The following is a 65,000-nucleotide window of genomic DNA, read 5'->3' as shown; positions in this document are numbered from 1 at the left end:
CCCAAAACAGGTCTCAAACTTAGGTTAGCAGAAAACAAGTTAGTATTTGTTGGCCAGATTCAAAACGAAAATATACAATGTTTGTGATTGTGTTACATACGCATTTGTTAAAAAGGATCTAGAAATGTTTCTCTCACAAAATGACGAAAGCAGCAAATCAGACTTTATATTTAGTAATGTTTATTGAATAAGTGCAAGAGACCCACTGGAAAATGTTCAATTTCGTTTTCTTTTTCCCTCAACTCACACTCAGGTCATAGCGAAATAACCGTGAAAATAGTTTCCCTCGCTATATAAGACTATAACTATATCGTTACTTTTGTCTATGTAGGCCAGGTTATACCAGGTATATGCACCGATGTGAATGTACGGATTCGGGCAACAGTTTCAGAAAGAGAAATGACTAATCATGCATTTAAGTCTTCCGTTTCAACGCCATCCATGTTTTCAGGGAGTGGGAGTAAGACCGTTACAGTTCGACACCAATAAAATCGTAGCGTTGCAGAATTCGAACATAAGTCCACAGGAAGATGGAAATATATCTATCGATGCTCTAACAGCAATGTTTGTTTGTAAGTATGTGAGTATATCTAATCTATCTGTCCGTCTGTCGTTCCATCTATTTGCATATATATATATATATATATATATATATATATATACTTTATTTAAAAGCAGCAGAAATATAACAAAAAAATTGTTACTCTGAGTTTCACGTTCCCGTTCATCGGACAGTTTTGTTAGAAATGGAGAAAGGATAACAATGCAATCGAAAGTAATATAAAATTTAAAACACATGGATTCGTTTGATTGGTTGTTTCAAATAAGGGCCATGGATTAGTCGTTTCAATTAACGGTCAATGATGCGTAATTCCCAGACCAAATAAATTTAATACAGATTCACCCTATTAAAAAAATATCGAAGAAAACCTTAAATAGAAAAATGGGCTCCAAATACATATTATAGATAATTAATTATATCCGAATTAACGCATTAAAATCAAATCAATAGAATAAAGCATACGCTGCATTCAACATAAAATAAAATAAAATAAAATAAAATAAAATAAAAATTACAATAGCGTGTATGGATACAAGGCTATCCACAACATATATATATAAATATATAAATCGAAATACACAGTTGCATACGCACAGACAATCTACGTATATAGGCCTATATTCACAAGGAACAGATATATAATACAAATCTACACACATATACGCACACACGCATATAAGTTTGCGCATGGAAAACCTATGCACTGGTAACGACAATTGTATCTTATTCTATGGAGTGGAGGGGTAAAGAGTAACGTATCTATAATAACGTTAAATATGGGAAAGGGGGTGGCAGGGGGAATGTAGGTATCATAAAAAAGGAAAAGGAGAAAGAAAAAACAAAGAAAGAAAGAAAGAGAAAAAAGAAAAACGAAATGGAAAAGAAAGAAAGATAGCCAAGGAAGAAAAGAGAGGAGAGAAAGGCTGGGTATAGGAAGGAAGAAGCAGAGAGAGAAAATAAGCAAGAACATATAGTGAACGCGCATAAAAATTTAGATTGCGCATATATGCGTATACAAAAATGTATATAGATAGCATCACGCATATAGATACATATGCTGATATGTACGCAAATAGTTACGATCATAACCTTATACATGAGCATGTACACACACAAGTATATGTGAGTGTGAACCTAATCGCACATACGCACATATAATAATATAGATGCATGTGTGTATAAATAAACACAAGCATATGCCCTTACCGTGTATACACAAAAGATATACGCACGAAATCATAACAGCATATGCACAAGTGCAAACCCAGGCCCCATATATAAGCGTAGGTACATGTATATGAATACGTAAGTGCTGTAACTATACAGACATCTACATTAAAAAAACCCATTAGATCTCAGTGTATATATGCAGCCAACTTCTTAAACCGCTGGTTGTATAAAGGTTAAAACCAGGCGAAAATACATGCATAAAAGAATACAAAGCGTTAACCATTGTATAGCCATTGTGCAATCTGGCTCTTGGATTGGTACTGAATCGTAAATGATTTATTTAGCGTTGTGAGAATTTTGTAAAGACCCCTACGTCATTTTAAGAAAACCGTCTGTTATATACATAATTTTTTCTTCTCCCTTGTTTTTACTTTTATTATTTTATTTTTTACTTCATTCTATTCTATTTTTTTTTAAAAACGCTTTGTATTCTTTTATGCATGTATTTTCGCCTGGTTTTAACCTTTATACAACCAGCGGTTAAAGAAGTTGGCTGCATATATACTCTGAGATCTAATGGGTTTTTTTTATGTAGATGTCTGTATAGTTACAGCACTTACGTATTCATATACATGTACCTACGCTTACATATGGGGCCTGGGTTTGCACTTGTGCATATGCTGTTATGATTTCGTGCGTATATCTTTTGTGTATACACGGTAAGGGCATATGCTTGTGTTTATTTATACACACATGCATCTATATTATTATATGTGCGTATGTGCGATTAGGTTCACACTCACATATACTTGTGTGTGTACATGCTCATGTATAAGGTTATGATCGTAACTATTTGCTTACATATCAGCATATGTATCTATATGCGTGATGCTATCTATATACATTTTTGTATACGCATATATGCGCAATCTAAATTTTTATGCGCGTTCACTATATGTTCTTGCTTATTTTCTCTCTCTGCTTCTTCCTTCCTATCCCCAGCCTTTCTCTCCTCTCTTTTCTTCCTTGGCTATCTTTCTTTTTTTCCATTTCTTTCTTTTTTCTCTTTCTTCGTCCTTTTCCTTTTTTATGACAACTACATTCCCCCCTCACCCCTTTCCCATATTTAACGTTATTATAGATACGTAACTCTTTACCCCTCCACTCCATAGAATAAGATACAATTGTCGTTACCAGTGCATAGGTTTTCCATGCGCAAACTTATATGCGTGTGTGCGTATATGTGTGTAGATTTGTACTTATGTATATATCTGTGCCTTGTGAATAAAGGCCTATATACGTAGATTGTCTGTGCGTATGCAACTGTGTATTTCGATGTATATATTTATATATAGATATATATATATGCTGTGGCTAGCCTTGTATACATACACGCTATTGTAATTTTAATTTAATTTAATTTTATTTTATTTTATTTTATTTTGAATGCAGCGTATACTTTATTCTATTGATTTGATTTTAATGCGTTAATTCGAATATAATTAATTATCTATAATATGTATTTGGAGCCCATTTTTCTATTTAAGGTTTTCTTCGATATTTTTTTAATAGGGTGAATCTGTATTAAATTTATTTGGTCTGTGAATTACACACCATTAACCGTTAATTGAAACGACCAATCCATGGTCCTTATTTGAAACAACCAATCAAACGAATCCATGTGTTTTAAATTTTATATTACTTTCGATTGCATTGTTATCTTTTCTCCATTTCTAACAAAATTGTCCGATGAACGGGAACGTGAAACTCAGAGTAACGGTTTTTTTGTTATATTTCTGCTGCTTTTAAATAAAGCATATTACTCTACCTCTGGTATTTGAGTACTCTTTTTTCCACCTTGTTGCACATTTCATGTGCTTACTCCGGTATATATATATATATATATATATATATATATATACATACATATACACGCATATATACATATACATGTGTGTGTGTGTGTGTGTGTGTGTGTGTGTGTGTGTAGCGAGGTGGAAGCAAGTCGTAAAAGACAGTAACCTTACCATGAGCTATATATGTATTATGTGTACACACACACACACACACATATATATAATACGCAAATACCAACATATATGTGCGTGTATGTGTTGTATGTATATAAAACATGCAAATGAATGCATCTCACATACACTGTTTAAGTGTGTGGAGGTGATGCATTTGACAACAGTTGAAGTGGAGCTTAATTAAGAAATCATTATTTTCCTAAAGTACACATCAGATAATGAATGCTATGCCACAGTTTTGCCGATAACCGTTGCTTAGTTACATTCAATTGTTAAGTATGTCATAGACAAGGTATACAGAAATAATGTGTTGCCTTGCTCTATCTTGCTTCGTGTATGAGGAAAGTTAAAATGAGAAGAATGTTATATACATCATTTTGCAATTTAATTCGTCACTGCTGCTTCTGCTGCTGTTATTGTTGTTGTTGTTGCCTGTCGTTGCTGTAATGTTGATGTTTCTAGTTAGTCCTCCACTACGGATGTGGTTTGTGTTTCCTTCATTCCCATTGAATTTCGAATTTATTTGATTTATTTCGCCTGGACGTCTCTTTCTGTTTTTTTCAACATTTACCTTTTTCTGTAGAAGCTAACCTTGACACTAGACTTTACATTGAAACTTAATATTTAATCAATTCGGAAGCCTGTTCAATGGACAAACAATGATCAACCAGTATATGGCACAACGAATTTCCTCTCCTGTTTCAACAGGTCCATCGACCGTGGTCCTGTCCTACATGTGACTTCAGCAATCTCTGCTCACTCTGCTCCTCTCTCTGTCTCTCGGACTAAATATATGTACGGTTCAGGTCGGATTTTTTCCTCTCCCTCTCCCCATCTCTCTCTTTCTCTCTCACCTGTTTATCCACCTAAAAATGCATGCTATATCTATTTAGATCATGACCTAAATAGTACCTTTTCATTGGTATTTCATAGCTTTTACTAATTATTATACTCAAAATTCATATTATACTAAATTCTTATTGTACCAAAACCAATTTATCCTGAACTCACTAGTACACACAAACTCCCTTTATCTCTCTTCTTTTCCCACTTACTCTCTATCTATTCACTGATATGTATATAGGTGTGGCTGTGTGGTAAGTGCTCAAGCATGGCCGCAGTCGATATCATCCACCGCAGTGCTTAACAGCTATTTATTTTGTTGACCACGAAAGAAGGAAAAACAAAGTCGACCTCGCCGGAATTTTAACTCAGACGAAATACCGTTAAGCATTTTCTCAGGAGTGCTAACTCTTCTGCCAGCTCACCGACCCTAGTTAAACTGTTTATTGATTGCTTCAGTCTCAACCACGAAGCTATATTCCACAGTCTTGAATGGCCTAAAAGGAATAAATGCACTTTACTGACGCCTCGGATATAAATAATAAAAATTCAAGTGATATCCATTACTATCCAACAGGCGGATATAACATACAACATATAAAAAGATATGTCTAATTTACTGTAAAACATAAATCACGATTTGGTTATATCACAACGAACTATACCACTGTACATCTTAATTAGAATGTATTACAACGGGAAATAGTAAATAAGCGAATAAAATCAATATTTTGTTGGAATGAAAATTCTCGATATAATTTTTGGAATTGATTGTATTGTTAACATATTATAATGATAGTGGCGAGATCCGAGAATTCCCAAACGAAGTCTATCAGCTACTGTTAATAAAATGACTGCAGAGACATAACAAAAGATATAATTCAATACTCACTTTACTATATCGAACCCTTATATACAGAATGTTTCGAAACGAACATGAGATTTCGTAATGATTGTAATTTATCAAAAGCATACTGTGGTTTACAAATAATAATGAATTTTTATCATCAAACAGGCAGGGATATTTTGTTAAGAAGCCCGATTTGTAACCATGTGGTTTCGTGTTTAGTCGCTCAGCACATCACCTTGAGCAAGTGTTTATGAATTTATCCCGTTTTGTTTTATGCCATTATATATATATATATATATATATATATATATATATATATATATATATATATATAACTCTATATAAGTAAGGGACAAGATCGTTATTTAAAATACCGATCATATCAAGTGGCTAGCATAGGAATAAAAAACCTCATAGGTAATAATTATTATTAAAATCATAATGAAGGGTATCAAAAAGATACCACCCTGTTACATATGGCAACCAAAACTTGACTCTCAAACCACATTAAATGTTCATATTATTATTATTATTATATTATTATTATTCACACAATATTCTTGTCGACTATTATCATATCATTATATTGAAATCTCAACTATAATTTTATTAGTTTAAATGACATAATGTATTTTATTGCCTCTCATTATATATCAGCCATTTAATCCTCACCGTCCAGCCTTACTACTCCTTTGTTATTTTCTTTACTATGGCTTGAAGCTTTTAATTTGATTTATCGTAAAGCGCTTCGCTGCTTTACAATAACTTTAAAATAATTTGCAAAATTTCGTCAATTGGATGCATCTCCCCATTTAATCTATTATTCACTCTTAACATTATTTCAACTTGTTTAACATCACAAATATAAGGCCCACACAGTTTACATATAATAATCATTCATAATTTATTGCTAACATAAACTACACCAGTTATTAACTCTTTCTAAATTTATCTTTCCGTTAAATAAAGTCCTGAACTGTAATGACAATAAATCTACATTTGAAATTAAGTGCTTGTGTGTGTATGTGTGCATGCGTGTGTTTACCTGTGTGTATGTGTGTGTGTGTGTGTGTACGTTTGCGTTTATGTATGTGTGTTCAGGCGTGTGCGTAAATGTTATTTCTACTTATTGCCCCAGTTTCAACTTTTCATAAATATGAACAGGGTGTTATTCTCATTTTCTTTCACTTCCATGTTGAGGAAAACGTATGTCTATCTGACTTAGATATATCCTTTCTTCTATATGCACAAGGCCTGAAATTTTAATAAAGAGTTGCAATATTTCGGACTTTCGTCCTTCATCAAAACAATAGCATGAGAGAAGTGAGAAGGGAAAAGTCATTCTATCTATCTATCTATCTATCTATATATATATATATATATATATATATATATATATAGTTGAATTTACAAAAAAGCAAAAGACGAAGACAGGTGTGTTAACAAGAAACAAGTGCATTAGTTTAACGCTCGAAAAGCTGAGAAAGTCTTTTACGTTTCGATCCTACGCTCTTCAACAGAAAGGAACACGAGAAAATAAACAAAAAGAGAATAGAAAAAGAAAAAATTTAGTAGGTATCGGTCAATAAATTTTCACCAGGACATAACTACAACACAATGCTTGAGTCGAGAAAGCAGACGGAATGATTATTAATTTCAATTCAGTCCAGTGTACAGCCATTTCGAGGCAAGCCCGTAATGTGAGATTGAACTTCTTTCTGTTTATAGAAAATACACTTGTAAGCACACTGGATGAAATAAATTAAATAAAAAAAAAAAGAAATACGGAAAAAACGGGGAATCTTTCTCTGGTTAAGATGAGCGAGTTGTAGATACGAGTAAGGTCAATGAAGTGTCTCCTGCTGATGGCCAGATGTAATCTGCAGTGTAAGCGCCAAACCTGCATATTTATTAAAAAGGTGTATATGCGTATGTGAGCATTTATATGTATATATATATATATATATATATATATATATATATAGATAGATAGATAGATAAATAGATAGATAGATAGATATACGCATATTCATATATATGTACTCACACACATGTGGACAAGATTAAAATTTAATATCCGAACTGATGTAACAAGTGTCTCACATGGGATTTTATAATTGTTTCTCAGGCATTAGATTTCTTTTTTCTTCTGTAAATCTTTTTCTGAGATTATTGTATTTTGGGGAATAGCTGATTGCTGCAGCTGTCTTGCAGGAATATGTTTGTTTCATCGACTTTGTTTGTTTAGGCTCGTTTTGTTTATTCTATTTTATTTTCGATGATACACATTTTAGTGATATATTAACATATATTGATCGGGAAATCATATGTACATATGTTATGTATGTATATGGATATATATATATATATATATATATATATATATATATATATATATATATATATATGTATGTGCGTGTATGTATGATTGTATGTGTGTATATATATATATATATATAAATTTACTTATTCATTTATATACAAGTACATGTACATATGGTTATATATATTCACATACATATATAATATATATACATGTTTGTGTATGTATATATAAATACACACACACGCACACATAGATATATATAGACACACACACACACACACACAGATATATATAGACACACACACACACACACACAGATATATATAGACACACACACACACACACACAGATATATATAGACACACACACACACACAGATATATATAGACACACACACACACACACACACACACACACACACACACACACACACACACAAAATGAAATCAATAATTCTTTTCATATAAGTGTCAAATATTTCCGTAAATAAATGTACAAGTTTAAATTTTATACAATAGATTTTTGTTCCAAAATAAGTTGATGAGGAAATGATTGAAAGGAACGCGGCTGAGTTCTTTCAAATTTGAATATCTGTGTGATGTGTGGTTGGGGAGGAATGTCTTTCAACTGTTACGATATTGATAGTTTATAAATATTGACTTCACACTAAAATGGAAGGTAGGCCAAATGGAATGGAAAGAAAAGATAATTATGTGAAAGGAACGAAAGCAGGAAGAAAGATAGAAAAGGAAAACCTAGAGTTTGCGAAAGACAGCGGGGGAGAGTAATGGGGTGAGGAGAAAGGGTTTGAACTAGATACATTTTTAACATTCATAATTTGTAAAAGATATCGTGTTAAATCGTAATTTCTCTTGCTTAGGTTATAGTGGTCCTGCAAATGGCGTATTCAATCAAGTCTCGGACTACAAACTAGAAGTCCGTCAGTTCGTTTTCCATCTCGTATCCTTCAACAAAACTCCCATAATTACAGAGTTTGTTGAAGAAAAGTATGTATACAATGGTCCACAAACGTACTTGATTTGCCCAGCAACACCATAAACTACTCGCTGTCAAACATAGTAACAGGAATGTGCTCGCATGATTCGTTGATCTACTAAAAGAAGCAACCAGGTGTACATCAAATAAAGTGAATACTAGCAAAAATGAAATGCAGACACAAGTTAATGTAATCTTCGCTATATATCAAGCCCTGCGCTACCAGCGTCAAAAACTGAATATAAACTTACAGGGCACACTAGTCCACAGTGGATTACAATCCCAGAGCCTAAATCAGTGGTAAACATGGGTATCGACATGAGTGATGATACCTCTTTCCAAGTGCACATTAACAGGATGGCGACAAAAGTGCGGTACTCCAGCATGGCTGCAGGTCTGAGCTGAAATTACAAAAAAAAAAAAAGAAATGAAAAAGTGGATTCTTTTGGCTATAATGCATCTAATAATAAATCAACTCTTTCAGGGCGGTTGGAGACATTTTTTCCCTCGTTTCTATTTCCAATTGCCTGAGCATCTCCTATTTTGATAAAGGTCTAGAAAATAATGTTTACATCAAGGGCCCTCCGTATCCTTTTCCTACCATCCAGTAGCCCGCACCCCTATATAAGAACAAACTTTGATATCCATATACGTGGTATATCTTGTTTTCTAAATTCAATATTTCTATTCATTTCATAGTAAAACGGTGATTTCAACTATTTTCAAGAGTATTTATCGTCTGAAGCATTCACTGCCAATATGTTTACCGACGTTTCCTTCTGACCTGACAAGTTCACTGTTTATCAAATACGAACGAAAATTATAGATTTGTTAAACTGAATATCATACATTGTATAATTGCATTAAGCCTACTAATTAGGAGGCGATATTTCGAAGTGTGTAACGTGTGAATTCTCTTTTCATGGAAAATCATTCGAGAGTTTACGAGCGTAGATATATAATTTTTATTGTATGGAAATTCATCGCATTTTAGCTGGAAGATAAAGTTTAGTTAAATGCATACATATGGACCAAACACGATTGTTTCTCCATAATAGTTAACAAATCTACTTAAGTATCAATGCATGCTTTTTATAGAAAGGATATTTCAACATAGCAATTAATATTCAATATACTTTCTCTCTTCTTTCTCCTAATAGTCCGTTTATAAGTTTTCTTTCGTTTATATGTTTCTTGACAGACGATAAGCGACAGACAACAAGATTTTATAGTTTTTGCTTCATTGCTTCGATGTATTTCGTTTCCGATTCCGAGTGTTGCCAATGAAGCCTTGGTTGATAAAATAACAACTAGTAATATATTGTATCCATTTAATCAACCATATTCCTGAAATATTAGTCTTTTGCTCCGTCAAAAAGCAATTATTTCTATTTCTGCCAAACAAATACTATTGACCAATGGATAAAGAGAAATACCAGTAATTTACCTGTGGTCTTTTAATCGACTGTATGTTAGTCGTCGTGCCAAGACAAAAAGCAATTATTGTAATATTTTCACCAGAACAATTTCTATTCATCAATAGGTCGATATGCATTGAATATGTCGACTGATTATTAGAATTTAGGAGAAAAAAGACGAAAAGAAATAAAATGACATAAAAAGATATTAAATAACTAGAGTGGCTTTTATTTTTCTCTCTTCATTATAGCAATATATTTGAGTCAACATCGACCAAAGATATGGTGCTATCTCTTCCCAACCAATATTCATTTAATGGTGAAAAATAGCTTTTCATTCATTTCTAAGAGATAATGTTTTCACTACAATATATAACCATAATGCAGTGTATAAATGTGTGTGTGTGTGTGCATATATTAATAAATTCACATCTAAAGTGTCTAATATAAATGATATTAAACATTATTCTCATAATAAACATTGATTTCAGATGGAAAAACAGCAGTAAGCCAACAAACATGGCTTGAACCAAATACATACACACACATATTATATTCATTGTTTGTTGGGCGATTACATTGCCAATAAAACGAAAGTGATTTGCATACGATTATTTCTCTAATTATAAATAGGTTTGGTTTTTGATTTCAAAGGAATTTGACATTTCCACAGTATCTGCTTCTGTGAACTGCATGAAAATTTATCCGTGAGGCAGAAGTCGAGATTTTTGGAGAAAGAAATGGGCGAATGGCTTAAGATAGATAAATATTAGGACGTAATTTCAAGAGTTATTTAATTAATAACTCGCTCAAATGCCGACTGAGCTTCCACGCCAACGATTGAAATATTCTTGTTAATACACAGATTATTGTTCACGTGAACATGCAATTTCTATCACATGTATATGTGTGAGTGCGTGCGTGTGTATATGTGTGTGTTTGTGTGTCCGTTTGTATATGTGTGTGTGCGTTTATGTACGTGTATTTATAAATACACGTACACAAATTCACACACATATACAAACGCACACACAAACACACATATACACACGCACGCACTCACACACGTACACAAATTCTGTGAACCACCACGGACACACGCACTCAAACACACAAACTCACATACATCAACTTATACATTTAGTTGAGCCGCAGCATTCACTCACTTCCACACATATATACAATACACACACACATACATATCTGCATACATGTATCCATGCATACATACATACATACATACATACATACATACATACATACGCTCATAAGACCACAGGCGTAAAATTACACTCCTTGAATTCGATAGCGATGCCATTAAACAAGCACTATTTAAGAATTTAACATTTTATATTCTATTCCAGCAATTCCCAAATATTGACATTTTATTGCTTGACATATTCTAGCCGTGATTCTATTTGTAAAGCTTCCTTTAAGATAATTAGTTAGCGAATTATGGAAGAAACGCAATTAATATCAAACTGAGATTGCTAAAATTATATGTCCAGATAAACAAACATGAATAAATCCTTAAAAATCCAACAACTCAATTGATAACTGAATAGAATTTGCTGAATGGAATACAGCCAGATTGGTGCCTGAAAATCTCCAACCAGTGAAATCCTTTCGTAATGTTATAATAGTCAAGGGAATGAATATTTGCGATGAGATTCAGCAGCGAATGAAAAATTATTTCTACACAGTGTTCATTTCTACGCAGCTATTGAAACTACCTTCAGCACGCACTATTTAACAGCGTTTGTTTGCAGCTAAAGAGAAAACAAGTGAGCAAACAAAAGAATAAATCGACTAAAGTAGTATATATTTGGTGTACGATGATTAGAAATATGCCAAGTCAAATTTTCTTTAACACACACTTGTCCACACGAAAAACACAGTCGGACGGTTTTCATTAATCTTTATGCATATGCAAACGTTATAAACACGACGTGAGTAAAGAAAACTCATGAATGGAAATACTCTGAACTTGACAAACGATGGTAATTGTTTCCTATTGCGAGGAAATAACAAAGCCAGAACTGAGCGTCGAATTCGGTAACATCAAGCGGAGAAGAATCATATCCCCCCCCCTTGGGTTCATAGAATTTAAGGGTATTTTATGGTGCTTCTAATAGAATTGGTAGCAACACAATTGCGCTATGATTATTACCGTCATCGAAACAGATCTTCAGCAAAGCATCAATATAGCTCTGCGCTCATAAATATGAGTGCATGTATGTGTGCGAAAATACATGCGTGCTTATATATATGAACATACATCCATATATATATAACATATACATATAAACATATACATATATATACAACATATACATATAAACATATACATATATATACAACATATACATATAAGCATATACATATATATACAACATATACATATAAGCATATACATATATATACAACATATACATATAAACATATACATATATATACAACATATACATATAAACATATACATATATATACAACATATACATATAAACATATACATATATATACAACATATACATATAAACATATACATATATATACAACATATACATATAAACATATACATATATATACAACATATACATATAAACATATACATATATATACATATAAACATATACATATATATACAACATATACATATAAACATATACATATATATACAACATATACATATAAACATATACATATATATACAACATATACATATAAACATATATATACAACATATACATATAAACATATACATACAACATATACATATATATACATATAAACATATACATATATATACATATAAACATATACATATATATACATATAAACATATACATATATATACATATAAACATATACATATATATACATATAAACATATACATATATATACATATAAATATATACATATATATACATATAAACATATACATATATATACATATAAACATATACATATAAACATATACATATATATACATATAAACATATACATATATATACATATAAACATATACATATATATACATATAAACATATACATATATATACATATAAACATATACATATATATACATATAAACATATACATATAAACATATACATATATAAACATATACATATATAAACATATACATATATAAACATATACATATATAAACATATACATATATATATATATATAAACATATACATATATATATATATATAAACATATACATATATATATATATATAAACATATACATATATATATATATATAAACATATACATATATATATATATATAAACATATACATATATATATATATATAAACATATACATATATATATATATATAAACATATACATATATATATATATATAAACATATACATATATATATATATAAACATATACATATATATATATAAACATATACATATATATATATAAACATATATATATATAAACATATATATATATAAACATATATATATATAAACATATATATATATATATAAACATATATATATATATAAACATATATATATATAAACATATATATATATAAACATATATATATATAAACATATATATATATAAACATATATATATATAAACATATACATATAAATGTAAACATATACATATATATATATAAACATATATATATAAACATATATATATAAACATATATATATAAACATATATATATAAACATATATATATAAACATATATATATAAACATATATATATAAACATATATATATAAACATATATATATAAACATATATATATATATAAACATATATATATATAAACATATATATATATAGACATATATATATATAGACATATATATATATAGACATATATATATAGACATATATATATAGACATATATATATATAGACATATATATATATAGACATATATATATATAAACATATATATATATAAACATATATATATATAAACATATATATATATAAACATATATATATATAAACATATATATATAAACATATATATATAAACATATATATATATAAACATATATATATATAAACATATATATATATATATAAACATATATATATATAAACATATATATATATATATATAAACAAATATATATATATATAAACATATATATATATATAAACATATATATATATATAAACATATATATATATATAAACATATATATATATATAAACATATATATATATATAAACATATATATATATAAACATATATATATATATAAACATATATATATATATAAACATATATATATATATAAACATATATATATATATAAACATATATATATATATAACATATATATATATAAACGTATATATATATAAACATATATATATATATAAACATATATATATATATAAACATATATATATATAAAACATATATATATATATAAACATATATATATATAAACATATATATATATATAAACATATATATATATAAACATATATATATATAAACATATATATATATAAACATATATATATATATAAACATATATATATATAAACATATATATATAAACATATATATAATATAAACATATATATATATAAACATATATATATATATAAACATATATATATATATATACATATATATATATATAACATATATATATATATAAACATATATATATATATAAACATATATAATATATATAAACATATATATATATAAACATATATATATAAACATATATATATATAAACATATATATATATAAACATATATATAATATAAACATATATATATATAAACATATATATATATAAACATATATATATATAAACATATATATATATAAACATATATATATATAAACATATATATATATAAACATATATATATATATAAACATATATATATATATAACATATATATATATATAAACATATATATATATAAACATATATATATATATAAACATATATATATATATAAACATATATATATATAAACATATATAATATATAAACATATATATATATAAACATATATATATATAAACATATATATATATAAACATATATATATATAAACATATATATATATAAACATATATATATATAAACATATATATATAAACATATATATATATAAACATATATATATATATAAATATATATATATATATATAAATATATATATATATAAACATATATATATATAAACATATATATATATAAACATATATATATATAAACATAAACATATACATATATATATAAACATATATATATATAAACATATATATATAAACATATATATATAAACATATATATATAAACATATATATAAACATATATATAAACATATATATAAACATATATATATAAACATATATATATAAACATATATATATATAAACATATATATATATAAACATATATATATAAACATATATATATATAAACATATATATATAAACATATATATATAAACATATATATATAAACATATATATATAAACATATATATATAAACATATATATATAAACATATATATATAAACATATATATATAAACATATATATAAACATATATATATAAACATATATATATATAAACATATATATATAAACATATATATATATAAACATATATATATAAACATATATATATAAACATATATATATAAACATATATATATAAACATATATATAAACATATATATATAAACATATATATATAAACATATATATATAAACATATATATATAAACATATATATATAAACATATATATATAAACATATATATATATAAACATATATATATATAAACATATATATATAAACATATATATATATAAACATATACATATATATATAAACATATACATATAAACATATACATATAAATATAAACATATACATATAAACAAACATATACATATAAACATAAACATATATATTTATCTGTCCATATCTATCTGTGCATTCGTATACTATGTATACACTCATATATATATGATATACATATACATTCATATATATATATATGCATTATATATATATACACACATGTGTGTGTATGTATATATATATATATATATGCAGGTTCAAAAATGGCGATGGTGGTGGAGACGTGTAACACAATCACCTCTCTTGGACTAAATGTTATTTTTACGCCTCGACTAATAAATTATCTCTGGAATTTTAGTTTCTATAGAAAGGGTTTCCTTTAAGGAACTCTGTTGACCGGTGTTTGCAGGTGAGAGGACTCAGGGCACTGCTTGGGTAGCTAAATCCTGCTTAATTTGTTATATCTACCTATCTATCTACGTATTTATCTATCTGTTATCCCTCCTATGTATCATATCATATCATATCATATCATATCATATCATATCATATCATATCATATCATATCATATCATATCATATCATATCATATCATATCATATCATATCATATCATATCATATCATATCATATCATATCATATCATATCATATCATATCATATCATATCATATCATATCATATCATATCATATCATATCATATCATATCATATCATATCATATCATATCATATCATATCATATCATATCATATCATATCATATCATATCATATCATATCATATCATATCATATCATATCATATCATATCATATCATATCATATCATATCATATCATATCATATCATATCATATCATATCATATCATATCATATCATATCATATCATATCATATCATATCATATCATATCATATCATATCATATCATATCATATCATATCATATCATATCATATCATATCATATCATATCATATCATATCATATCATATCATATCATATCATATCATATCATATCATATCATATCATATCATATCATATCATATCATATCATATCATATCATATCATATCATATCATATCATATCATATCATATCATATCATATCATATCATATCATATCATATCATATCATATCATATCATATCATATCATATCATATCATATCATATCATATCATATCATATCATATCATATCATATCATATCATATCATATCATATCATATCATATCATATCATATCATATCATATCATATCATATCATATCATATCATATCATATCATATCATATCATATCATATCATATCATATCATATCATATCATATCATATCATATCATATCATATCATATCATATCATATCATATCATATCATATCATATCATATCATATCATATCATATCATATCATATCATATCATATCATATCATATCATATCATATCATATCATATCATATCATATCATATCATATCATATCATATCATATCATATCATATCATATCATATCATATCATATCATATCATATCATATCATATCATATCATATCATATCATATCATATCATATCATATCATATCATATCATATCATATCATATCATATCATATCATATCATATCATATCATATCATATCATATCATATCATATCATATCATATCATATCATATCATATCATATCATATCATATCATATCATATCATATCATATCATATCATATCATATCATATCATATCATATCATATCATATCATATCATATCATATCATATCATATCATATCATATCATATCATATCATATCATATCATATCATATCATATCATATCATATCATATCATATCATATCATATCATATCATATCATATCATATCATATCATATCATATCATATCATATCATATCATATCATATCATATCATATCATATCATATCATATCATATCATATCATATCATATCATATCATATCATATCATATCATATCATATCATATCATATCATATCATATCATATCATATCATATCATATCATATCATATCATATCATATCATATCATATCATATCATATCATATCATATCATATCATATCATATCATATCATATCATATCATATCATATCATATCATATCATATCATATCATATCATATCATATCATATCATATCATATCATATCATATCATATCATATCATATCATATCATATCATATCATATCATATCATATCATATCATATCATATCATATCATATCATATCATATCATATCATATCATATCATATCATATCATATCATATCATATCATATCATATCATATCATATCATATCATATCATATCATATCATATCATATCATATCATATCATATCATATCATATCATATCATATCATATCATATCATATCATATCATATCATATCATATCATATCATATCATATCATATCATATCATATCATATCATATCATATCATATCATATCATATCATATCATATCATATCATATCATATCATATCATATCATATCATATCATATCATATCATATCATATCATATCATATCATATCATATCATATCATATCATATCATATCATATCATATCATATCATATCATATCATATCATATCATATCATATCATATCATATCATATCATATCATATCATATCATATCATATCATATCATATCATATCATATCATATCATATCATATCATATCATATCATATCATATCATATCATATCATATCATATCATATCATATCATATCATATCATATCATATCATATCATATCATATCATATCATATCATATCATATCATATCATATCATATCATATCATATCATATCATATCATATCATATCATATCATATCATATCATATCATATCATATCATATCATATCATATCATATCATATCATATCATATCATATCATATCATATCATATCATATCATATCATATCATATCATATCATATCATATCATATCATATCATATCATATCATATCATATCATATCATATCATATCATATCATATCATATCATATCATATCATATCATATCATATCATATCATATCATATCATATCATATCATATCATATCATATCATATCATATCATATCATATCATATCATATCATATCATATCATATCATATCATATCATATCATATCATATCATATCATATCATATCATATCATATCATATCATATCATATCATATCATATCATATCATATCATATCATATCATATCATATCATATCATATCATATCATATCATATCATATCATATCATATCATATCATATCATATCATATCATATCATATCATATCATATCATATCATATCATATCATATCATATCATATCATATCATATCATATCATATCATATCATATCATATCATATCATATCATATCATATCATATCATATCATATCATATCATATCATATCATATCATATCATATCATATCATATCATATCATATCATATCATATCATATCATATCATATCATATCATATCATATCATATCATATCATATCATATCATATCATATCATATCATATCATATCATATCATATCATATCATATCATATCATATCATATCATATCATATCATATCATATCATATCATATCATATCATATCATATCATATCATATCATATCATATCATATCATATCATATCATATCATATCATATCATATCATATCATATCATATCATATCATATCATATCATATCATATCATATCATATCATATCATATCATATCATATCATATCATATCATATCATATCATATCATATCATATCATATCATATCATATCATATCATATCATATCATATCATATCATATCATATCATATCATATCATATCATATCATATCATATCATATCATATCATATCATATCATATCATATCATATCATATCATATCATATCATATCATATCATATCATATCATATCATATCATATCATATCATATCATATCATATCATATCATATCATATCATATCATATCATATCATATCATATCATATCATATCATATCATATCATATCATATCATATCATATCATATCATATCATATCATATCATATCATATCATATCATATCATATCATATCATATCATATCATATCATATCATATCATATCATATCATATCATATCATATCATATCATATCATATCATATCATATCATATCATATCATATCATATCATATCATATCATATCATATCATATCATATCATATCATATCATATCATATCATATCATATCATATCATATCATATCATATCATATCATATCATATCATATCATATCATATCATATCATATCATATCATATCATATCATATCATATCATATCATATCATATCATATCATATCATATCATATCATATCATATCATATCATATCATATCATATCATATCATATCATATCATATCATATCATATCATATCATATCATATCATATCATATCATATCATATCATATCATATCATATCATATCATATCATATCATATCATTTCATATCATTTCATTTCATTTCATTTCATTTCATTTCATTTCATATCATTTCATATCATATCATATCATATCATATCATATCATATCATATCATATCATATCATATCATATCATATCATATCATATCATATCATATCATATCATATCATATCATATCCGTGTGTGTATGTATTTTCAGTGTGTCTGTGTAAGCTTGTGCCTTAGTATCTGTGTTCGTATGTTCACGTCCTTCGTAACGTAGGGATTCAGCAAAACTGACCGATAGAATAAGTACCAGCCTTAATACACTCTAGGTGATTTGTACGAGTAAATCTTTGAAGGTGGTGCTCCAGCATGGCCGCAATCCAATTACTGAAGATAAAAGGACTATCGTTGCGACGACAGGCTGATCAGGCTGAAAGGGATTTTATTGAGAAGTTTTCCCAGTCAACGCTTGCCTCGGGCTAAAACAAGAATACTAACACAGCGAATAAGTGACGCAGCTTATATATCATTAGAAGACATATTTCATATTTGAAATCCTTATATTTTCATGAAAGAAAAATGTGTTGGTCACTGAATATGGATCAGAGACTGAATAATTGATTGCTGTATGAATAATTGTCCACTTCCAACCATTGTTTGAAGCGATATAACATCAATTTAACGTGTTTGATATTCTTCTTTCTTGACACGTTCTCCATTTTGATTCAAGGCAAATATACATTTTTTCGCAAACGATGCTATATATTTTCCAAACGACTCACACGCGTCATTCATTTTATGATCTTTTATTTCCGAAAGTAATTAAAAAAAAAAAAAAATAAATAAAAAAAACTGATGTAGCCTATCGCTTGCTCATTATTCTGTAAGCGACTATTTTTCTGTTGTTGCTATCACTGTTGTAATTCTGTATTTCTGGAATTATTCCTTTGATCATATTTGTTACTAAAACCCATATTTCAGTTTTTATATAATTTAAACCACAGTAACTGCTCACATTTTATTGAATATATTTCATTCAGCTACAACTGGATGTGTAAGCTGTTTTCATTATGACGAGGGAATTCTTTGTATCGTGTTATCAGGTCGAAGATATTTTTCAAATGGCTCAGCCTAGCTTTCGTATAAGCTACGAATGTTTCCTTAACTAATCTGAATTCAAATCTTTCAATAGCTGTCACGTAGGTTCGAATACAAAAACCATAAAATTTCACACACACACACAGATATGTATATATATCGAAGTGAACATATCGGCCGTCTCAGACACTCGTCAGAGACTACTCTCCGGAACTGTGCCGGCCGAAACGACAGGCAAATTGACGCGAAACCGCAAGCTGGGTGGATGGTTCTCAGCAAAATCTAAGCTCCTCGCGTTCGATTCACCTGCACGACAGATTGCTGAGTCTGTGTGACAAGGCAAAGCAACGCAACTGGTGCGGCGATGATGCACACAGAGCTGTGCCACCCGACTGCATACTCACGGGTGAATAGGGCTGGAATTGTGGAGGGATAACCGAAGCGGACAAACAATAATTGGCACAAATAGCAACAAAGGAATGCACCGCATGAGACGTTACAGATAGTAGACAGAAATGCGAAAACTTTTGGATAAAATACTGTCCATTTGTTTTTTTCTTTCCATCTTTCCTTTTGTGTGTGTGTGTGTGGGGGGGGGGAGCATGCATGTGTGTGTTTGTATCTATGTATGCATGTGTGTGTGGTAGCAGCAATGCCAGTTATTAAAATAAAATTTATATTTGTCTTATCTTTTATTTCAGAACTTCTATGTTGTTGTCTTTTTTACTTCTAATAGAAGTGCTATATACTACACATATTTCTCCCCAAACCCGATCACCACGAACAAGGCAACCCTCCAAAGACTTCGATGCCCCTCAGAGATTTCTTTGAAATTTTAGAATTCACACTTCAAAGAAGCATGTTGGATGTTGCAGACACACAACGGCTTAGAACGAGAGTTGAGATGATCATGGCTTGAATGTCTTTATTCACAAGTCTACTAGGTCGACGTGAACATAAGAATTTTAAGCAACAATAACAACTGCAACATCACAATATAAAATGTTATAACAACACAAGACCATATAGATATCAGCTTATAATTCAACTTTTTGTTTTTCATTACATTTCCTTTATTTTAAATTACTTTCCTTGTCATTCTTTTATTTTTAACCTGATCAATTTTCTTCATTGCTATAAGCAAACTAAAGAAATTACATACATCGGATGCAACATTATTTTCTCCCAATTCTTTCCACTTTTATTATTGTTTCTTTTTTACCTTTCAAATATATAGTTTCGTACAAACATTTTGAGTATTATGTAGTTGTAATATCATTTTCTTCTTTTCTAATTCTACCCTATTTACGTTAAACAGACGCTGTTAATTTTATGATCAAATCGCTAACAGCTGCTGTTTTATTTCGTTTTGTTTTTGCTTCTGATTTAAGTACAGTATATTTATAACTTTGAGTTTTCGGACAACAGTAAAAGTTGTGCCAGCGTTTCAAGTTTTAATGGTACAGTGTTAAAAATAATGGATTAATTTTTACGTAAACTTCCTATTTATTAATTCCTTTTCAATATAAATATTACGAATACGTAAAATTTAGGTTGCATTGTTCATTAAAACAACAAAGAATGTATGTAATCCATTTCGTGTTCACAGAGTGTATCTGTTACCGAATGAAACATATCCGTTCGACAATATTCTCGCACTACAATAATATTCTTTCTTGTAAGGCGGTGAGCTGGCAGAAACTTTAGCACGCCGGGTGGAAATGCTTAGCAGTGTTTCGTCTGTCTTTATGTTCTGAGGTCAAATTCCGCCGAAGTCAACTTTGCCTAAGTACTAGTTATGTACTGGGATCGATTTAATCGACTGATCCCCTCCCACGCTTGTGCCTAGAGCAGAAAAGAATATTTCCTTTTTTGTAGATCTTACGGCCGTTAGTACAACAATCAAATTGTAGTACAAAAGTTATTTAGGAGAACAGGAGGGAAATAAAAGGTTAAAATAATAGATTCAAGACAGCAGGCTCGTCACGGAGAAGAGCCAGTTAATATTTATAACTCCAGTACTTGACTGATACTTTATTTTATCGACCCTTGAGAAGATGAAGAGCGAAGTTGAATTCGGTGGCATTCGAGCTCGAAACGTAAAAAAAAAAAGCTAACCTAAGAAATATTGCATGGCATTTTGTTCGAAACCCGAAGAAGGAATAACCGTTTCCTCTTTACATTTCCATCCCTTATTCTCCTCTTTCTTATTATCAACATCGATTTCTAACATTAGCAAAGCCATGAATGTTTCTGTGGATGGAGACTATATTCGATTAAATCGACGCCATTGCTTGAAACGAACAGCGAAGGATCAAAGGCAAAGTCGATCTCGAGGTCATTACAAATGATCTAAAAAGTTAAAGAGAAATCAGGGGTCACAGCCATTTGGGGCGGAGTAGTTAATTACAAAGCAAGCACATATTTTTAAGATCATTTCATTTCAACACAGCATGTCGTCTGATGCTGTAATAATTCTAACCAAACACCACACTTCTCGTTATAAATATTGACTGGCATCGTCCCTGGAAATTCCAATGTCATTAAGATGTTTCTTTTGTGTATTTCGTTGCTTAAAATTATAGATCCTTTGAAAGGAGTAGAGTCAGTTCAATCGGATTATTGTTGTATCTATTAATTACAAAGTGGATTACAACAAGATTTGAACTCAGAACAGAAACAAGTGTAACATAATAAAGCAGTTTAACCGGCACAGGCGGTAAGCTGGCACAGACATTTGCATGTTGGTCAAAATGGTTACTGGCATTTCTTCCGTCTTTTCACGCTCTCAGTTCAAATCCTACCCAGGCAAACCTTGTCTTTTATCCCTTCTGCGTGGATAGAATAAGTATCAGTCAAGTACCGGGGTACACATTATAGACTTCGCTTTCCTCTCAAAATTGCAGGCTTTGAACCTTGTAAGGGAGCACTACCCCGTTCAGGAGTCATGTTGAGACCTCTGGCAATTATACGTTATAGAAACCAGATAATAATATTTATGAGTCCCTTTACTACCCGTAATTCCATTAACAATTATTTTTAAGTCTCGGTACCCTCGTGATTGGAGAAAATGATAGAGTGCCTTAAGACACAAATTGCACTTCTTATGTGCATGTTTTCGAGACTATCTGGGTTGATTTACCATAATGCTTTTTTTTTATTCTGAAGGACTGTTCTATAAAATACTTACTAATTAAAAGTTAAGACGACTTGCATCCCTCGATATCGTACATCCCTCACCAGCAAGGACTACTTAAAAGAGACCCATCGGTTGTTGGAGCATCGCTTGTGTGGTGCAGAGACATCGTCAGCCAAGAGTAATAGGAATTACCAACAAATTGTGGATGCAGCGATGCACTGTTGCAGCTGCTGCTGCACATCCGCCTCCTACTACTACTACTACTACGTACTTTTGTATATCGCAAAAGTAAAATAGATGTCAGCACTCGTATTATTGTGCGGATGTCATTTGTTTGGTTTCTTAATTTGAATAGATCATACATATACATCAGGAGAAACACAACAGCAGAGTTTGTCCATGGAAGATTTAGTTGTATCATCTTCTGTGCGTTTTATTAACAAAACAAAATTACTTATAACCTGATTGCATTGTCAAATATTGCATAACTTTCGTTATTGATCTTCCCTAGTTGGAGCAATCGAAGCTATGACGCTGTCAGCATTCCATATGAATACTAAAGCCGCTGGCACGATTTATACAAACTGAAAAGATACAATACAAAATATTCCTTACGTAACTGAAATGTTTCATTGCCAATGATTTTCTCTTATGATGATATTCTGAAAAGGTTTTATCAAATTAATTCATTCTGTGAGTTTATCTCAAAGAAAGACGTTTTGGATTGCTGCTCACAATCCCGAATATTTCATGAGGTTAGTTCTTTTGTGTGGTTGTTTGAGCTAATTTTTGACTTTCATTTCTAGCAATTGCAGATGCTATTTTGCAATCTCATTCATTAATTTTACCTTTTGGGTTTTAATTGCTACAGCCACCTGTATTATAATGCATTTAATATACACTAATATATTATCATTATTATATATGATGCATAAACAAATAAGTGTATTAGTTTGACGCTCGGGAAAGTGAGAAAATTCTTTTACATTTCGAGCCTACGCTCTTCAACAAAAAGAAGAGAAAATAAACAGAGAGAGAATATATATATATATATATATATATATATATATATACACACATATATATATACGGTAGATGGAAGGACCGAGAATTTTTATTAATCACGACGATTGTTTCCATACATCTAGCATCGATGCCTCACGGCTGGGATACTTTACAACTGATTCCGGAGCGCCAGCCGGTGCAGATGTGTCTCTTCGGGTTATACATAGATAAATGCCCTGGCGCAAAATGGAAGGCATATGTTCACTCCCTCATACAAGTATCCGCGTAGATATAAGCAAAGCACACGTGTGGTTTGGTACATACACATTCACATAGCAAGTTAAATAGTTACTTGGTGTTAATAAGAATGTGGAGGTTAATGCTAAACTTAATTCCTCCTTACCTTAAAGTAAATTATATTAACACTTAAAGTCATTCCCACTACATTTTGCCAAAGTACATTTATATGTATGTAGGCATCTTGATAATATTAATGACCTTATTGGACAACAGAATAGACAGCGATTCCTCGGAGTATGGTCGGCATCTCCTGGAAATGATATTGTATGGATCTACCTACCTTACTATGGACCACGTTACGCTATACTTAATCTTATCGCTACACAATATTTACATGTTTACCCTGTTCTATTTCCTACAGTATTTGAAATTTACCAACCGTAATTACTGTTCTTTATCTCTTGTTATAATTAAAATCTTCCTGATTAGTTTTACTATTGCTCTCCTTTGTCATTAAGAATAATAAACTCCTCAATATCTCCGCAAAATTTGCACCTACCAAGCGGAAATGCTTAAAACCTCTGTAACGCTATATCCTTCCTCGTGCACAAGTTTTCTCAATCTGTTTATCTTTCACTCTTTGTAAATCACGATATCTAACTCTATATCTACGAAAACATTTAGCTGCTCTCATAAATCTCATACATTTTTTTTTTAACCTTGTAATGTTTTCGCTCATACAAACACATTTTCTATACATATATCGTTCTAATGGTTTGCTATTCAATAAATCTCTTCACATCTATGTAGGTAATTTTTCTAAATTTTCCCAAATATTTTGTACCAGCCTGAAATATTTGTTTTAATTTCTTCTACTCCAAAATAATCCCAAGGTAAATGACTTCTACGCATTCCTTCGTCACCAACCTCGCTCAAGGTTTTATTTCATACCCGAAATTTTTTATCAGTTTTCGGATTTATCACATATACCTCTTTATATCAATCTCTTTGAAACAACTAGAGAAATGGATAAATAAATACATACATACATGGCACATATATATGTCTGTGTGTGTGTGTATATATATATATATATATATATATAAATATATATATATATACTTTAGATATATACACGTATACATATACATGCATACATATACATATCTACATGCATACATATACACATATACATGCATACATATACACATATACATATGTATATATGCATACATTTACACACAAACACGTATATAGATGTGTGTGTGTGTGAGTGTGTATGTATGCATATATACATGTATATACACACACACACACACACACATATATATGCATAGATATATATGGATGTATATATACATACATATACATGTGATCATTTAAACTTTAACCTTGTTTCAGCTATAGACATCTCTTGAACTCACGTTTTATCGCTTTACAGCTTACTTTATTGGTCTCCCTTTCCCCCTCACTTTCTCTCTTCTCTTTCTTTCTCTTTCTGTCTCTGTCTCTCTCTCTTTCTCTCTCCCACTCTATTGCTGTCCATAAATCTCTCTCACCCTATTTTCAAAACTCACTCATTAGTTCCTTACAATCATTTCTTTGAAATTTTCTTGCTTTACAACCTGGAATTTTCCATTATCCTTATTAGGAAATTGAACTGGCATCTATTTTTACACTTGACTCCGCCTTAGTTTTATTATCAGTTACATGTTACCTATATTTAAAAAACCCTCAGTATTTCTTTTATGTTTCACGAGGTCATTTTGACCGTAACACGTCGCAAAATATTTCAACAAATAATTTCTTTTAGCGCCAGCATATCTTCTGTCTATCACTTCTTTCACTCATTAGACTGCGACCATGCTGGATCATTTCCTTGACTTTTATAGTCGAACGAACCGACCCAAGTCTATAATCTTTAAGTCTTGGTACGTATTGTATCGGTGTCTTTAGTTCACACACATACACACAACACACACGTTATCCAACGCTTTGTTTTTTTACCTAGGTTCCAGTTGGGAGGGATTTGACAAGTTTATAAATCAGGGTGTAGAGATGTGTAAAATTTTCCATGTTCTCCTACGCGCTCCAAGAAAGATGAGGTAAAAATTGGAAGCAGGAAGTAAGGATTCCATGAAACGTGTGTGGTAGAAGAAAAAGGTGGCGGGTGGGGGCATAGGGAATAAACTGGTAGAAGATACAGTAAAATTACATGTACAAAGCTATTTTAAAATTATATTTAAGTGAATGTCAGTCATGGACTTTTATTTATTAATTTATAGTAGATAAGATTTGGAAGAAAACCACTCGCTAAATGTTCTGCAGTTTTGTAATACTAAAGTCTATTTCGTAATGTTAATTGCCGGGTTTAGAACAAGGCCACGTTTATTATTATTATTATCATTTACCTTTTTCTCAGCCTTGACCAACTCTAATGTCAAAGGTTTCTCTTTGTGGCCATTTCGTTTTAAATAATGTATCTCGAAATCCATTGTTCCAGTGTCTTGTCATTTTTCTAAATGGGTCGGGTGTCGTTTCATGAAAACGCACCTATTATGACTAGTATAACACACATGAGTGTAGAAAGTTTCCGTTAACACATTTTTAGTTTTATTTTATTTGGTGGTAACAGGTAAATATATGATTATTATTTGTTTGGCTGTCACACCCTTGTAGATAATTCTAATAGTTTCTTGTTATATAATACTTTTTATTTTGATGCTGAAAATAACAGTTCGTGATTATAACTAAGTTATGAAAACAAACACCTCAAAGTGTTGCTACAAAGTTTGGAAGTATGGTAGAGAAGTATTGATCTAGAAAGAGTTACTTTTATTTATTTGAAAAACAAAGCATAATTAGCAATTTATGGTAAATCATTTTTCCTGCGTGTAATTATTATTCTTGCTTCCTTTTTATGTCTAGGTTGAATTTAGACAAGACAGCACTTTTTCTGCAAAAGTTTCGAATTTTTTACTGTGTTTTTATTACATTTTAGCGAGTATGTTATATATTTTTTATTGTATGGTTTATATATTTTTATTGTTTCTCTGAAGTCAGTCGGTGAGCGAGCGAGATCGTTACCACATCGAACAATATTCCTAGCGGCATTTCTTCCGGTTTTTTATCTTCTAAGTTCAAATTCCGCCGTGGATAACCATTGTTCTTCATTTCTGTGTTGAGAAAATAACTATCAATGACGCCAAAATTTCAAACAATTGTTGTTATAGTGAAATAATATTATAGTTGTAAATTTACGAAAAACATAATATCTCAGTGAATTTTGACTTTGTTCTGGTTTAGAACATGAAATATACTCTAAATAGTGATAATCCACTCATAGCTATCCTGTCTCTTTTCAGATAGTGTGTATCGGGAACTGGATTAACCAATGCGTTCCCGATCTTTTTTTTTTATTATTTGCAATATGTGTGTGATTTAACAGTTATATGTTGCAGCTTAAGCAACAACATAAAATTTCACAAACGGCACGTGCTTAATTGTTTTTCATCATGTAGTACCATGTTAATGTATATCTCATTCCTTTCCCTGTAACACCTCACAGAAAATAACACATTTCTCTTATGCAATACAAATTTTCTCGCAGTTTTATTTTTTGACGCTCGAAATATCAGGTCGAGTTTAAATTTCTAGTTGATGAAAAAAATACATATCTCTTAGTATTGCTAGAAAGTATTGATCGTAAAACTGATTACGTTTCTTATTTCAAATAGAAAAAGAAACCAGTATATCATTAGCATTCTATGGCTTGTGAGTTTTGTATAAGATTTTTTAGAATTATTTTCTGAGTTTATATTGTTTTTTCTAGAAGACAGTTCTTTATAATTGTTATTTCTATTACATCTCTGAAATGCTGAGTAATTTGCATTTTGTGTGCTAAACTCTGTATTTTATGTTTTATTTTAAAAAGAAAACTTTATATTGTATGCTGTGTATTTTAGGTAGAATATTAACCTACAATTTCAGCTATGTTAACGTATTAATGCCGACTACATTGTTGTCAATAATTTAGTGGGATCTCTAGTTATTTTGCACCGTTACTGTTCCTATTAACAATATTCTTATAACAAAGTATAACGTCCATTACCACCATTCTTCTTCGTTTGTATTAAATATGTGGTGACATTACAAATCCGTGATAGATAGCTCGTATATCTTCAATTGGTAATTATGGTCAGGGAAGTTACTGAAGGAAAAAAACCTATGACCAAACGTGCTCCAACCGTGACCCTCATTTCCTTGTATGTATAACGAATGTATTATCTACGTGTGGTTCTATTTAAAAGAGTAGAGAATCGATTGGTTTCATTTATGGTCAAAGTATTCAAGTTCAAATTATATTTACGAAGTTGTGTATTTTCGGGCAGAGTGAATTGCGAAATGGCGCTATATAATATCAAATATTTTTTCTAATTTTCTGTTTTGATATGTAATACTATTTTCCAGTATTATCAAATACTCCTGCATGTCACACGCAATTATAACATCTTCATACAATTTTGGAGTACTACAGTAAATAGATGTACATAATGAGGACACAGTTTGGATTATAACTATCTACATGCATGCATACACACACACACATTCACACACGGACACATACACACGCGCACGCACAGACGAACACACGCACACCCAAGGACAGGCCGTAGATATATATGATGAGCTGGCAGAATCATTAGAACGTTGGACGAAATGCACAGCGGTATTTCGTCTGACGTTATATTCTGAGTTCCAGTTCCGCCGAGGTCGACTTAGCCTTTCATCCTTTCGGTTCGACGTAATCGCCTTAATCCCTTTGTCTGTCTCCTCTATGTTTAGCCCTCTGTTTGCAATATATATATATATATATATATATATATATATATATATTTCAACTAATACCCTTTGAGTTGTCACGTATTGCTGGTTTCAATTAAGCTGATTAATCTTATTTGATTATTTAAGTGCATGATTGATAGTTATTTTTATATAATTTAATACTCCTTTGTATTCTTTCCCCAATGGAATAATGCTGTATTTATTTTCCCATCGCCATTTCTTCCTTCTTATGCCATTAACGTCTTCATTAGGATGCTAAACCCTTGGTAATCTTTACGATTTAGGGATCAACAAGACTTCAACATTCTGAAGTGCTTTGCTTTTTATTTTGAAATGGTTTCTTTTGATTAGTGTTCTTGTAGTTGACTTCCTTTCGTATTCTTTTATTCTTTTACTTGTCTGCCATTTGAGTGCGGCCACGCTGGAGCACCGCCTTTAGTCGAACAAATCGACCCCTAGTATTTATTGTATTGGTCTCTTTTGCCGAAACGCTAAGTTACGGGGACGTAAAACATACCAGCATCGGTTGTCAAGGGATGGTGGGGGACAAACACACACACACACATTATATATATATATATATATATATATACAACGGGCTTCTTTCAGTTTCCGTCTACCAAATCCGCTCACAAATCTTTGGTCGGGCCGGGGATATAGTAGAAAACACTTGCCCAAGGCGTCACACAGTGGGACTGAACTCGGAACCATTTGGTTGGTAGGCAAACTACTTACCACATAGTCCCTCCTGCGCCTAGAAGTTAGTAATATTTTACGTCTGGCTGAGATAGCTTATAATCAAAGACATTCCAGCCGTGACTGTATCCTTGATTATAATATCCAAAATGTACTTCCTTCTTGGAAATTATTGAATTTGAAACACTGTTTATTTAGTTGTATTTAACCGGGTGAAAATAAGTTTCCTTCCCAACCACATTGTCTCGGGTTCATTTGATATATATATATATATATATATATATATATATATATATATATATATATATATATATATATTACGGATATCCTTGAGTTTTTGTCTACTAAATCTACTGACGAAACTTTGGCCGATCATGGTAATACAGAAGCCACTTGGAACAGGTGCCACACAGTGGGAATGAACCTGAAAATTGGCCTCGATGAGATTTGAAATCAGAACGAAGAGTCCAGACAAACTGCGCAAAGTAATCGTAATCTCTCTGCTGTTACAACCATTCTATCAATTTGATGCCTTCTTTTGTCCAGACATGTGGCAGGGTTTCTAGAGCATCCAACACTTTTTAATACAGCAACATATAGGCTGAGCAGGTTTTGGCAGCTATTTTATTGCACGTCGTCTGACCACGTCGAGGCCTGCTTCTTTGCCTAGCGGTTATTGACGAGTGAGCCGAATGCATATCTCCAGTCGTTGGTGTGTGAGAGTTTGCAGACCATACGTTGAAGAAAAGTTTTCTTGGTCTCTTGATGATCTTCGTTTCTGCGTGTAGGAATAATAATAGCTTTTCTTTAAATTAGTTTCCATTTTTTTTACAATACCGCTATTTCTTACAAAACAGAACATTACACACCCACATACACACGTATATATCTATATACAGAAGGCATTCAATAGATAAAGAATATCTATGGATTTATTGGTGTTTTTGGTTTAGTTGAATTAGCAATAACTTCCCGTTCTGATTTTACTGATATGATGAAAATCACACATTTTCCCCCTCTCGATCCGCCGCCTCCCTCTTACTCCTTGTCATAACTTATGTTTTGTCTAGCTTTGGTCGGCTTTGCGAACGAAGCTATGAATTAATATTCTACAGTGATGACAGCATATAGAAATAAAGAGTGCTTATAAAATGCAAATTTATTCCTAAAGCCATACGTGCATCAGCATATTTGTTTTTATGTATTGTTGACATGGTTGGTATAATGTATATAAAATTGTTTAATATCCTGTCATGTGCTTCTAGTAGATTACAATACATGTATTCAGATAAGTTCTAAACTATATCTTTCCACATCATCAATTTACACAAGCACACGTTAACATCCCACATACACATATCAACGCACTAATTCCAAAGATCGTCTTCCCACGTCATCGCTTTACACAAACACACACAAATATCGCACGTAAATAAGCACGCACATATTCATTGGCTAAAATACGAAATATACGCTTACTTCCAATCTAATCTACAATAATAGTACACTCAGCAAAAACGTATTTAAAAACACTTCGCTTTTCGTTATGTTAATACGATGTGTAATTCAAACAAATCTAATGCATTATATTGGTTTCATATTTTGGCACAAGGACCGATATTTCGATTATAACTGGTATTTATTTTTATTTCTTTATTGCCCACAAACGGCTAAACATAAAGGAGACAAACAAGGACAGACAGAGAGTTAAATCGATTACATCGACGCCAGTGCGGGTTCTCATTCGCAAGGTATCTTTCGATGTTATTATTCCAGTTCACTGCCTGGACTCGAACTCGGAATCTTGGGGTTAGTAGCCCGCGCTCTTAACCACTACGCCATATGCCCGTGGATAAGTATGGAGTAAATTTTAGGGCTTATAAATCTAAAATTCTCCTATCCTTCCTTAATACCGGTTCCCATATGCTATTGATATTTGCACTCGGCCTGCTTAGGAGGTTGTTGTGTCCTAGCATATGTGCTGCTTCTTTTAGTTTTCGTATTTTCCAGTGGTGTTCTCTGTCTATTATTTTAACTTCATCCCATAGGGGGGGGAGTCTCCATTTATATAGAACTCCATTAAATCTAGACCTGTAACACTAATATGTCTGACGCTGTGCAGGGATTGGTTGAGGGTAGATGCAAAGAGAGAGAGAGAGAGAGCGAGTGAGGAAAAGTGTTAGCGTGAGAACTAGGGTAAAGGGATTGCTGTAATGTGTTTAAATAGTTACAAGAATAAATACAACGAAATAAGAAATAAAGAAAGAGACAGAGAGAGGAGGAGGTGAGTGTGCACATGAGTGCAGTTATATGACTTCAAATGTCGTTTGATAAAATATCATCAAAGGCAGTCAAAATAGGTTGGTTCTTTTGCACGTTTTAATGTACAAAATGTTCAATACCTTCTTTCCGTCGATGTATCTATCTAACCGTATTGATAGATACGTCGACTGAAAGTATATCGCAAGGTGGACTTTAAAATTATATCGATAGATGGTTAACATAAAATGAAATACTTTGCAATAAGTTTTCGATGACACTATTTTACGTCTTCTATCCCAAAGATGTGGACATGTTGGACACGATTTATTCAGATTGCATTTTGGTTAGTTTAATTTTTTTCCTTTCTTAAGTTTAAATGCATGTCCATATTAACACAGCAAGCAGATACACACATACATAGAAAGAAGCGTAGATGAGACAGACAGATAGATAGATAGATCAGTAGGTATTCCATCACGCAGTTTTATAGATATAGAAATTGATAGAGAAATAATTGAACTGAAATCAAATGAAAAGAAGTGAAAATAAACTTGATTGACAGGTAAGTTGAACCGAGTCTTGTTACTGATACAGGGGAGGGGCGACGGTGGTCGGACAGTGAGAAGTATAGTTTTTTTCTAATCTTTATAGTCCTATCACTTATCACTCGAGGCATTCGCTTAGGAGTAATTAATTATAGTCTGCTAAATCAAAACTTATATTTGTTTATAAAATGTGGACAATAATTGACCACAAGATACATTTTTCTAGGGTTTTGTTTAAAAAAAAGCAATCACATGACGATTTGCTAACGCTTTACCAACGCACAGCGCAGAGTGATACTATAGAGAGTGGCATTGATTCTGTTCGATACGTACAATTACTGACTTACTGAGGTAAGCTTAAAAATAATAGATAAAAACTCACAAAATATAACAGATAATGATAAAGCTTTCAAGGAGGTTCTTTCATGAAATTGCACCTTGAATACGACAAACGAGGATTTGTTACGCCAAGAAAAAGCAACAAAAATCAACAACGCGAGGACGTGATACAGATTGTGTTACTGGACGCTCGGGAAAGGAAAGAAAGAGAATTTGACGGTTCGAGCGGAGCTCTTCGTCGGAAACATATGAAAGTCCAAAGAAGGGAAGACGGAAGAAGAAAAAATAGCCAACGATATCCACAAGGTTACATTGGGGAATCACACACACACACATATATATATATATATATATATATATATATATATATATATATATATATATATATATATATATATATATATATGTATAGGTACATAAATAAATATATATATATATATATGCATAGGTACATAAATAAATGTATATATATATGCATAGGTACATAAATAAATATATGTGTGTGTGTGTGTGTGTGTGTGTGTGTGTGTGTGTGTGTGTGTGTGTGTGTGTGTGTGTGTGTATGTGTGTGTGTGTGTATAAAAAATTATTAGTTACAGAATAAAATCATTACCTTTGGGTCAACGATTCAACATACAGCAGTACCCTCAATAAACGGTAAAAAAATACATAAGAAAATATATATAAAAAATAAAAATAAAATACACAATATAAATTCTTTTTTTCTATTAATAACATAGAAATAAATCAAATTTGGGTTAAAAATATAACACAATATATGTATATTTTTTTTAAAAATTTCAATTCGAATAAAACTAAATAAAAATTCAAAATAGACAAATAAAGCAAAATAGAATAAGATAAAATTAAGTAAAATAAAATACTATAATAATCCATCGACTAACATAATTTTTTCTGATGAGAAAACATTAAAATGACAAAGAACTTTAAAATAATTTAACATCATTTAAAGTTATATTAGAAAGTCCTGTACTTACCTCAAAGTACACATAAAAACAGCAGACTTCCAGAGGTAAAATCCGTGAGCAGAGGCTCACCAAACTTACAAAGGTTCATAAAACCAACTGGTCAAAAACATAAATCAAAACACACACACAAGCACCTATGGCCGTTTCAAGGGTTCACCACCGTAGTCCATACACATCATAGTGCAATCCGGTGATGACCCCCTTCGCAATGTAACAATTACAAACAAACATCAGGACATGCAAAAAGAATTATTTTTTATCTTATGACAGGCTTATATAGTCAAGAGGGAAAAACTAGTCCACGTCATGAATAATTAAATAAAAACAGGAATTCAAATTAGCTGTAGTAACTAATGTAAACCTTCAGGTTTCAAATCAACCCTAACGCAGACAAATAATCTTATTTATATTTTCTATTTTTATTTTTATTTCTATATACCTTCAAGAAAGTGGAGGAAAACCTATGATTGCAAAAGGGGATCACTTCAGTGAATTTATTAAAAGCTTTCAGCCCAAACAACCTCGGTGTAGCGAGGGATTCCCTAATACACAATAGACATTTGCTAATATTTGCTTTAAAATAAGGGGCTCCCGACAGAATCGACCATTCATGAGAGTTTTCTTATTTTTCTTCTTATGCTTGTGTACATAGGATGCGCGAGTTCTGGAGTTGCAATACTTTTCATTTGAAAATGAACTCAAATGTGCTCTATATAATAGGAGGTTTACATTAGTTACTACGGCCAATTTGAATTTTTATTTTATTTTATTATTTTTTTTATTTATTCATGACGTGGACTAATTTTTCCCTCTTGACTATATAATGCTTTTATTCTGTAACGAATAATTTTTGTATCCCTGTCTCAATTAACTCGAGCACTTCTCTTTGCAGTCCTGTAAAAAAACTGATTTGTTTCTTAATAAGAAACGATTACTATTACCTATATATATATATATGTATATATATATATATATATATATATATATATATATATACAGAGAGAGAGAGAGAGAAAGAGAGAGAGAGAGAGAGAGAGAGATAGAGAGAGAGAGACAGACAGACAGAGAGACAGAGAGAAAGATACTGGGTTTTTGGGGAGGTATAATCATGCTGAAAAACAATTAAGCATCAACACAATTAATTTTGTAAATTATTTTCATAAGAAAAGCTCGATGGTAACTTCAAAGATTCTCTCTGACGAAATTTGAAGACCATGTTTATATCATATACAAACATCTACACACATGCGCACATACATATATGAGACTGTCCGTGCGTTTGCAAATGCATATACGCGCGCACGCGCGCGCGCACACACACACACACACAGAGAAAACACGAAATTGCGGCACTGTTATTTTAATGAAACTCATCTGTACCGACGGATGCTCCTGACTCAGTTATGAAGTGTCTGAACTGTGAGGGATCGATGCTACATATGTGGAAACAAATGTGATTAATAAAAATACTCTTATATTCCATCTTCCGACTTTCATTTACAATATATATATATATATATATATATATATATATATATGAAATTCACAAATATATTCTAACTGCTTTGGTGAATAAGTTTTGTTAAATGTACGTGTATCCATTTATTTTCTGTTTCTTTTTTTTCTTTTTTCTGTGTCGATCTATATAATATATGTCTGCAACACTTGTATGTAGAATTGTGTGGAAATTGTACGTCCATGATTACTCACAATATATTAAAATATTCTTGTTCAAAAATCTATTGAAATAAAACCAACTTATTTTCAATTATTTCTTGCAATCTCTGAATCTCCTTAGAGAAAATTACTACTTACACGTCTTGTAAGTATTCTTAAGTGAATTTTAGATCAGAAACTACACCTAGTAGTTATTTTCTCGAGATAGTTTTGTTAAACCAGTCATTAATATATATATATTTCACACACTTTCCTCTCTCACTGCCACGCTCCCTCTCCCTCCCTGTATCTCCCTCTCTTGTCACCTCTCTCTCTCTTTTTCTCCACCATTTTCCTAAGAGTAAAGTTCTTAGAACAAGTTATTTTCATAAATGTCACAATAAACATTGATATTTGCCTCATTGGACGAAAAAAAATTTGTATTTCAAAATTTCCCTTTAACTAGCAAGAATATAGCAAACACTAAAAATAAAATTATTCTATAATTTGTACGATTAAAATAACCAATCTTCAATATTTGAGATTATTATATTCTAATTCTTTCATTTAACTTTTGCCTCTTTCTTTCTCCCATCCCAATCTTTGGAAGAATATCACCAATAAACACGGGTAGATATAGAAGTTTAAGATACAAAAATCTCAGCCGATATAGATGTGCTTGTGTATGTATATTGTGGATCTTTCGTTCTATCTCCCTTTTTCAGTCTTACGATTTACCCATTAGCTTTCATGGTTCTGAACTAAATAGATCCTTCTCACGAATATATGTATTCCATCTCATTAATAGATCGAAATGCATGAGTTTAAATATGTGAGATTGTATCTTTTCATGTGAACATATGTTAGAAAATGGGCGAGACAGAGTGTGCTTCTAATTATGTGTTTCTACTCGATGTTGCCTCGTGGATGTCCGAGGAACCATTAGCAATCACTTGTGAATGGCAAACGGAAGTATAAATAGCGAATATCAAAGAACGTCAGTGTACGTACAGAGACTAGATTAAAACTGTATTATGTAGGATACATGTTATTCTCTTCACTCAGACTAATACAAAATCAAATACGTATACTTAGACAAAAATATACAAGTATATACACAGGCAGACAGACAGACAGACCTATATATATATATATATATATATATATATATATATACATACATATATATGTATGTATATATAACGTGTGTGTATATATACATACATTTAGTGTTGACGTTTAGAATACACCTGAGTTCGAAAACGAATTGATTTGTTTCTGAAATTGTTTACATATTTATTAAAATACCATACCGGTTTCAATATATTGTGTTATAAGATTTCACTATTCAATAAATAAATATAAAGAAAAGAAGCTGAATGCACAAAATGGTATTTGGTAATACGTGTTCAAGCAAACCAACGATCGCACAAATTCAGATGCTCAATAAATTACACTTTCACATCAAATACTAAAAGTTCATATGTTAAAGGACTAATACGTGACCGAGAATTTAGTACGTTTAACAGCAATATGTTCTATTAACAATTAGAAACGCTGAACATTTGAAAAATAAGGAAAAAGACATTTCTTAGAATTTCTGTAGTAATACATGAAGGAGAATTATTAATCGTTGAATTTGATGTTGAGATCTTGAACAATTTTCAGTTAAAATAGCATTATATGTGTGTTTTACGATATAGGTTGCATTCCTGATTGGTTGTAAATTCAATGGCGTCAATTATTTTTTGTACACCCGTAGCCTAATGTTTTGTTAGAATAACTGCCTGAATACGTCATTTGATTTGCGAATGCTCTGGTTACATAATTTTCTTTGACAGTTGTGAATTGTTCAGTCTGGATGAATTCCTGATGACATTATGTGTTTATAAAATGTTTTGCCTGTTTCTTCTAATAGAAGGCCAAGTGTTTTTCAGGTGGCTTGGTCGCTTGTTTTTGTCTGAGAGTCATCCAGCTACTCTTTAATTTTAGTTCCTTTTCTAGTGTAAGTCTCGTGTTTTCTTTCCTGTCACATTGCATACCACCCGTCTGCGCCATCAGCTCCAGTGGTGTGTCCCTCCTTGTTGGCTACAGCTTTGTAGTCTCCGTTGCAGTTGTCCACGTCATGTCTGAAATTCTTTACAGTGTTCTCGGATGTCGGATTTGAAACCCGATGCGGATCCTCATTTCTAATATCCCGATGCTTTCAGCTCCATGTCAGCTAATTTCTTCAATATGGTCACTTACGCCGTTAACTATTCGCCATCCTGTGTAGGGAAAAAGACTACATAAACTTTAGTCAGAAAATCATATATGTGTGCACGGGAGCTTTCACTCAGTTTTCGTCGAAACATTCCCTCTCAAGTCATCCGGTAGTTCGTAGCCATAGAAGAAGTCACGCAACCGATGTTCCGGGCAGTGAGACAGCCTGAAACCATGTGATTACAACACAAGCATCTTAACCATTCAAAGTATGTACAAATACACACACACACACACACACACACACACACACACACACACACACACACACACACACACACACACACACACACACACATACACAGATTGTTGTGCCACTATTTCTTTTTGATATATTGCTGGAAATAGTAGTCGATAACCGTTCCACTGAATATATAAAGGAAAGGATATTACGAGCGGCGAATAAATAAACAATCTGTATATATATACATATACCTACACACACACACACACACACACACACACACACACACACACACACACACACACACATATATATATATATATATATATATATATGTTGCATACCTCTTGGTTGCATACATTCTAAAATATTAAAGAAAAATGTCTGAAACTGGAGACGATTGCGCGAATGAATTATTTAACTTTGTCGTGCTGAGAGTAATTACGGTAAATGTTAGTGCTTGTATTACTTTTTCTCCTTCACATATATAAGAGCAAATGTACCGAGCCTTCTTTCTAGTCGTTATTCATACCTAGTGCGTATATATATATATATATATATATATATATAGATATATATATATATATATATATATATATATATATATATATACATGTACAATCACTTGATATCACTACGTTGTGAATAGATTACTGTAAGCTTTGCATGTTTTATCTGTATATACTTTTGATAATTTACTGAAAGTTGAAGTAGGTGTATTGTGTCTCTAAGAATATCCCATTCCGACAATTCCACAGGTGGTACAGTTTGCGCTTCTTAGAAGTCTTAAATTGGTATATGTATATATATATACCTACATGCATACATACATACACACTTATATATATATATATATATATATATATATATATATATATATGTATATATATATATACATACATACATACATATATATATTATATAAGTACAGACACACACTGACAATCACACACACAAACACACACATGTAATGGAATGTTGCCCTTTTTGTTTCTTCCTTAGCAGATCATGTCTTTTAACAGAATGTGTTGCATGAATATGCCGGAGTGGATATATGAAAATAAGTTTGCCTCCCAGCCACGTAGTCGCAGGATATCTTTTGACTTGCGCGCTCCATCACATTCATGTTGTTCTTAGATGAGAAAGGGCATGAGTTAAAAGGATGAACAATGTTACCTTATAATCCTTTAAATTATATATTTTATCTCATTCAATGTCGTGCTCAACTGTCCCTTATTCGACGCAAGTCTTCTGTTACACTGCTCCGCCATTCTAACATCGTTGGGTTACTGTATAAGGCGCTCGAATAATGTAACAAATTGCGTTGATATTTTAACATAAAGTAACAATTCAAAATAGGAAAATTGATATGTCAACAAAGAGTGGGAAAGACACACAGACACACCAAAACATACACAACCGCAAGTGAAAGTGGTAGGTAGGTATGTAGATAGATAGATAGATAGATAGATAGATAGATAGATAGATAGATAGATAGATAGATAGATAGACAGACAGACAGATAGATAGATAGATAGATAGATAGATAGATAGATAGATAGATAGATAGATAAATATATAGATAGATAGAGAGAGAGAGAGAGAGAGAGAGAGAGAGAGAGAGAGAGAGATACATAGATTGGGTACGAGGTAGATAGGCAAGTGGACGAGGTAGATAGGCAAGATGGAGGGAAGGATTGATAAGTGAAAAGAAAACAAGACAGATAGACAGAAAGGTAGATCGATAGATTGATTGAGTTGGAAAGTAAAAATCCTATTGACAGAACGATAAACTGAAAGAAGAGCATAAAAAAATAAATGCGAATAAACACCGAGTGATAAACAGATAGATAAATAAATAGAGAGAGAGAGAGACAAACAGACAGATAAATAAAGTTTTACATGTACATATAGACTTAGATATATGAGAATATAGACAGTTGGAGAGATACAAAGAGAAATGTTGAAGTAGTGTTAAACAGACTAAAATACATGGCTAGCCAGGTACGAAAATATATATCGTTGCAATTATCTTCATTCATATAAGCTGTCACATTAACTAATTTTTCAGCAATTTATATTTCTAGAGAATGTTTTACGCTATGTTACCCTCTCTGTACGAATTATGACGCAGACACCAAATTCTTCAACCAGTATCAGCCAAATTTTCTTGGAATCTTCCAAACTGCTATAGTTTTGAAGCTATTACATCATTAATAAATCATTTGCAAATATCTCTACGTTGATTTACGATGAAAGTGAAAGGTATATAAATTCTTTTAGACTTTTATATGAGATTAAGTTTAGTTTTAAAACGTAGTATGCACTGTACCTCGTCTCGTTACAGCCTTACTAGAATATGGATGTAAATGAATATTGGTAAAACACAAGTATAAGAATGATATATTTATTGAGAGATTAAAGAACGAAGTAGACAAACTGAATCCCATAACTAACACTTAGTTTTACTGCGTACTTACTCACAGTTTAGAAGTTGAATTGGTAAGTTGAGATGCTACAGAATTTACACTACTGTATCATTTTCTGCCGAATTAATCTTAAAATGGTAAATATTACGGACCGGATTATAAATATCACAGCAAGGGCAGTGGAGTGAGAGAATCGTAAAATCGTTGAGAAAAACATCTTGTAACATTATTTCTGGTCGTTTATTTACTGAGTTCACATCCTGCCGCCATCAATTTTGTCTTTCATTCTCTTGGCTTCATTGAAATAAACTATCAGCCAAGTAGTATAGGAGGCGATTCGATCGACTGACTTCTTCCTTCACAAAAGTGCTGGTCTTCTGTCTGAATTAGAATAAATATTTATTTCTTTATTGGGGCTAAACAGTGGGCTAAACATAGAGGGGACAAACAAGGACAGGCAAAGGGATTAAGTCGATTACTTTGATCTCAGTGCGTAACTGGTGCTTAATTTATCAGTTCTGAAAGGATGAAAGGCAAAGTCGACCTCGGAACGTAGTGGCAGACGAAATACCACTGGGCATTTCGCCCAGCTTGCTAACGATTCTGCCCGGTCGCCGCCCTATTAGAAAGAAATATTGAAGGCCCCAGGCTGGCAGAATCGCTGCGGCTTCAGACGAATGGCGTTGCGGTATTTGTTTCAGTTCGTTACCGTCTGCGTTCAAACGTACCGAGGTCATCGTTGTTTTTCAACCTTATTTTGGTGTCGAGAGTACCAACGAAACTCCTTCCAATAATGAAATGTTTCATACATATACAAGAAGCTGTTCCATAATATCACATCAATAAAATTGTAGATGTGTGTGAAATTAGAATTGACATCATACATAAAATTCCACAGCATGTATATTAGTTGATTATTAGTCTAAATAAAGCGCACACAGTTTTCAATTATGTGACTAATATGTATATGTATATAAATTTAATTCGAGGATATGTTAAACCTCATGATGTAATGGCGTCATCCAAGGAAATACTGGTTCAATAGCTAATGTTTTGGGGGAATGAATTTCCTTAAAATAATAGGTATATCTAAAGAATATAGTTTATGTCCATTAAAAAGAAGTGTCTTCTGCTATAACTCCGAGTCGACCAATACCTCACGACTGATTTAGCAAAAGGAGACTATGTAGAAGCGCGTGGTATGTATGTATGTATATGTATATATATATATATATATATATATATATATGTGTGTGTGTGTGTGTGTGTGTGTGTGTGTGTGTGTGTGTTACTAACGCTTGATAAGCACTGTTGGTCTATAAGCCCTCCGTGAGATATATACGCAGTGAGAAATGATAATCGATACTACTACTCGTTTTGCTAGAATTAGTAAGCAAATATTTTCCAAATGACACACTAACACATTAAAAGAAATACGGGCCGGATAATATAATCCTAGATAATCTGTGCTTGAAGTATTTTGACACCAGTGTCACTGGTGGAATAATTTTGGTCACGTTCAGCATTGACAGCATCGATGACATTAATTTAGGAGTCCTCAATAATGATGATTTTTAATCTAGACTTAAGCTTCATCCTGAATCATATGTGTATTAGGATACCTTGTTAGAAAATCAGTAGAATAAACCACGAAGTTGACTCCAAAATTTGGTGATTCTACAATCATGTAAAGTAAAAGAATTTTCAAGGAAACAATGAATTTAATTAGTTTATCATTTCGAGACAAACAGCGCACATTTCGTTTCTGTTTTTTTTTTAAATCTTTTATTTTTTGCTTCGCTCATTAGACGGAAACCATGCTGGAGCACCGGCTTTAACAATTTTAGTCGAAAGAATCAACCCAGGATTTATATACATTTTAAATCTGCTCCGTACTCTGTCGGACTCTTTTTCTGCCGAAACGCTATGTTACGGGGACGCAGACATGCCGGCACCGGTTGTCAAGCGGTGGTGTGGGACAAATACGGACACACAGACAAATAAATACTCTAGCCACGGCCCAACCAAAGAACTATGAGTGGGTTTTAGTGGACGGAAACTATAAGAAGCCCCTCTTGAATATACGCACGCACACATACACACGCACGCTCACACACATACACACATATATATATATATCAGTATGTGTGTTTGTGTGTGTGTATGTCTTTGTCCCCCCACACCTCCTGACATTCTGTGTTGGTGTGTTTACTTCCCCGGAACTTAGCGGAACACCGATAGAATAAATACCAGGCTTTAAAAAAGTAATGTTTACCGGAATCGATTCATTTGACCAAAAGTTCTTCAATGTGGTGCTCCAGCATGGCCACAATCTATTCACTGAAACAACAAAAAGATAAATGCAACCTGGTTCTTTCAGTTTCTGTCTACCATTTTCACTTTTCGTCGATCTTAGACAATAATAGAAAACAAATGCCCAACATGCATCGCACTGGGATTGATCCCAAACCCCGCTGGTTACAAAGCAAACTTCTTACGACACAGCCACGCCTGCGACTATTTGATAAAACATGAAAGAATATTTCTTTACTAACACAAGATTTCCCTTAATTAATGAGGTGCTATATAGCAGGTAATGATGCTGGCTTTTAAATCCAATTCCTTATAAATATGATTACTAATCAAAACATGACCTCCTGTATTTTTTTTTTGTTTATTTCTTCACCGTACAATGTATCGTTTTATTTGTGATTCGATAACGTGGACTGGAAATAGATTTGGCTGCTATTACTAAAATCATCCAGTGATGCAAAAGAGACACTTTAATTTGTGCAAAGAATGAATTCTGTACTAATTTGTATTAATTCATGGTATTAATTTACAGGTAATTGGACTCGGCCATCGATAGTTCACTATTTGTACATGTATACATTGAGATTTATCGACGATGCAATAAAGAAAAAAAATTGCTGATTATTTTCAGACTGAGTATTGATAACAAGACTGCATATCGACTTTATTACTTGTAATTCTATGGAGAAGTATTTAAAAAAATCTGTTATTCTGTCTGCAACCATCATGCATAATGTTCATTTCATTAAAAAGTAATATATAACTATTGAGAAACACGTGTGCCTCTAAAGTTCAGTTATTCAAAAACGTTTTCAATCACGTCTCTATCATCCAACCATTACATTTCAAACGATATTGGTCATTGTAAGAAAGAAAAGAACTAAAAGCTCCAACACACACAAACACACTCACTTTCTCTTTCTTTGTATATTCTTTTATTCTTTTATTCGTTTCAGTTATTTCACCGCGGCCATGCTGTGGCACCGCATTTAGTCGATGAAATCGCCCCAGGACTTATTGTTTGGTTTTATTCCATCGATATCTTTTGCTGAACAGCTTGGTTCTGGGGACGTAAACACACAAACATCGGTTGTCTCGCGATGATGTGGGGGACAAAGACGGACACACAAAAATGTATATATATATATATATATATATATATATATATATATATATATATATATATATATATATATATATATATATATATATATATATATATATATATATATATATACCTGTGTGTGTGTGTGTGTGTGTGTGTGTGTGTGTGTGTGTGTGTGTGTGTGTGTGTGTGTGTGTGTGTGTGTATATGTACGCAGTGGGCTTCTTTCAGTTCTCGTCTACCAAATCTTTCCCGGTCGCAGTCAAATGAACTCTAATGGTAACTAAATTTCCTCCGACACTTCAGCTATTCTTCCATTCCATTACCTATGTCAACTGAAAATCGAAGGCGAAATACAATCTTGAATTTGCCGGGGGATTACATCTCGTCGCTCAACACTCAATGATTCTCCATGTTGCTATCTTACGTAACTGCTTTCCGTTTGTGGTCAAGCTTTTCTCTAGTTGCAGGATTAATTTTTCTCCGCACAGTTCTTGACAGTTGTGTTCGGTGTCGAATAACGGGAATTCATTGTCAGATAGATATCTCTTATACAGAAGGTTTTCGTATCTGTTAATGGTTGTGTTAGTAAGCAAGATTTGTATTCGCCGTTTCTATTGATGAATTTAATGTGACAAAAAGATTATAACACAATGCACGCACCTCCGATAATAAATTAAAGGTTGCAAACTAAATACTTAAAGAAAAGATAAAACAAAAACAATTTTGATTCGTGAAATATATTTCGAAAAGCGATAAGATATATTTATTACTTAAAGCACTGCTACAATATATAAGAAAAGAAAGAAACACTTGTTATTGAATCAAAGCTAAAGTTGATTATTAATTGAATTAGCTCCCAAGCAAATTAATTGAATTAACTTAGAATGCAGTAATGAAAGGTGACGAGTTGAGATAAGGTGAAAAGCGGGAAAAGTTAAGTATATTATTTACATAGTACACAAGATCTGAGTTGTAATCAAGTCATCATGTTGGGAAAAATCAAAGAAGTTATAGTAAATACAACCCTTTTAGTTAAACATACTGTGTTAGATCTTAATAGAAATTAATCTATGAGAGCGTCAAAGTTATTGCAATACGGCAAATCTAGCAAAAATATATTTCTGCAAATGTTTGTGTATTATTTTCCTACAACATAAAATCACTACACATTATGTTTATGCCAAACTTTTTCTTTCTTTATTTTTTGTTACCTGTATGAGTTTAATCAAAGTAACTTTTGTCATAAAATGTGACCTGATTTTTCTGAAGTAAAAATGCGTTTCACTTCCAAGAGCATACATGAAATGTGTATTATAAGCAAAAGACAGTTGCCATTATGAAGGGTTATAAACTATGTTTTATAGGGTGTCTATTCACTTCTGCCGTGTCAGTATATATATATATATATATATATATATATATATATATATATATATATATATATATATATATATACATATATATATACACACACAAACGAGTGTGAAATCTGAAATTTGAAAGAGAAAGTATAAATTCGTTGTATGAATTGACCATTCCGTTGGCAATAAACCTTATGAATAAACATCGATATTAAATATATTAGATGAGTATGATAACGTAGCCCTTTTAATGAACGAGCAATCGTTTAAATAGATGGCAGAATAAAAGCTTTTTTGGGATGAAATCATTTTGTGAAACCCATAAACACTATTTATTAGGTTACGTAATCGTTGATATCTCTTTCGTTTTTAGTTTACCCATTTCATATCCTACAACATTTATATCACTGTCAATGTCATTACTTTCTTATTGCATTATTAATTTAATAACATTCATAAATTTATTTTATTTAAGCACATACTTAGAACAAACAGACTACGTTGCAAAAGTCTTGGGCCGATGCTATTTCGCTTATTCTCAAAGTAGGAAGTACAAAAACATATCTGTATTGAAATAAATATTATGTACTTAATTCATGTAACATTGATGCACTATAGTGTCGTTGTAAATGTATAAAGGGAATCAGAGTCTATTGCTCCTAATACTTTATCATCCACCGGATGGTTCTTTGCACCCAGTAGAGCTTTCCAATTCTACTACTGCCGTATTCTCCTATTAATCCAATATGCTTTTGGAGACTAAGCAAAACAAAGCAACAACAGAAATAATACTTAAATATCAACACAAGTTTGATGGTACCGTGATCGCTTTTGCTACAATAGGCACAGGTGTGGCTGTGTGTTTAAGAAACCGCTTGAAAAAACATGATCTGGGGTTCAATTCCATGCGGTAGCATTATGCGCAAGTGTCTTCCATTACAGCGCCTTCACAACCAATGACTTGCGAGTGAATTTTGAATTTGCATAGGACAGGTGAACGGGAAACTGGTTTCTTTCGAAAGTGAATGGCAAGTTTGGGATGCGCATACGTTAAGTGATAGGTGGTATGAAAAACATACAGTTCACTATGCACTCACCACCACCACCACCACCACCACCACACCTTATCCCCTTCTTCCTTCTCCTTTATCTTTCTCTTACTATCTCTTTCCATTCAACTAATCACATGAAAGCATTACAATTACTTTGTCTCTACTTCACATCATGGACGTTTTTGTCACTCCCTTTTTCTCTCTCCCTCTATTCTTTCTCCCTCTCTTTCTCTAATCGCGTGAAAGCGTTACCGACAGGCTAAGTAACGTAATGACAAACAGACTTTTTATAAGATACCAAACAATAATGATGACCTATGAACACCACTATGAAATTGTACATGTATTTCAAAAGAAAATACCTATCTGGAAAGTTCTGTTAGATCAGATTTTTATAGAAACTTTATGGAAATATTCACAGCAAACGAGAAGCGGCAAGTAGCCTAAATTCAGAGAATTTACGGAAATTTCACCAGCGTTCCTGTAATGACGCTCTACCAGATTATATTGCCAACTCATTATTTAATATTCGAGACAGAATTGTAAGAATTGCATCAAATTCGGTCATAATAACTATTATATGTAAAATCAATTAGGAATCAGACATTTGTCAAATATGAGCATAAAATTGCATAATTTATGTGAATATTTAAATATAATAAGCTTTTATTACTCGTTACATATCGTTTAGAAGAATTAGGAAAGTTTATACTTGCCTGAAAAGTTTTACACTGTGGTATATGTTGGACCCACAGACTGAAGGTCGATTTCCAGAAAAGGCTGCCATTACAAGAAAATATACAAGTTGAAATTATTCATCTACTGAACAAAACATAATTAGTTACCAAATTGTATTTTCATGTATTTTTGGAGCCTTTCTTTCAACTATTTTGTCATATAAATGCTTTTTTTTTTATTTTCGACAATTACATCTACACGTTTGCGCTGTAGACATAATATAATGGAATGGTGAAAACGTTTACTTCGCTACTACGAGGCCAGGAATTCGATCCCAATGCGTGGAATCTTGCAGAAATGTCGTTTCTTGTAGCATGAGAATAAACCATATATTAGTTTCAAATTCTGAAACAAGGCCAGCATTTTTGGGGGTGGGGATTAATCAATTATATCGATCCTAGTACTCAACTGGTATTTATTTTATCGATCGCGAAATGTTGAAATTCGGAGGAATTTGAACTCCGAACGTAAAGACAGACGAAATACTGCTAAGCATTTCGCCCGGCGTGCTAACGTTTCGGCCAGCTCGCCGCCTTACACACACGCACAAATGCATAATAAAAGAAATGGTGACAGTGGCTTCAGTTGAATGATACAATGTTTTGGCATAAGATTCCCCATAAAAACAACCATTAATACAGGTACACACGTGTGCGTTTGTGCGTGCGTATTTCTATGTGTGTGTGTCTGTGTGTCCGCGTGTTCATTGAGTCATGCATCAGGTTTGTGTAAAAGGAAGATACTGTATTTCTGATATTGTTGTTGTTGTTGTTGTTGTTGTTGTTGCTGTAGTATTTCAAGTTTGGTCATTAAGGAGTATGGATGACTGGCTAAGTTCAGCTTGAGATTTGCGATCAATGGCTTATGAAATGGAAGCCGACTGTGACGAGAATTCGGGCACCTAAGTGCATGTTAAGCATGTTAAGCATAGGACAGAGTGAGAAGTTAATCGGTAGAAGCACGATGGAGACGTAACAACAACAACAACAACAACAACAACAACAACAACAATAATAATAATAATAATAATAATAATAATAATAATAATATAGGCAAGGAGCTGAGATGAAAACAGTGTAGATGAGCAATTGAGAGCAAAAAATTCCATCTATGTTTTTAGAATATCTTCCTTTATTTTAAACCTATTTTCAATCATTTTACTGCGGCCAAACTGGAGCACCACTTTTAGTCGAAGGAATCGACCGCAGGGCTTATTCTTTGTAAGCCTAGTACTTATTCTCTCCGTATCTTTTGCCGAAACGCTAAGTTACGCGGATTTAAACACACCAACGTCGGTTGTCAACCGATGGTGGGGGAACAAACACAGAAACACAAACACACACACAGACACACGCACGCACACGCACACACACACACACACACACACACACACACACACACACACACACACACACACACATATATATATATATATATATATATATATATATATATATATATATGTATATATATATAAGCCTTGTGAATGGATTTGGAAACTGGAAGAAGCCCGTCGTATATGTACACATATACGACGGGCCGAACAAATAATCAAGATCATTCATGCCCTCAATTTCTTTAGTGAATGCTCTCTGTGGTGATTCAATATTCGAAATGTTTTGTCTTATATAGGGGCAGCGGTTTTCGAGGTGTAGCCGTACAAACGAGGAGAAAAGAATAATGATAACACCTTCTTCTCTGGACCGAAAGGTTCTTAGGTTTTGTGGGGCAACATGGCTGAGAATCACCTGCCCCCCCCCCCCTGTAACTGCTTCTATTATCCTTCCAGGATATGATTAGGTTTAAAAACAGCGTTATTGAATAACGTATCTTTAATATATCTTGTTGAACATGTCTACCATTTTCTTACACGTATGGCTATTTTTAGCAATTTAAAATCGTTATATTTTTTATGCCTATACCTAATTATGTGTGAGCAGGAATGGCTCTCAGTATTTCCATTCAAATATTCGACAAAGCAACAACAGGTTTTAGAAATAAGACTCTTTTGTTGAAATGCAGAAAACAACGAAAGTATGAATTTGAATTTCCATTAAATAATAAGCACATTGCGTGAAGAAAAAAGAAAAGCTTCCTATAAACAATATTTATTTTATCCGCTCAAATGTTTAAATATACGAATCTAAGATTTCTGATGTTTCAAAATCATTCAACACGACATAATAAGTTTCAAATACGAAAACTAAAAAAGCCAGTTTGATACTTTATTTTATCCTTTATTTTATACTTCATGACAAAAGTGTTTTGTTACCTCCTTTCCTGTGTTGTATAGTGCTAGGATCATATACGAACCCTACACCAATTATTATCAGCTCACCTCGAGTTAACTCGGAGGCTGAAGAGCTTTGTCATGATTCACCTCACCGTCGTTCGTGTACTATCAAACGCCCAGCTGAATCATCACAAAGTTCTTCAGCAACTTTTGGAATAGATTCCTGTCGACTAATGACTGAGTTGGAAGCACTTGTGTATATTCCTCAGATGTTTATAAGAGCAACATCCAAAATATCTTAAAAAGTGCGTTGGCAATCGTCTACTGCTTGCTTTGACTGAAGGAAGCCTCGCCATTTAACCAAGTTCGTCTAAGCCTACCTTATTTTTGTTATAAAAATGTATGGTGTCACGCTTGTTCTTGGGGTTATATTCAAAAGGAACTTCTACCTGTTGCTGTAAGGTACTCAAAACAACAACAGACGTTCATTTTTTTTTTTATGCATTGGTACGATGAGTGACAATCGGTTTCTCTGTGGCTTTCAAAACCACAATTTTATGGACAGGTTTCACCTGTTTTACAGTTTCTGGTAATTCTCTTCTCTTCTGAGGAATTATTCCGACTAAACTGCAGTTTTGTTTTGCGAGCTGTAAAGGTTATGCAATTATTGAATATTGAAAACCTTGTCATATGTAAGTTTCGAAAGTTTCCAAAGCGCCAATTGACTCCTGTTGTCCTTATAAGTAACATGTGTTTTATCTATTTTACAGACGATGCAAACAACCTATAATTTATAGTGTAAATAGATATCATAAAACTATGAAAAGTTAAGCGCTACGATGTCAAAATCTACAATAGTTTTTAAATTGTGTGCAATTAAGATTTCAAAATGCTTTAATTGACACATTCGGTCCTTTAAGTGTTAAAACATTTGTAACAATAAAAAACAAAGGAAGAATGAAGCTAATGTGTGAGTTTCGATGTGGTTGCCCAGTTTATTAAAGATAACATCTGCACCTTCAATTCACTCAAATTGCTTAATTGCTTAATTGCTTAATTGCTTAATTGCTAAAATACTTTATCAGCTCTGAAATGATGGGAGGCATAGTTATATACGACAGTAATTGAGCACGGAATATAATGACCCGGATCAATCAACGCTAGTAATTTTATCCGAGGCTTTCACTATTCTATAAATCTACCGATTTCAAACTTCTTAAGCTTTTCTGCAAAATAGCAGAGCCATATTTACTTTTTAAATATTTTCAAATAATATTTTATCTTATGTGCATAGACGGTGACGTCAAATAAAAAAAAGACAAATTGTGAAAATACGTACACACAAATACACACACCTCACCACACATATATAAAGATATATACATATATAAGTGTATATATATATGTGTGTGTGTATATATATTTAAATATATATGTATAAAAATATATATATATATGTATTTATATAAATATATACATATTATATATATATACATATATATGTATATATATATACATATACATATATATGTATACATATACAAACACAAACAATTACAAAAGAACTACTAATAGTGTCATGCTTTAAGATACATACAGATAAATAGATATATATAGATATAGATAGATATATATAGAGAGAGAGAGAAAGAGAAAGATTGAGGGAGAGAGAGAGAGAGAGAGAGAGAGAGAGAAAGAGAAAGAGAAAGATAGAGGGGGGGAAAGAGAGAGAGAGAGAGGTATTACAATAATTTCTCTGACAGGTTGTGAATAACAAACTAAGAGAAATTGTCTGGTATGAAATTGAATCTGTATTATAGCGTCTATATTAAGAATTTTTCTAAACATCTGTACATTCACAGGAAGCCTTAGACTATATTAAGACATATGTACAGATTTATTAATTTAAAGTGTGTTTAGTCATTTGTTGAGTTACATTACTGAAGGGCATAGAAACGCATACACTCACAGACAGAGCTACGTGAGTATATGTGTGTGTGTGTGTGTGTGTGTGTGTGTGTGTGTGTATGTGTGTGTGTCTGTCTGTCTAAACCTATGTGTGTGTATATACGTGTGTGTGTGTTGTAGGGGCGTAATTACAAAAGTATATATATATATATATATATATATGTGCGTGTGTGTGTGTGTGCGTGTGTGTGTGTATGTATGTGCGTGTATTTGTGTTTGTGTGTGTGTGTTTGTATATGTATGTCTGTCGTGTATATGTATATATGTGTGCGTGCGTGTATATATGTGTGTGTATATATATATGTGTGTGTGTATGTATACGTCTTCTTAATCAATAGAAAGTAAAGAAAGTAACTCCAAGGAGAAAAGTTTCGTACATGCCATTTATTTGATGATATATAACTTAGATAAAACAAAAAATACTTAGATATGTTTCGACCGAAGATTGGTCCGGGTCATGTCTAATTTAATAGCACCGCCTGACAGGATTAGCTAAATCCTCTTTTGTGGTATCGTGGTCCATTCGAGTATGGAGTTCTTGTTGAGTGAGTTGCATTATCATATAGGTGGCTTATCGGGTTTTCCTTGAGGAAATTTGTCCAGGTTCCGTTTAAAGGTCATCAGATCCTTTTGATTTTTGATCTGTTTCGGGACAATGTTAAATAGGGCGATGCCTGGTGCGGAAAAGAAATTGTGTTGCAGTGCATTTATGTGTTGTGATTCTGAATTGGGTAGGGTATGCATCGCCCGTGGTCCTAGCCTTGGATTAATTTTTTAGGCTAATGTTGTGGTCGTTTGGGCAATGCTGGTGTTATATCCTCCACATCGTGCAAATGATGTATCCTTTATGATGGCGCTGGAGAGAATAGAGTTTCAATGCTTTTAGACGGTCCCAATAATCGTGATCACATGGCCTTAATTATTTTAGTGAATGCCCTTTAGGGTGATTCAATTTTCAAGATGTTTTGCTTTGTATGGGGAGACCACAGGGGACAACAGTATTCGAGGTGTTGCCGTACAAAGGAGAAGATATTTGAACGTCTGATGAATGGATCTGCACAATCTCTTGCAACTGATAAGTGTATTCACATTTAGTTTTGTTATAAATTACAAAATAATTCCAGGAAAAATTCATTAAAACTTATGATAGGTATTCTAGGTAATGTTTAAGGAATACATAATTTGCTTGTTCCATTGCAGATTTAAAATGCAAAGAAACTGAAATAAATAAGGTAAACACAAGGTAATTTAAAAACGACCGGCGGCGAAGCGAATTGAATCAGTAAAAGAAAAAAAGTGAAGAGAGAAATATTTAATTCTTGCAAATGTACCAAAATACATTTCGATTCGGTATAAATCCCATTAACAAATAATATTGGTTTTTATCACTTCTAGCTATCATTTTGCACTCTTTTGAGTATGCACTTTTTTGTCATTCTTGCATTCGAACGAGTCTAGGTATTCATTGATGCGTGTATGCATGTAAGGACAAGTATATGTGCGGATGTCTGTGTGCGTGTGTTGTTGTTGTTGTTGAGTTTATGGGTGTGTGTGAGTGCGTAGAAATAAGTCTAAACCTTAATATAACGAATGAGAGGAGATATTTTTACAATTATATATATTTATCTATACAATGTACTTTTACCATTTTATCCAGTGAGGGATTAATATCAGGATAATACATGTCACGCTGTACAACCTCATCCCACCACGGCGCTATCGGAGCATGAAATTCATAGTAACTTACTTATAAATACTGCTTTTATTAAATATGCAATTTACATATATTTTTCTATATTATATAAATTTATATTCGTGTACACATATAATTCAGCATTATTTATTACATATATATTGCAGGGAAAAACAAAAGCTATTTACATTTGCATTTTGCCAACAAACTAAAAATGTATTATTCGGCGAATGGGTCATAAGAGAATTTAACGGTTCTACCAAGCATGAAATGAGGGCACAAAAGGACTACTTAAATATATTTTCTCGATGTTTTTTATTTTTGCATGAGTGAATAGGTATGTATGAATATAGGCTTATATTCATATGTCAATATAGATGTAAATATATCGGGTCAACCCATAAATTATGCGGCTTTTTCAATTTCATGAAATAATATTTATCTTAGTAATGCATTTAACTTTCCATGTTTTATTGTTCCTTTATTAAAGTTCAGTACATTTATTTATTTAATGCATTTTGAAAAGCAGCGTAAAGCATAATTATATTCCTTTGCGCAAAACTTTAAGGAACTATCAAATTGGTCCGGTGTTGGTGCTGAAGACACGTTAAGCTTTTACTTGTAGAGTGATCATTTTCCAGGGAACCCACATACTCGAGAGTTCTATTTATTTCACGAAATTTAAATTATGATTTTTGTTGTAATATTACATCATAATCTACTTCTGTTGACACTATTAAGTTCATTAAAGATGTATATTGATTAAATTACATAATTATTAATTCATACTCGTTATTGATTTGTGACTTAAGAAGAAAGATAAAGTTATTAAGAGAAAAATCACACCATGCTGTGCAAGATATAACTTTTTTTCCTCACAAAAGTCTTAATTCCTTTAATTAACTCCAAATAGCTCCTAGTTTCTTGTTCTCTTGTTTAATTTCTCTTTTATCCTGAGATTGCCTATGGAGTGGAAAATTGGATGTGTAGGCTCCATATTCTTCTGACTTTCATGTGCTTTTGTATTTAAAAAAATGAATTATTTACAGCTGAAAGCCTAAACTAGAACTTGACCTCTTACATTAAGACGTTACACGTATCATTATTCTCTCTGTTCGTGCTTTCCTTTCACAAGCTGGGTGTTGAAACTGTCTTTGTGGTCTAAGTATAGTTTATCGAAGTTTATCGAATGCTCTAATGTGTTTCCTACCAAGCGTTATTGACATCCATATATGGATGGGGTGTCAAATGTGGTAATGTTTCTGTCGAGTCATGTTAAATCTAATTAACGAATTTTCTTCGTAACCATCACTTCGGTCTAATTTTCCATCTAAATCAAAGGTTTAGCCCATCAGTCTGCATTCAGTAACAGTTTTATAGCGTTTAGGTGTGTCTCGACTGCAACACTGCAGAATACATTTTCTAGACTTAACATAGCAGTGAATCTTTTAGCAGATTTACATTAGCAATACCTGTTACAAATCCATTTAGAGAGTAAAACTTAGGGAAAATAATTTGATCAATTCTTTCCAGTCTCTTCTGAAGTGAAATTGGTGCTTAAGACATATTGCCGAAATTTTCTCATCTGCATACAAGCAAAGCGAGATCTCATACTTTTAAATCTTCGCGAAAATGACAGCAAATATAAATCCTGTTTGAATAATACCAGTCTTTGAATACTTGTGAATAATGATCCACCTAGAAAGACTATTGGTTACTGCCTAAGCTCCTATAATTGAAATAGAGATTCTAACCTGTTTCTCTCTTCGAGGATATACAGTAACAAGAATAAAGAGTTTGTAGAAAAAAATATGACGGAATTTCGTAATGATGGTGATGATGATGATGATCAGAAGGAGGAGGAGGTGGAAGAGATCAATAGCAATTTATATTGAATAAGACTCGAGAATTTATTGTTATTCAAAGTTGTGTATTTAAAGTATATAAAATTTAATTCGTGCAATATTTTCTTTATTTCTGTTGCTGTTCTAATGTTGAATTTGCTGGAGGCGGCGGCGGCGAAGCACTGAGGGCGGCGGCGAGGCACTGAGGGCGGCGGCAGCGGTGGTGGTGGTGGCGGTGTGATGATGGTGGTGGTGATGTTATTCTTGTTGATAATCATTATGATGATGACGGCAACGACAACGATGTCGGCGATTAGGTTGATGATGATGATGATGATGAAGAAGAAGAAGAAGAAGAAGAAGAAGAAGGTGATGGATATCTTGGATCAGCACTAATTAAGTAGATAAATATCAGGGAACTTGACATCTTTATTACAAACACTTTATCTTAAGATTTAAATCTTAATCATATGTTTACCGTTTCGTTAAAAGAAAAACGAAAAACGAAATAGCTTAATTCTTTTTCTTTTTGCTTTTTCGTTGAAGGTGTAGCTTTTACATTCAAAGCAGTGAGCTGCAAGTTCATGCTTCATTATTCCTGGACTCTCGTACACTCTGCATATTAAGTAACAGAGCATTCTTAATTTTATTTCATTCCTTAAATGAGAAAATTTACTTGTAAAAGTAAATCCCAAACATTAATTCTTGTAAGGTTTCAATAAATATATAGCATGTGACAATTCCTTCCCTTAAATTTCATAGAATTATTTGTAAAGTTTCACTTGAAATTTTACCATTTCGGTTGCCTGTTTGGTGATCTTTTTTGTTTGCAGAACAACTTGCTGTGCTTTTATTTATGAATCTATCAGGGGATTGTTGAAATTTTCAGAATCATTGTGTGAACTGTATTTGAAATTTGAATGAATGCATATTGTGTAAATAAACGCTACACTATTTAGAATCTGAAGTTCATGTTACACATGCAGGCTGAGGCTGAATAAATATAAGGAACAGGTTCATTCGCTCTGTAACTAGGTTGGACAATATGCAAAGTGAATTTCTACCAACATTCAGTTAAGCTTTTGGGTTGCTTGCCTTAGGAATTACGTTTGATCGAGATGGATGTTGATCCAATGGATTTATGTTTATCAATAAGATTCTCTGTAAAATTGGTTCGTGATATCAATTAATGGAGATCGATAGAGAATCTTCCATTGATATAGTCTTCAGAACGAGAAGCATGAATGTTTGATTCAAGTATTCTACTTGAAACGAAAGAAAAAGCAGGCATCTTGTCAGAAATTATATCTATTAAAGTGTGTTACACAAAGATATAAAGTGTAAACTCTTCCTTCTCTTTTCAGCACTCTTTCTTTTTCACTCTCCCTTAAATTACATTATTCTCTCCCCCTCACTCTTCCTGTGTCACTGTCTTAACCTCCTCTCTTCCCCCCCCCTCTCTCCATCCATCCTTTCACCCACTTTCTTTCTTATTACTTTTACTTCAACTCCTCTCGCACTTCTCATTTTGTCCAGCTTTGCATTTACTTTTAAGCCAACTGTTTGGACCAGGTGAGGACAAACTAGTCAGGATCGATCCATGGGAATCTACATGACATCCTAAGGGTCGATCAACGCCTGAAACGAATTTGAACATCAAGTGCGTTAGGAAACTGAACCTGGAAGAATGTGGGTAACTTAAGACTAAAACTCACTAATTTCCAACGAAATATTAACTAATTCAATATTAACTTGTATTCACCAAACACACATTTCCCATTAAATATTCCGACTTTATCAATATATGGCTGAATCTTTAATGTTCTTCATTAATTTCATTAAGTACTTTCGTTAGATTTCTTTAACTATTTCTCATTACAGTGCACTAATGACAAGCAAAAACAACCACAAACAGAAACATATGAAATATTGCTTTTAAATTAAGAATTGTTTTATCAATTATACTTTTAGAAATTTACATGATGGTGGTCGATAAGTTATCACCGATTCCATGAAGAGCATGAATGCTATGAGAAGCTTTACCAATTCCAGGTTTTCACCATTATTTTCTAATAGCATATTACCTGAAACTTATATCGAGATGTTTTCATTCGTATGAGGATTATTGCCCATTAGATGATTATTGCCTTATTAGATAATTGCTCGATGAATTAAGTACCAGTTGCGTACTGGGGTCGATCTTATCGACTGGCCCCCTACCCCATAATTTCGGGCTTTGTGCCTAGCGTAGAAAAAATTATTGCCCATTAGTGTCATTTTATTTAATTTGACTTCCAACGTGTAAAGTTCAAATTGTTTTAGTATTTTTTAAACTTTAGTTTTGCAGCTTTTTTTTGTAGCCACCTATTTAAACGAAAGGTTGGCATAATGGTCAATAATAGCCCCATGGATCTGTGTAACTCTGCAAGGCGTCGATAAACACCTGACACGATCTTCAGCATGAGAGAACCGGATATTTTGATATTCATATTTATTCATACTGAGCAGGTACGGAAATAATCGTCCATAATGATTATTGTTAGTGAACTGAAGAGATTAGACTTTGATGCGCTTCGATTCTGAAAGGATGAAAGGTAAAGGCAACATCGGCGGAATTTGAACTCAAGGCGTAAAGATGGATGAAACGGCACTAAGCATTTTACCCGGCGTGCTAACGATTCTACCAGCTTGCCACCTATAATTATAATAATAATAATAATAATAATAATAATAATAATAATAATAATAATAATAATAATAATAATAATAATAATAATGATAATAATAATGATAATAATAATAATAATAATAATAATAATAATAATAATAATAATAATAATAATAATAATAATAATGCTATAAATTATATCAACCATGCTATATCGAAATGGAAAACAATCATATCAATACTTGTCAGAATGAAGGTAATTAAAAAGCAGCCAGATAGTCATGAGGAAAATAATCTTCCAGAGAGACTTTGCATCCAGTATTGTTTTTCCTGGCTCTGACACCATTAATAAATTCGTTGAATAAAGCTGCCCAACCAACGGTCGTAAATGCTACGGACAAATTATCTCATCTATCTACGGATGACTTTAAAACATTTACAAAGAGCAATATTCAACTTGAAATACAGTTACAAATAATTCGTGAATTCAGTCGAGACATAAAATCTGGCATGGGATTTGATAAACGTGTGAAGGTTACAATAAGAAGAGGCAATTTAACTAAAACCGAAAGCATTAAACAACAAAAAGACACTGGAGTTAGAGAATGAGAGCAGAATTAAGTACCCGTACAAATGTACGAGAGAAGATGGTATGATAGAGCATGGAGTCACGAGGAAGAAAATTAGAAACTTTTGCCACAGAACAATGCGATATGTATTAAAAAAAAACATAGCTGAATGTTAAGTATAAGTTAATAAGAATAAATAAACTAGACATTCCAGCAATAAACTACAAGTTTAGCAAATTAAGTTAGAAGATAAGCGAATTGAAGAGCTCAGACATGAAAGCCATGGAGCTACTAATAGTGTTCCGAGCTACCAACACCTAAAAGCATATACAATGAGAGAAGTAGTAACTAGTAACTGGAAGTACTACAAAATAACTAGATTTGGACTAAAAAAGTGTGAGAAGAAAATAGAGGAAAACTAATCAACTTAGCAAAAAATTGCATGAAGTGGCCATAAAATTTTTTCATTTGTAACCACGTAATTTTAGGTTCAGTGCTTCTGCACGTCATCTTTGGAATGTGTCGACTATTATAGCCCGGACCGACCAATGCAACAGACGTGAACTCTACAAAAGCCCGTCGTATATATATATCTTTGAGTATGTGTGTGTGTGTAAATGTATTTGTGCATGTGTATGCGTTATGTTCTTGCATTTGGCTTTGCACCACCGCTTGAGGATGGGTTTTGGTTTGTTTACGTCTGCATTATGTAGCGGCTCGACAAAAGAACCGACAGAATATTTACCAGACTGAAATAAACAAGTACCGGGGTAGATTTCTTTCAATAAATCCTTAAATGCTGGATCTCAAGGAAAGTAAAAAGACAAAAGGAAACGAAATGCAAACCTGAAACGAACTACACAGAAAAACAACGATGCAAACTCTCCCTATGTGAAAAAAACAGATCTGAATTTAGCTCCATAAGACTAATTACGAAGTCCAGTATAGGTTTCAAATTTTGGCCACTGCCACCACTTTCCGGGAAATGGGTAAGTCGATTATATTGACCCCAACACTCAACTGGTTTTTATTTTTATCGACCCGGAAAGGATGAAAGGCAAAAATCAACCTTGATGGACTCAGAAGGTAAAGGCAGGAGAAATGCTGCTAAACACTTTGTCCGACTGTGCCAGCTCGCCGTCTTCAAAGCCACCATTATTAATGTGAATAATGTAAGGAAAGATTTATACGATATGAAGTGCAGACTATATTATTGATACAAGGAAGCATTTGCCCGCATCAAAACCAGATTTTCAGTCTTTGCAAAGTCCACATATATTGACAGAGACGTTCTCGCCAAAAGCTAGGTCCACTAGACAATATACTGACTGTCGGAGATTAAATCGAATAAGAATTGACACAAACATATGAAAAATATATTGCGTGAGAAACGCTCTACAGATGTATTTGGGATATGGTCTTCAATACTAAGGAAATCAAAGTAACCTTCCAGATATATATATCAAGAGCTGGTTAAAAACAAAACACCCTCTGAACTCTGTTGGCGACTTCGATCTCATCTCAGTAAAACATCGCTCAGACAGGGGTGAAGAAACTACCAAGTTCAAGAAGTTTTAGTTTCTGCATTTGATTTGGAAGATTCTAGTGTGTTAAATCAGATGTTGTTGTACAACTAGAGGGTCATTATGCCAATAATAAACACACTCACTTATTCTTTTTCACTTCATTTGTTATTATTATTATTAACATTATTATTATTATTATTATTATTATTATTATTATTATTATTATTATTATTATTATTGTTGTTGTTGTTGTTGTTGTTATTATAGCCTACTGGTACGAGTGTTGCACTCATGATCGCTAGATCGTGGTTTCAATTCTTAGACCCGGTGGTGTGTTGTGTTCTTGAGCAAAACACTTGCTCTCTGATCACTCACGTTGCTCTCTGATCACTCACTCCGACACCTGACGCGTGGTACACCTGCGTGCCCCTGTTCAGGCATCGTCGGTTTCACGGAGGGAGTGACCTAATGTACAGCACATACAATTGATCAATATAAATAAATCCTTTGTATAGGTTTTTTGATAAGAGCGAGACACTGTTACGTCGTCTTTGACGAGAGAATCACTTATTATTAACACATCTCTGTTTTGAAGAGGAATATTCTAAGAATCCTCTCTCACTTACTCTCTCAGCCTTTTCCTTTCTGCTGTTAATAAATGTATCCCAGGTCGTGAACTAGCAACACATGCTATCAAGCGTTTGAAAACTGTAGTTTGATGATAAATAACTAGAAACCCGACTACAGACGGTTCAAGGATTTACTAAGAGAAAAGATATTCAATTAGGATCAGAAAATGTTGCCAATGCAATCTCAAAGAGGGTGCTATAAATTAATTATGAATACAAATTCTGCGTTTGATAAAGAAAGAGATATAAGCGAATGAAAACAATTTCAGACTTCTAAATAATTTGGTATCAAGAAATACCAAAGTGTACATTAAACACAGATGAAAGAAAGGGTTAAGGAGGAATATTATGACCGATTTAGTTGATTAATACTTAAAACAGAGCTAAATGCAGAAAATTGAAGTAATACACTTACACACACTAAATGTACCAGGAATAAGCAATCATATTTTCAAGTGAACGTTAAATGAATTAGCACAAATAGACAGCGAGATAATAATATAATGACATCCTTTAGAATACACTACACAGCATCCGATGGAGATATATTGTGCTTCCAGGAACAGAGGGAAACAAAGTGTTATGCAACTAGAAGACAATTATAAAATATGTACTGTAGGATAACGAAAATATCTAGAAAAGAATAATGGAAGCTTGTTTCAAATAGCGACAAAACATAAGCGCAGGCATTGTTGTGTGGGTAACAAGCTCACGGTGCAGCCGTGTGATTTTGTGTTCAGTCCTACTGTGAAGCACCTTGAGCATATGTCTTCTACTATAGATCTGGGCCAACCACTATCTTGTGAGTGAATTTATTAGACGGAAACGGAGTGGAAGCCCGTGTGTGTGTGTGTGTGTGTGTGTGTGTGTGTGTGTGTGTGTGTGTGTGTGTGTGTGTGTGTGTGTGCGTTTATGTCATGTAACTTAATCGTAGTGTGAGAACAAACTTTAAAAACATAATCAATGAGGCTGACGTATTCGACTGAAAACCTTGAAAGCTTTTCCTCATCGGGGTCGCAGTCTAATGAGTGCCACCAGTAAATGGGAAGCGATAGGCACAAATATATTAAAATTATTTACTCTTCAAAGCTTCTCAGAGTCACTCAAGAGAAGCTGAAGTGACAGATATTTCTGATAAGAAAATAGGAAAGCAAAATATGGGTTTTGAAAAATGCAAAAACTAAGATAAGAATAGAGTTTCATAATACCATTTTATAACGCTTTAAAGAAATTCCTGTACATGACAAATTTCTAAAAGAATGAATTGTGTGGTAACATGCACAGAATAATCTCAGTATTGCCTGAGAAGTCCAGCATTCAATGACGCCTGATTGCAGAACAGGAGAGCAACATTCCCGTCAGAAATCTCTAGAAGAATCTAATAATACAGCATGCATGAATGAACTTCTGAATATGTGAAGGTTAAGCATAGACAGTTAACCAAATTGCTTTTACCTGAGCTGCTTAAACAAGGGCAAGGCTGAGATGGGGTGCCTGCATTGTAGAGTTTACCCTCATTCTCAAATACCAACAGGAAATAGGAAAATAGTTGGTATGACTGTAGAATAGAAAATATTTCGGAAAATAGCAACACATTCAGATCCATGTGCCATGTATAATATCAGTGGAATATTCTTATTAAGGAACAATATCATAGGAAGTACCCTAGTCATAAAGAAAGTTTCGGTGCCAACCAACAAAAATGTGTCATTAAATGAACTGGAAATGGTGCTAACCATAATACTGTGACCGAAGCAATCCCGATGATGATAGGTGGGGGGGGGGGGTGATTAAAGAATAGGCAAGAAATTACACTTGAAAAAGGCATAAAAGTACGAGGCAATGCATACATATCACATTAAATACTTTCTGCATTAAACGCCAAACTAGAAGACAACAGAATACGTACATGGCTCACAAAGCAGCATTGTGTAGTAGGATGAAAGCAAGCAATAAGAATAATTAGAATGCTGGGTATCGTATTTTGCTTGAAGCATTGAAGTATATAAAAATGAGATAAATATTTGTAAACCCTTTGAGCAATACAAGACGACGTTAATGAATGATAACAAACATAAAGATGCTTCATTACTCGTATAGAATTACTAAATAACCTCCTACATAGGCTGTTTTGTAATTCTATGTTTTTCAGGATAAATTTTGTTTTCAAACAGAGGATTGATTGTAGAGGTGAAAGAAATTTGTTTGTTATCGCAAAAACATCTTCGGCTTGTTGAGGAAAGTATCGTTTGTGTATCATATATAGAAGTAGTAAATCTGACTTGCTGAGGCAATCAGTATTAGCAGCAGTTACGTAGCATGACAAATTAGTAAACGAGTTCGAAGTGGGGTGATTAGGACAGCCGATGATCAATATTGTTGCCTTTAGTTAAGAGTAGAAGTATTTTAGTCGAGTAACTTCGATCGTAGCTTCGGGGCAAACCAAACATTGGAAAACCTTCGGATAGGCTATGCCTCTTCTTGCGGTGTTGACTTAATGTGTCAACAGCTTGAACACCAAATTAGAAGAATCTTTGCAACACGTACACAGAACGCCTGGCAATATTTGTGTTTCCTTAATAGCATTTTGAGTTCTAATTCCGCCAAACTTTCGAAATTGAGGAAATAACAGTCCAGTGTGGTTCTTTGCGTTCTGTGTTATTGGTTGTTAGACTTGTCCCGTCACCGGTTTAACACCACTTCCTGATCCATGGGTCTGCGAAAGGAGTTTACGTAATCGCAATCATTCGGACGATGTCACCAGATTTACTTTAATTTTCTACTGTTCTTCGATCAGTCTGGGAGATCCAGAATAAAAAAAGGGGACACGGTAGCCTTTTTCTTCTTGACAAACATATGTCATTGTTTCATCAAACCAACTTCATTCATTTCAAAATTCCAAGATTTTGTCTTGGACGATCTCCTTTAGGACCTATATTATTAAAGGATATCATATCTAAGAGCTTGAATTAAGTAAGAGGGCTTTTTCTTTAATCAACTACACAAATAAAACTAAGTAATATTAAAATAACACGTCTATTTTCTTAAAATGAATGGTCTTATTGAAAAATATAGTCACATGT

At 31.7% G+C, this 65,000-nt stretch overlaps 1 long non-coding RNA gene across 1 annotated transcript; it reads right to left on the bottom strand.

Moving 5' to 3' along the window:
• Window positions 1-9,106: 9,106 nt before the first annotated feature.
• On the bottom strand, window positions 9,107-35,926 carry LOC149132107 (uncharacterized). The gene is made up of 2 exons (XR_016244887.1): window positions 35,694-35,926; window positions 9,107-9,178 (listed from the first exon to the last, which is right to left on the bottom strand). It is a non-coding gene; the product is annotated as an uncharacterized LOC149132107 (long non-coding RNA).
• Window positions 35,927-65,000: the final 29,074 nt, after the last annotated feature.

Source organism: Octopus bimaculoides, chromosome 18 (assembly GCF_046866305.1).
Source record: "Octopus bimaculoides isolate indiv1 chromosome 18, ASM4686630v1, whole genome shotgun sequence".
Classification (NCBI taxonomy): domain Eukaryota; kingdom Metazoa; phylum Mollusca; class Cephalopoda; order Octopoda; family Octopodidae; genus Octopus; species Octopus bimaculoides.
This window is presented reverse-complemented; position numbering and strand designations above follow the sequence as displayed.